Source organism: Terrapene carolina, unplaced genomic scaffold (assembly GCF_002925995.2).
Source record: "Terrapene carolina triunguis isolate 2854851 unplaced genomic scaffold, T_m_triunguis-2.0 Scaffold62, whole genome shotgun sequence".
Lineage (NCBI taxonomy): Eukaryota > Metazoa > Chordata > Testudines > Emydidae > Terrapene > Terrapene triunguis.
In genome coordinates this window covers 41,707,737-41,779,825 of record NW_020664413.1, presented here as the reverse complement: position 1 = coordinate 41,779,825, position 72,089 = coordinate 41,707,737, and the positions used below count along the sequence as shown (strand labels likewise).

The following is a 72,089-nucleotide window of genomic DNA, read 5'->3' as shown; positions in this document are numbered from 1 at the left end:
CACAAATTGTCTGTCTGTCAATAACATCTTACCACAAGCACTATCTGAAAACACTGGAGATCTTCACATTCTCTATAAACTTATTGCTTCGATGTCCAACACTGAATTTCCCCAAATTCTTCTTGATAAATTAAAGGGGATCTATCCCGAGCCATTTCCTTAGGTGGTCTAAAGCTCTTCTTGGGCCCCCAAAAAGGGATTAATGGGCCTTAATATCAGATCTTTGGAACTAGTGCTGGGACTCACCTGGTCCTTTCTGATACCTGTACCCTCTTAACATTAACATTTAATTTATTTATCTTATCCCAGAGCTGATTTACCTGAAAATACAAGCAAAACATCTATAAAAAATTACCATTAGATCACTCACAGTTCCAAAAATACCTTCCTTTTAATCTGTTTTTTGTTTGTTTTTGTTTTTTTCATTCTTGACTGTGTCCAGTAAGTCCTGATGAGAATTTTCTGCTGGTTAAATTTGACTCTGAGATCATAAATGTGCAAATTTATTAATTTTTTCACATAGCTGTTTCCACCCACTGCCATTAAACGTGTCTGTGCTCCAAACATTTCTTATATCCTCTATTGAGCATTTCAAGGGCATTAAAAGGAAGCTGTATGGGTACTGTTTCTGATATTAGCAAGAATGAACAAACAAGGGTTCCTAAATTCTCTCATAGTCTGGTCCACATCTTAGTAGAACAATTGCTTCATGGACCATTTCATTTCTCATTCACTATCACACAGATCACCTTCCAATCCAACCACAATTGGATAACATCCCTGTAGCAATTATGGCAATTGATTCTGCATAAAATTAAGGAATAAAGTATTTATTATATTTTTTTCTGAATTTGAATATGATTTAGTAGTGGAAAGGTAGCATCATGTGATCAGCCAACTCTTTATAGTTCATGGATCAAAATTGAGAAATTCTGGTGTAGGTGGTCTCAGAAAGGTGATAGTGTATTTCTAAATCAATGCCCAAAATCTAATTACTAATTATTCACACATCTGAGCTGCAGATATTGAGTTATAAGTATTATTTTACTTTTTTCTCTCTAGACTAACAGATTCTTTGAGCTGTGAGAATGACGCACATACCAGTCTTAAAAGACTAGATAAACATATGACTCTTGCAGATCCATTATGAGCAGATATTATTTTTGAGATTCCATTTTTGAAAGGTAGGCTTAGATCACCACAATTTAAAAGAAAGATGACCCAATATTTATTTTTTCTTGTATTCTGGCAAGATTTATAGTCACAAATAGCAGAATTTCTCATACACTACCCTCATTTTATTACATTTATTCCGTTAATCTTCCATTTGGTTTAATTAAATAGGTTCCAAATTATCTATGATTTTGTTATTTAGAGCTATGATTTAATATTCAGATTTATCATTTTTTTCAGAATCCAGTTTAATTTCCATAGAAAAAAGAGCTATGTAACACACCTTTAACAATGGCCGCATATTTATACTTGTAACCAACTTTACTAGTTACCTGAAACATTTCTAAACTCTTCCTTTTTGTTGAATGTTGACAGTATTGTTTTGTTTATCAGCAATGTTATTTACATTTATATTTTAGGCCTCTTACTGACTTGTATGTTTGTTTCTATTGTTTATGGAAATCACCAAAGGTTACATTAGTAGATCCAACAAATATTGGGACACGGTAACCCTACTGAGATGAAAACATGCATGGTATAATTTAAAATGTTCTTCTGTATATTTAATTTAATCGGTTTCACATCTTCCACTCTTTTGGATAAATGTACTACTACAGCTTCTGCATTTGTTGAGACATGAGTATGCAAAAATTCTCTGGTTCATTCATACCATAGTTTATAAATTGGAAAACTGTTTTCCAGTTTAGCTGTTTTAATATAAAATCCATGTTTTAATAAAATATATAGTTCAAGTCAGCAGTTTCACCATCTACAAAATAAATTATTTATACATATTGAAATGTAATTGTCCAGCTCTCATTAATGACATTTATAATGCACCAAGGCCAGAACGGCTGTGCCCTCCACACGCAGCTGCTTTGCAACTTCACTTTAAAGCATTTATAACTGCAGTGTATGAAGGAGCAGTTAAATACCAGGCTTGACTGACTTTTATGTACATATAATTCTCTACAATTAAGTCAATTGATCCCTGATTTCCTTTTATTTTGTCTTCCAGTACACTAGTGATCAGAATTCAGACATTTGTAATTGTTTTATTTTATTTTTTTTAAGTATTTGAAGATCAAGCTGATTTCCACAAGACTTCATTCTAGTTTGTAACTTGAGCTACTCCTGCTGCATTTGTCCCTGCCAAAATTTGAGGTTGTGGACATGACATCTGATCCACCTGTAATGTACTTGTGCTAATGTACTAAATCCATCCCCCAGCCTGGGTTGTGACTAGTGCTCACTGTGAAAGGAACAAAATCTTCACAAAGTAAGGACCCGAAGAACAAGATTTTACTATGCCTAACAAACAGCTCTCTACTTCGGATATGCTATAGCGTCCACAAAAGGTGATGCTGCCATAATTTTTAATTATGCACATATGAAAAGCACACTCTACAAGATTTCATGATTTGTAAGACAGCTCCTCTGATAGCTGCAGACTCAAAAATGAAACAGGGGAAAAGAGAGAATGGAAAAGATGTCAAAGAATAGAGCTTGGGTTTACTGAAGGCTCTGAGTCATAAACCTGGGTGGTTTGCCAATGGCAGGATCCACCCCAAATGATTTTTCAATAAATAAATACAGCCCAGCAGAATTTGATTCCAAAAGAACACAGCACCATCTCTGTCATTTCCTTTAAGTTTTGCTACCCTGGGACCGGTGACTTGTTCCTTCCCTACCACCCCTGCATTTCCCAATATCTGAACTGACTCTTTTTGAGGAAGTAGCTCATGTCTCTGACTGATAAAAGGCACTGATTAGATTGCCTCAGGCAAGCAGGCAAATGACTGACAAACACATGGGATGGGTTTAAATGAAAGGCCACAACTTTATTAATTATAGGTTGGGGGAGGGGCAGTACATCGCCTGCCCCAGCTCTCACAAAGCAGGCAAAGCCTTTACCATGATCCACACAGTAACTTGGGGTGGACCCACCCCTTACCCCACATAAGGGAGGTGGACAGACAGAGGCCACAAGGCTGGGGTGGGGTGGGAAATCTCAGTCCATGAAGATTTCAAGCTCCTCACTCCCCAAGAGCACAAGGTCCAACTGCACAATCCCAGCCTTTCCCGCTCTGGACAACAGCTGCAAATAGCAAGTTAGCTATCATACCAGCATTATATGCACCTCGATTTCTATTGCTTCCAACCCACCTGTGCTACCAGGAAGCTGTGAGGAAGGCAACCTCCTACCCCACCAGGTTACATGCCAATTTGGCTGAATGGGAAAAATTCCTTCTTGACCCTCTAAATAGGAGACTGGGTAAACCCGCAGCACCATGAATGGCACAGCTCATGATCTATAAGGGAGGGAAGGTGAGGCAGCTAACTGGAGAGCAAACGGGTACATTGACACTGGAAAAAACACAACAAAACACAGCAGTGAGTTTCAGAGCCTGGGTGAACTGACTCTGCATCATGGGGCTAAAAATAGCAATGTAGACATTCAGACTTGGGCTGGAGCCTGGGCTCTGAAAAACCTCCCCCTCACAGGGTCATAGAGCCTGGGCCTGAATGTCTACATCCCCAATTTTTAACCCCACAGCCTGCATCCCACAAGTTCAAGTCAATTGACCTGGGCTCTGAGCCTTAGTGCTGTGGGCATCCTTAGGATACATCTACACTGCAATAAAAAAAAAACCCAGGACACGGCTGCAGCTGGTCTGGGTCAGCTGACTCAAGCTTGCAGGGCTATAAAATTGCAGTGTAGATGTTCGGGATTTGGGTGCAGCCTGGGCTCTGAGACCCCATGAATGGTGGTTTCAAAGCCTGGGCTCCAGCAGAAGCCCACACCTTTACACCACAATTTTATAGCCCAGCAGACCAAGCCCAAGTCTGCTGAGCCAGGCTCTGAGACTCGGTGCTGTGGGTTTTTATTGCAGTGTACACATACCCAAAAGAGGCTTATGCAAAGCCCTGCCTTAGCTCAACTAGGCATTGGGGATGGTGAGTGAGGGGATACCCACAGCAGCCAATCAGATAACCCCATCTCCCTTTACCCAACCAATGCCTAAGCAGAGAACCATGGGGGGAGAGGCGGACATAGGGTGGTGGCTCTCTCTCATTCCCTGCTGTCCAGTCAAAGGTCTTCCCCACTAAAGGTGGTGAGAGAGCATCATATCAAATTTTTTTTCTACCTCTTCTGTACCTCTCTTTACTTTCCACTTTTCCTTCCCTCCCCCTCGTTTCTCTCCCTCTCCTGCTCACTCTGGTCCTCTATCTTATTTCAACTCTTGTCCCCATCATCCCTTTCCTGCTCATTCTAGTTCCTTTTAATTGATATTTAGTCTATTGAGATTGCTGTCATGAAACATAATAGTGTACTTTTTTAGACATGTGTCATGTAACAAGATCTCATTCCAGGTGGAAGCAGAATTATTTTCTACAAGTAATTTACTCAAATTATTCTTTTATGAGAGTTATGAGAAGCCATTCCAGACATTCAAAGTAGTTCAGAAACTGAAGAAACCCTACTTAATTGTTACTATTTGTGGATATTTTTGAAAATCAAGCAACTAATTTGCTCCCAGTATACCAGAGATATTCCCCAGAAATGAGTCAACTAAGTTAATTCATTTATATAGTTGACCTTAACTTTTGTAAACAAAGATAGATGAACTCATAGCTACAAGTAAATCGTTGTGGATTTAAAATAATGAAGCAACATTTGTTTTTCAAAACCACATAAGTTATTGTTAAAACAATTGTGGACCATGAGAGTCTATCGAAAGGGCTCTTGGTTTAAAGAGACTAAAGGTATGTAGTCAGTTGCCTGTAGAAACTGTTCTGGATTTTCAAATATAATGTCCCTTGTGAAGTGACTAGTATTGTGAACAGTCTGGATATCAGTGACCTCTGCTGGAGTTATGAGGGAGCTCCTTACAGTAATGTAGCCACACGCTAGTAAAAATTGAAGTGAACATTCCATTATAAAACCCTCTTTCAACCCTTCATAACTTTCCAAAAAGCTTACCTTTCAAATGAAAAAATCTCATACTCAACTATGAACATTTCTGAAAAGTCTGAACAGAATCTTTGATAAGATTTTTAAAAGGTTTACATATGAAGTTAGCAAGTTTAGAAAATAACTGAAAATATCCTGTATATTATTTTCTGTAACAACTTAAATGCATTTAATTAAATGTGAGCTGGTCAAATATGCATCACATTATGCATATACACAGCTATCCACCTCAGGACCTTCCATCAACATTTATATAAAAAACTTTTCTTATTTGAGAATTTATTTAATAGGGGCTCAATTCTGCACCATTGACATCGAGGGAGGTATTGCAATTTACATCAATGGAGCAGAAACAGGCCTCATATGTTATTTCAACAGAACTCCACTTTTCTCGGAAAGTGTGTTTCTGGTGTATAAAAGGGCACAACTGCCCTTTAGTACCCTCTGCTAGCCAGAAGTTGCCCTGCAGCATCCTGCCTCATCTTCCCCTTCTGTTTGGGAATCTCTTATAAAGTCCAAATATTCAAAACATTCCCCTTCTGGAGTCCAATTTATTAAGCCTAGCATAGAGTCTTTCAAAACATAAATCAAACATGGAGTCTTCACCCAGTCTCAAGCTGGGCACAGTCCCTCCTCCCTCAAGGTCTGTCTTCCTACTCACCCAGCACTTCTTAGCTGGGATTTGGTCTTCATTACAGGTCTCCTACCCCACTGAGGTGTTCCCTTCTCTCCCCTCAACTCAGTACTCCACAGGAGCCTTCTTACTCTCTACAATGTCTACAGGTGCTCACCAACACCCAGCTGCTGCTGTCTCCCCCTTTATAAGGCTCAAGTGCCTTCCCTTAATCAGCCACAGGTGTACTGGACCCTGCTCCCTCTTAAAAGGGGTCAGTCACCCTGTGACAGTGTAGTTATAGCTTTGTCTCTTTTTAAAAATTTATCTACTTTTGAAATGCTGAGGTTTCTTCCCCCCATATTCCTCATTTTCCCCCCATCTTTCTTCAGCTGAAAGAGAACTAATACAATCCATACACACTGCAATGAACTGTTGACCTTATTAAATTTTCCCTGTGTGCATGTAGATTATTCTCTAATGCTTTATGACAACAAAGAAAAGCACTGTTTTGATTAATAACCTCTCCTGAGAATGGAGCCATGTAAGGTTCCAGGATGTAAGATCACTTTGCACCTGCTGGATAGAAGCTGTTACATTATATCTTGAAAGTATGAATAGTTTATGCCTAGCATGGAAAATCGTCCAGTACAATTTTTTTAAACAAAACCTATCTTATGTAAATATTTTAGTAATCATCCATATGAAAAGTGTGCAGTTTCATAGAAGTGAGCAAATGAAACATTAAAATAGATTAAAAATCTTATTACTTCATAAAATAACTTTTCAACATTTATTGGACAGATTTGACTTTTAAGATCTTTTTAATATGCCCTGTTCATTGTTTGATGACAATACTAATAAAAAATAAACCGGTTTTCCCATAAATCCCTAATGAAAGAAATAAACCCAGTAAGAGTAATTTTACAAGCAAACACACTCCTTGGGGTGAGATCACGGTGATTGCTAAAAGGACCAGCTATTAGCTGGTGCTTAAAATGTATCCAAGACATCCATCTCTTGCGTAACTTACAATGCCTTTGTTCCTCATATTCATAATTGCATTTTAATGCATGCATTGTATTAAGGCAGAAACTCTTTTGTGACATTACTGTATATCTTTTTATGGGATTTAGGTAAACAATATTGCATGAGTGAACTTAATGAAAGGAAAAGTTTATTACACAGATATGAAAATGAATTTGTTGGTAACCTTCCAAACATGCTTATTTAGGACACCTTGCAGAATTAGGCCTAAAAGCATTCCTTGTACAGTGTAGTGGATTTCTCTTTAATCAGAGTGAGAGTTGTAAAGTTCTGTATTAACATCTCATCCCCAAGGTACAAAATATTTTCAGTCCTATGTATATAGGGAGAAATTTTCCCTTGAATTTATATTTTAAATTATACATTTTGCAAAAATACTTCACAACATTTGAACAAGAGTAAATTGTTAATTGTTCTTTTATTTCTGGGGCTATTAAAAAGCAACACTATCAATTACATATTCAGCATTCATCAGAATTCACTGCTTTTCTAAGTGAAAAACATTCTATAAAAATGTTATCTTCAATTGTCATGGACTTTCTCAGCCTCCCCAGAGAGGCCAATCTCAATGTTAGAGAAACGTTCAACTAGCATTTTAATATTTAGAAATGTCTCTTTTCTTATATAATAGGTTCCCATCCCCAGCCTTCCCTCAGGATTTTGTTTGCCTAAGACTAAAATATGGAAGCAGTAAAATGTACATAAGATTCAGCCAGTGACACTATACAGAGAATTCTTTGCATTCCAAATTGGATGTAGCAGAAAGGAGAATTGTGGAGTATGTGGTTACCATCAGGTTAAATCCTTCCTGTTTGATAAACAGAAGACTGTTCTGCCTGTCAAGCAAATATGGCTCAATAAATTGATAAAATTATGCTTTCTATTTAACGTTTTAATTTATAGTATCGGTATTGCCTGATTTTCAAACGAAGCTGAACACCCACTACCCCATTTAGTCAAAGGGAGTTGTGGCTGCTCCACACCTTTGAAAATCAGGCCCCTTACATACAAATATAGTAAATTTTAGTCGCTAGCATTAATACAATGTAATGGTTGAGAACTACAACATGCAAAACACAGGAAATTCAAGAAATGTAAACTGTCTCTCAACATTAACTCCACCTCATTGCACGTCCTATTTTATGATGTACATCAACAAAGTTCCTGTATTTAATTTTTGATTTGATATAATAGAAAGATAAAAAGGAAAAAAATCTAAAAGCTATTTGACCTGAAGAATCTGCCAACTTTGATAATTAAAAGTGGACAATGCAATATCAAATCACAGCAACTTCCGATCCAGGATCCCAACATTCTTACATTCTCTCTGTGGACCCACCTGTATGTGCAAACATACTCACTTGAACCACCAGTGAAGCCAAACCACATATGGAGAGGAATAGGACAGTAATGCTACACAATAGTTCGGGGGGTAAGTGAAGAGTATCATATCCATTTGAATATAGGCAGGCAGAATGTAGTTACCCAAATGAGGGATCTGGAAGGAGAAGATGACTTACCCATAAATATTGCAATAGGTGCCAGGGGAAGCTTAATGAGTTCATCATTGCCTTGGTTTTATTTCTTATCTGAAGGACAGTTAAGCAATTCAATATCTGCTGGAGGTGTTTGAAATATTGGTTCAATGCTGACTAAAAGAATGCCACCTGCTTAAACATCATCATTTCCTGCAACACAAGGCCTGAAGACAAAGAGTTAATGTTTCTTGCTTAACTTTTTCCTGGATATTTGGTGGGTTGGTGGGAGAATATGCCAGGGCTGGTGCTCTCTCTACCCTCTAAGATCTGATGCTCCTTATGTACCCCCACAAAAAATTCCCATCATTCTAGCAGGGAGGGCTCTTGCTGGAGGGAGGGTTGCATATCATGGTACTGCTCCTCCCCTCTCTGGAAATCAGGCCTGCTTTCTAACTTGATTCCTGTTCTTTAGCTCTTCTGTATTATGCACAGTTGAAAGGAAGGGCTTCAATAATTTAGGGTACCATAGCTCAGTTAATGCTACTGGACTATTTTCTTCAAGTAGTACTGCTCACCTGTTGTTCTGGCAGTCCGTCTGATCTCTGAAGCTTGTGTGCTCTGCGAACTACTGAATATTATTTGAAGCAGACCAGGCAGTGGCCTGTGCTCCTGCTGAGACACTCATCAGTAAAGTTAACATTAATCACAATCCTCATTTTGCTTAGTCTTATTTTACCCAAATGTAATGTCACTCCACAGATTTCATCACAAGTTGATGCTCTGATTTGTGCTGTTCAGGTCAGAGAATATGGGTTTGTAGCATCAGACTAACACAAGTAGTCTGACCAGCATAAATGAGCAAAGGATTTAAGAATTGCAGGATTGGACCACAGTTTGTGCACTAACCCTATCAACATCAAAAAACCCTACAGCAGCTGATGGGTTTTTCTCTCTCATCTTTCACTTCTGCAATAGTAACATTTAGACAAAATTATTGAGTAGACATCCATTCCCAATTCCTTACAATAAATAATTGTGTCTGTATACTATATTATAGGCAGGTCTATTCAAATTGCCCAACGCACTTCCCATTATAAGACCCTGTTTTCAGCTGTCTATAACTCTGCAAAGCTTTAACCATTTGGGTTGAAATTTTGTGTGTCAGGTAATCTGCATGAGACGGATCAACCTCTCCCCTGGGAAAACTTTAGCCAACATGGTTCAGCTGTTTTCGAGAAAAAGGTTAGGGAAAAATACATTGTTTTGCCCATGTTAAAAAATTCTGGGGACTGTTTCTTTGAAATGCTCTAGACTAGAGCCACTATGCTTTGGAATAGGGACTTGAAATTTAGCCAAAGCCTTTTATCTTCCCCATGAAAATTCACCAAAATCTGACCAGGTTATAAACCTTTGAAAAATCATTTTCCACATGCTTAGTAGACTTCTTTGATTTTAGCAGTTAAAAATCACGCAGCATGCTCCATCCCCTCACAGTTCCTATCTGTGACCAGACTGCACATACGCCATCCCCACAGAGTGACTGAGCATGCCCCAGCCCTGGGCTATAGGATTTCCCTAGAATAGCTGCTCCAGGACAGGAACTGGAACAGAGCAGGAAGCATCTCTGTGTTATCAATTCCCACCTGCTCTACCCGCCCCCCTCTCCCCACTGGCACCCAACCTGTGTGGAGGAGGAAGCGGTCTGATTTGAATGCAGAGGGGGACAAAAACTGGAATGGGGAGGAGGGGAAGAGTAGATTGGGACAAGAAGTCGGATGAGACTGGGACTGAATGTTGCAGGGAGAACTTCTTTGGGACTAGAGGGAGAGATGGGGACTAGGAGGCGTGGGAAACAGTTACTGCATTAGCTCAAGTGGCAGAGATCTGCGATAGTTTTATCAAGAGGGTCAGTGCCTTTATTTAAAAAAAAAAAAAAAAAAGCAGCTTTGTGGTGTTACTATGATGCCATATAATGGAATTTCTTTTCTCAGTTTGCTTTCTTAAAAACCTAGGAAGTTACACACAAAAAGCTAAAAGCTACACTAAAAGAATATTAAGGTTGCAGATTCAAACACTCAAAAATTAGGAAATGTTGCCAGTGCAACCTTAATTCAGCCACCTTTTATGTTTGCATTATGATACAGTAATTTCATGATTACATATTATTTTTCCCACAGGGCCCTTTAAGATAGTTCTCTGAGTTTAATATATTTACACACATCTGCCAATAAAAAATAAATAAAAAACAAAAAAGAGGAAGAACTTGCATCTCTGAACCAACCCTAAACCTTATGATCTCTTATTGCCTTTTTATACAATTAACATAATATTGCTTTTTGCTGATTTTCTTTTTAGAGACTAAGTTGTTCTGGTGTGCTTATATCTAGCATGCTGTAGAGACAAATTCACACTGTCTGCATTCATCATATAATATTACACTCACATTTCATTGTAGAAGTGGACTCAGATTCAATGTGTTAAAATACTTGCTGCATAGGAAAATATTGAAAAGTATTAAAATAGACTGCATTGAAATATTAACTCTAATTACATCAATCAGAATTCTTTTTAAACTATCAATTAATGGATGACTACCCAGGCTTCTAATGCTGCATTTTAAAAAAGTTGAGTGGCATTTTTTAAGCACCACCTACTGGGAAATTAAGTACTGCTGCTTAAAGGCAGTAGTAAATGGTGAGCAAGCATGCTTCCAAATTAAAATTTTGGGGCACAAAACCACCACAGGTCTATCTTTGCCTTGATGTGTATAGGCCAGCAGCTATTCTTAACCCAACAGGATGCATTACAGATGGAGTTTCACCTTCAGCTGTTTCTGATCAGTAATGTTACTCCATATCTCTCTAATCATTTATTTTTAAACAAAAATGTTCAAGTGAACTAAGTGATCTGGAAAAAAAGAAGCTAACAACAGTGCACGAGCCTGATTTAGTGCATCTAGGTGCTGCCAAAACTTCTTCACACAAAGGTCAGCTAATGCACCCTTATCCAAATCTGGAACTCTCCCACTGAATCCAGTCTAGAGCGTTATTCTATATGCACACACAGGGAAACAAAGCAGCATTTTCCTTTATGTGACCCAAAATCTGAACTGCTCTAGGGGTGACAGACAAGTGCACTAACCCGGTGAGCCATGCCTTTATATTTTTGTTCACATGGATCCTTTAACAAATATTACCATTGGAAGTGTATGGGAGTCGTCACATGTAGATACATGTGCAAATACTTATTTGAGCTATCTTTACTCAATATTTCAGCAGCAGCCACAACTGGAATACTGGGTTGCTTAATAAACCATTATAGTTCTTTGAAAAAGGAATGAGTACAGTTGTTCAGATGGTATATATTTCATAGTTAAATAATGCACTTTAGAAAAAAAACCAACCATGATATTAATGATCACAGCTACCAGTAACTAAAGTGGGCAATGGATAAGTTTCAATAACCCACATCTGACTCCCAGTCTAGTGCCCTGCACACTAGACACCAATAAATCAGCATTTCATACTTTTGGCCCTAACAAAGGAAAGCACTCAAGCAAGTGCTTAAGTCCCCTCCCTCAAGAGGAAAGTTTCCCTGAATCTGGGGCTGTCTGGACCAGGCTCAATCTTGGCAGAAACCGGTAGCAATCTTTGAAATATTCGGCACCAATTTAAAAAAAAAAAAAAAAAAAATTATATATATTTTTAGTTCTCATCCTAATTTGACTGTGTTAATGTCTGCACTTTCAATTACTCTTCAGTATGTACAGTCTGAGTCATTAGCAATTAACCAGTGAAACCGTTAATATTGCCTCCTTTATTCCCCCCCCCCCCCATCTTTAACGTGTTCATGTTAGAGGCAGGATTTAAACAAAAAAAATTTATTTCTCTAATATAGAATGACAGACTGCTACAACAAATATCAGTTTACAATTAAAAACGTTGGCTAATTGTAGATTTAAACTACATTCTGTATTTTGGGTTTTTTTTAAATAAAGTGTTTTTTCCCCCACAAACATCAGCTAACAGTACAAAAAGCTGTCACTGTCCACAGGAACCGTGTCTCGTCATGGTTTTCAGTCAGTCAGCTGAGGGTCATGCCATTATTTAATCTCTGCTCTGTAGAAAGAACACAAGTATGAAGATAGTGTCAAAGATAAAATACCTATATTTATTTAAAAATACATATTATAATAAGGATATTTCTTACAATGGCACTCCAACCCACACATAAAAGCCTGTCTATAATTAAAATATTTAGAGAAGCTAATACTCTATGTATTCTCTAACAAATTCTGTGTGAAAGCAAGCATTTTTTTCTAAAACATACTGTGTATTATCTTGTGAATTAAATTATGTTGTAGTTCTTTATTAACAGAGTGCCTCTCTATTTTGGAGCACATTTGATTGCTTATACTGTAAGCACTCTGAATGTTCATATAGAGAAAACAACATAAATACATGCATATTACTGTACTTCTCTCTTTTCCACAGATTTTTTTTAAACTTAAAAGCAAACAAAATCAAGGAAGCAAAATTATTCAGAACAAGGATGATATAACAGAGTAGGTTCCAAAGAGTTCTAGAAAAAACACATTATGGATTTCCACAACCTATTAAATTATTAGAGATTCCATTAAAAAAAAGATTCTGGGAATCCAGCTAGGAAGACAGCAGAAGTAAATAACCAACATACATATACAGAGGTTGGGGAGGAGGGAATGCAATACCACCTCTCTGTGCAGGGCTACTGAATTCAGAAAACCAGGGTTTATTTCATTCTGTAAAGACTAGTTCCAGAAGTCTTGACTTTATACGTTTTCAAGATGTTGCTATTATACAGCTCAGCTTTTCTAAATCACTTGTGCAACCCCACAAAAAGTGTTTGGTCAATGCTAATGGCTACAGTGAACAGAAAAAAATCCCACAACATATTCCTCTGGAAAGTGCTGGATTCTCCCCTCCATCTTTTAATTATGGCATATTAGAGAGATAAGGTGGGTGAAAAAAATATCTTATTGGACCAACTGTTTGCGAGAGACAAGCTTTCGAGCTTACACATGTCTGGGAAATGTTCTCAGTGTCACAGCTAAACACAGGGTAGAACAGATTTTTTTTAGCATGTTGAGTACATTTCCCAGACCTGAAGAAGAGCAAGCTCGAAAGCTTGTCTCTCTCACCAACAGAAGTTGGTCCAATAAAGGATATTACCTCACCCACCTTTTCTCTCTAATATTCTGGGACCAACATGGCTACAACAACACTGCATAGAAGTTATGGTATATGTCATTTTCATTACAGGAATCAGAAACCTTCAGCCAAACATGAAATGCTTAGGTAAAGCAATGAGATTAAGGTAGAAAAATGCCAAGGTGATGGTGGAGGAGAGGAAGATAGATGGTCAGTATCAAGAACTTGAGACATCTAAACTTTTTAAAATTGATTATAAGTAGGAGAAGCCCTCTGTACTTTAATCAATCTGCTCAAACCTGGATTGATTTAAACTATGGTAATTTAAGTCACTAATTTTAACCTTAACATTTATTTGGACCAGTGTATAAACATAAGGAGAAACAACACCTACATCAAGAGCTTATGAGTTTAAATCAATAGTCAAAAGAAAGCCACCATTTTAATATTTTTTATTTCTTTTAGTTACTTCCCTAGACAATGTGAATATTCATTGGTCAGTATGAGAGCTGGAGCTTGTCAAATTGATGAGATGGACTGGTTTAGTAAATTATCATACATTTACTCAAATTCTTTGTAAATACAGGTTATATTCCTGATTATTATGATTTAAAAGCAGGGCTGTCAATCACAGTTAATGCATGCGATTAATGCAAAAGAAGTTAACTAGATTTTAAAAAAACGTCATGATTAATTGCAGTTTTAATTGCACTGTTAAACAATAATAGAATACCAATTTAAATTTATTATAAATATTTTGGATGTTTTTCTATATTCTCAAATATTCTGATTTCAATTACAAAGTGTACAGTGCTCACTTTATTTTTATTACAAATATTTGCACTGTAAAAAAGATAAACAAAAGAAATAGTATTTTTCAATTCACCTCATAAATCCACTCAGTCCTACTTCTTGTTCAGCCAATCTCTAAGACAAACACATTTGTTTACATTTATGGGAGGTAATACTGCCTGCTTCTTATGTACAATGTCACCTGAAAGTGAGAACAGGCATTCACAGGCACTGCTGTAGCCGGCATTGCAACATATTTATGTGCCAGATATGCTAAACATTTGTATGCCCCTTCATGCTTTGGCTTGTAGGTTCTAAAATTTTACATAGTTTTGTTTTCGAGTGCAGTTGTAGAATTTTTTTAACATTTGTTAATTGCACTTTCACGATAAAGAGATTGCATTATAGTACTTGTATGAGGTGAATTGAGCAAGGGACCACAATACATTTAACTAATTCAATTTTAACTGATTCAATTATTAGAAATTGTACGTATCCCCACTTAAAAAAATAAATAAAAACTAGGGATTTTTGCATTACAAATGCACACTTCTTGAGGCGATACCTAAAGGAAACAACCTCAAAAGAGCCAAAGAAGTAAAACTTTTACTTCATTCTGATATAAGGTCAAAAAGATTATACAGTTAATCCTCTAATTTTTATACTAGTTAAGAGGACAAAGCATCTTCACTATCCCATGTTACAATATAGCTACAGGCAAAAGCAAGTCTACTTGCTTTCAGTCTTCTGGTGATTCATGGAGTATGGGCAGAAGGGACTGTTCTGATCATCTGATCTGACCTGCTGCATAATGCAGACCAGGGGTCGGCAACCGTTCAGAAGTGGTGTGCTGAGTCTTTATTTATGCACTCTGATTTAAGGTTTCGCGTGCCAGTAATACATTTTAACGTTTTTAGAAGGTCTCTTTCTACAAGTCTAAAATATATAACTAAACTATTGTTGTATGTAAAGTAAATGAGGTTTTTAAAATATTTAAGAAGCTTCATTTAAAATTAAATTAAAATGCAGAGCCCCCCGGACCGGTGGCCAGGACCTGGACAGTGTGAGTGCCACTGAAAATTGTCACGTGTACCATAGGTTGCCTACCCCAATACAGATCATAGAATTTCATGGAGTAATTCCTGCATCAAGCCCATAACTTCTGCTTGAGCAATAACATCTTTTTTAGAAGATACTCAATCTTAATTTAATACCTTAAAATGATGGAGAATCCAACATGTTCCTTGGTAAATTATAGAGTTTAAGGACAGAAGGGACCATCAGGTTAACACAGACCACCAACACTCACGCTAAACCCAATAACCTAAATTAGACCAAAGTATTACAGCCCACAGGAGACTAGACTGTTACATGCCATAGGCAGAGACTAGGCAGGACAGAGGTGTACCAGTGAAATGATTAACTGAGACATACCAGCTAATCCTGGCAAGCGACCCGCACCCACACACAGGAAAGCAAGGTGAAAATGTCCTAAGGTCACTGCCAATCTGACCTGGGGGAAAAGTTCTTCCCAACCCCACATATGGTGATCAGTTAGACCAGGGGTAGGCAACCAATGACACTGAGCTGATTTTGAGTGGCACTCACACCGCCCGGGTCCTGGCCACTGGTCCGGGGGCTCTGCATTTTAATTTAATTTTAAATGAAGCTTCTTAAATATTTTAAAAACCTCATTTACTTTACATACAACAATAGTTTAGTTATATATTATAGACTTATAGAAAGAGAACTTCTAAGAACGTTAAAATGTATTACTGGCACGCAAAACCTTAAATTAGAGTGAATAAATGAGGACTCGGCACACCACTTCTGAAAGGTTGCCGACCCCTGAGTTAGACCCTGAGCATGTGAGCAAGAATCAGCCAGCCGAGTACTGGAGAGAGAATGCTTGGTGCCACCTCAGAGCCCTGGCCCTTCTGGTCCAATGTCCCATATCCAGCTGTGGCCACCCCTGATGCTTCAGAGGAAGGAGATCAATAAACCAAAACACCCAGAACACACTGGGGGGAAGAAAGGGGAGAAAATCATTGCCCTCCAAGTGGCCAGCTGAAACCCTGAAGAATGAGCATTTAAGACATAAAACAAACCATAAGTGACTCCCCAGGGCTGCTAAACCCTTCCCCCCAATCAGATTCCTAAATTTGTCCATCTCTCTCTTAAAACTTAAGTTGTTTGCCCAAAACTCCTATTGAGTTTTCTGGAACCTCACCCCTCTGATGGTTAGAAACCTTCTAATTTCCAGTCTGAATTTGTTCGTGGGCAATTTATAGCCATTTATTCTTGTGATAACATTGTCCTTTAGCTTAAATGGCTCTTTACCCTCCCCGGTATTTACGAAAGCTATCATATCCCCTCTCAGCCTTCTTTTTGCTAAGCTAAACAAGCCAAGCTCTTCCAGTCTCCTTTTACAAGACAGGCACTCCATTCTCCAGATCATGCCAGTAACTCTGAAGCAGACGACTTCTCAAAAATTGTAGACCAGTGTTATCAGAATTAAAAATTTCATTAAAGTGAATGTTTAAAATGAAATATACACGAGTTAAGAGGCAAGGTACTGTACATCTGGGGTCAGGGGGTTACAGGTATCGTTTGAAAGGATGTAAAGACACATACATATCACATAACCTGCATAGACCCAGATTGGGGTGCAAGAGTTTTTAAATTGTCAGTGGATAAGTGGGCTCAGGTACGCCACCCATGGAATGAATGAGGAGCCCAAGTCAGTATCAGTGTAGCAGATAAGTACATGGGTGGGGTACCCTTGGTCTGTCAGGGAAGGAAGTGGGTTATTTCCCTGGTCGGCGGTCTCGGTTACTCAGTGTGGTATTGACGGTATCCTGTGATGTGTTCCGTATAAATGTCTCTGGACCACCTGATGGTGTCGGACACCACAAGCTGTCTCATGAGCCGGGCGTAGCGTCGACCAACTCCTCACGCTCTCAGAACTGGCTCGTTGTGGGGGTCCCAGGAGCCCAGGGCTCCCACGATCAGGGCGTGTATCTGGACCTCGTAGCCCTGGGCTCTCAGGGTCTCGGCCAGCAGAGTGTACTTTGACGTCTTCCGTGCTCGGGCCTCGTGGAGGGCCGGTGACCGGTTTTCAAAAGGCACCGTGACGTCTACGATGAGGACCTTCTTTTCTGCCTCCGTCACGACGATGTCGGGTCGCAGTCTGCTGTCTGTCCCGGGGATGGCGGAGTCGAGGGTGATCTTCCCCAGGGATGGCTTTCACCAGCCAGTTTTGGATGGTGTTGTGCCGCTGCCGCCAGGCTCCGGAGTGCTGTTTGCATCCACACAGGATGTGGGGCAGGGTCTCGTTTGCATAGCTGCAGTTCCTGCAGCGCTTGTCCCGGTTGCCATGGCGGACTGCTCCGTTGAGGGGAACACAGTGAGTAGGGCCCTGTGGACGAACCGCCAGTCGGCGAACCTGGTGAAGCTGTCCCCGGGGAGGAAGTGGTTGCTGGCGTCCCACTTGCTGGACACCTCGAACACCTTGCCCTGGTCCGGCTTCCGCTTGAGGTTCTCGGCATAGTGGCAGCAGATGGTGTCCTTCAGGGTCCGTTCCGGCATAGCTCTGGCGGTCGGGGTGACGATGGTGTGGTCCTGGGTCTTTAAGCATGGCACCAGTATTCCCAGCTCCTGGTGCTCCTCGCACCACTTCCAGCAGCAGCCGATCCTCTTACCCAGGCGTCTCAAGGCGTTGCGGGCGCGGGACCAGAGAGAGGACAGGTCTCCCCGCTCTCTTCCGAACTCAGCCTCCAGGGAGCCGCTGAGGTAGGTGGCGATGTACTGCTCAGAGGGGGCCTTGGCAATGCGTTTCCTGACCACGGCCCGTACGGCTTCCTGTGCGATGCTCCTCACCGTCGGGTCTGGGCACGTAAGGAGGCGGAAGGCGTGGTTCATCACCGCCACGTTGCACAGGTCACCCATCCGAGGTACGTTGGTGCCACCCTGCAGTACATATTCTTGTACAATGAGTCTTACAAGTGCCTTGTACAATGGCATTAATACTCCTCTCTCTCTCTCTCCTGGAGATGCCTTGCCTGATACATCCTTGGATTGCATGTGCCTTTTTCACAGCCACATCACTTTGGTGGCTCAGTCATCCTGCAATTGACCCACAAACCCAGGTCTCTCTCCTCCTGTCACTTCCAATTGACGAGCCCCCAGCTTGTAGCAGAAATTCTGCTAATTTAGTTAATCCTAAATACATGAGTTTGCATTTTGTACTATTAAATTTCATCCCATTTCTGTCACTCCAATCTTCAAGGTCATCCAGATCTTCCTGTATAATATTCCGATCCTCCTCTGTATTGATAATGCCTCCCAACTTTGTATCATCAGCAAATGTCATTAGCACACTCCTACTTTTTGTGCCAGGGTCATTAATAAAAATATTGAATCAGACTTGTCCCAAAATTGATCTTTGAGGAATTCTAGTAACCTCCCTTCAGTCCAATAACTCACCTTTCAGCACAACCCACTGCCTGCTTCCCTTTAACCAGTTACAGTAACTCCTCACTTAGTCATCCCGGTTAACACTGTTTCGTTATGTTGCTGATCAATTAGGGAACATGCTCGTTTAAAGTTGTGTAATGCTCCCTTCTAACGTTGTTTGGCAGCCGCCTGCTTTGTCTACTGCTTGCAGGAAGAGCAGCATGTTGCAGCTAGCTGGTGGGGGCTTGGAACCAGGGTGGACCCGCAGCCCCCATCAGCTCCCCGTGCAGCAGCTGCCTGCAGTTCAGCTGTGTCCCTCCCCCCACTGCCATGTGCTGCTCCTGCCCTCTGCCTTGGAGCTGCTCCCCGAGACTCCTGCTTGCTGTGCAGGGGGAGGGAAGGAAGAGGGGGGCTAATGTCAGGGTGTCCCCCTCCCTCCTGCACCCCGCTTACCGCATCTTCCATAGAGCAGGGCTCAGGACAGAGGGAGCTTGCTGGCAGCAGCTGCGGTCTCAGCAAGCTGATCTAATTAACAAGGCAGTGTACTTAAGGGAAATGCGCATCTCTCTCTCTACACAAGGCAGCAGGAATGGAGGCAGAAGAGTACTGTCATTTAGCAGTAAGGGAAATATCCCACCCTCTGACTCCTCCACCTCAACCAAGCTTCACAATCATCATCACTGTGTACCAGTATGTGTGCGTGTGTGTGTGCGTGAGAGAGAGAGAGAGAGAGAGAGAGAGAGAGAGAGAGAGTTAGTCTTTTCCCTCATTTACATTAATTCTTATGAGGATATTGGATTAGCTTAACATCGTTTTGCTTAAAGTCACATTTTTCAGGAACATAACTACAACGTTAAGTGAGGAGTTACTGTACCTATCCACCTTACAATTCTTGTACTGCACCCCATCTTCCAATAAATTCCCATGTGGCACCATGTGAAATGTTTTACTGAAGTCCAAGTACACCAATTTATGGCACTTCCCTTATCTAAAAAACAATCAGTTATTTTCTCAAAGAATGAAATCATATTAGTATGGCATTATCTACCTTTGGTAATCACAGGCTGCATTACATTTCCTTTACCATTTACCTCTATGAATTTAATTATTCTTTCCTTCACAATTTGTTCTAAAGGCTTGCATACTGCTAAGATCAGATTAACAGGCCTGTAATTGCCTGGATCATTTTTTCCCCTTCCTTAAATAGAGGCCTGAAGTTAGCTATTCTTCAGTCATATGGTTCTACCCCAGACAGATTTATTGAATATCCTTGCTACTGGACTAGCAGTCTCATTAGCCAGTTCTTTCAGCATTCTGGGGCAGAAATTATTCAGTTCCCCTGATTGGAGTGCATTAAACACGAAGTTTTTCTTCCACCTCAGATGTGGTAATTTCCATTTCTAGACACTTTTTCATCAGCCGTACTCCTTCAGGCACATGTCCCATAGTATTATTCTTACTGAAATCAGAGGCAAAAATATTCATTTGGTTTTGGGGCCATATCTAGATTACCTCTAATTTCCTTTCCATCAACACTACAGAGCAGCCGAACCGCATCCTTCCTTATTCTCTCATTATATTTTTTTAAAACGATTATTTTAATTTTCTTGGCAAGAGCTAATTCAGTTTGACTTTTAGCAATTCTCTCACTTTATTCCTACATTTTCTAACCTCCACAACTTAGCTTTCTTTGCTGATCAACCCCTTTTTTCATTCCCTATAAGCGCTCTGCTTACTCCTTTTTGAGCTGGTTATTCATCCAGCTTGGGCTGGTGCCTTTGCATATAAGATTTTTTCCTTTGCTTGGGATTAAAATTTCAGATAGTTTTTATATAGTTGATTTGAAGAAATTCCAAGCCTCTTCCACATTTAAGTTCTTGAGCTCTTTAGTCCAGTTGACTTCTTTAACTAACTCTCTTAAATTTCCCAAACTCTGACCTTTTGAATTAAAAAATGGTAGTTGATTACCTGATTTTGATTATCCTTCCATTTAAACTGAATCATTTCATAACCACTCAATCCAAAGTTACTTCCTACAGCTCTTCTAGGATGTCCTTGCTACTTATTAAAACAGAGTCTAAAATTGTATCACCTCTTGTTGGTTTGGTGACAATTTTATGAAGTTTTCATCTATCACATCTAGAAATAACTAGGCCCTACCAATACAAGTAGCATTTATTCTCCAACCTATATCCAGGAAATTAAAGTCTCCCATCATGACAATTCCCTCTATTTCTCTCTACTATTGAAGAGATCTCTATCCACATGTGAATCTGACCCTGGGGGTCTATAGCAGACCCCTAACACAATCCAAATACAATTCTTCCCCAAAGAGATTTGGACCCAAACAGGCTCTGTTTTGTCCATACTATCACTTCATATTCCTTTAGTTTACTGCTTCATTGATGTACAATGCTACCGCACCACTTTTACCTTTATTCCAATCTCTCCTAAACAGTACATACCATTCAATAGCTATATTCCAGTCATGAGTGCTATTCCACCATGTTTTTGTAATCCCTGTAATAGCTGTTCTAACCCTCCTGCTCAGATGTCCTATGGAAAAATAGTTAATGGCACTCCTATTTATTTTTGTGTGCAAAATTATGCTAAAGTTAACTCCAAACTTTCCCTACAAAGGTCAATGTACAGTGACTCAAAGGAAAACCTCACCATCATCTAAAAGATACTCTAAACAGTACTTCTAATTACAAAAGTATAAATCACTCATAAAAGGTATCAATTACACAACAAGCCATTATCTTGATAATTTCATGACACAAAGACAGACAAAGAAACAGCTTTCTATTTTAAAGCATTGGAATTCGATTCATTTCAAAGTTTGTGGAAAGTTTCAGAGTTCAACCTTTTTCCAATGCTTTCTAATGGGAAAAATCATTAAAATGGCAGTCCTTATTGAAAGACAACCGCCTCAGTTATTCAGTGGAGAGAGAGAAATAAAACCACTACTTTTGCAAAGTTGGAAATTTCTTTTAAGAAGAACAAGAACTTGCACAGATATGCAGCATCTTCCTATAACATCTATGCTAGTGTGCTAAACAAAGTTAAATAAACCAAAATGTTCCCCCCCCCCCAATATACATACATATATTTTTTTCAATAAAAAAGTTTTACACTTTTACACAAACTGTGACAGCAATGATCAAATTGTGCCTTGGATGCCTATTTTAGCCAGATTCCTAAACCTGCATGCCAGAAGTTCAACATTTTAGGAAAATCTATAGCTGCTGCTCAAAATGCAATCTGAGAGGCATAACAGTTTAAATTTTTTATATCGTCTGCTGTAAGAAAACAAAGAACTTGTTTCAGGCTGGGGGGCGGGGGAGAGAGAACAATGACCATATTTAATATATTAGAACAGGGGTGGCCAACCTGTATCTCTGGAACCACATGCGGCTCTTCAGAAGTTAATATGCGGCTCCTTGTATAGGCACCGACTCCGGGGCTGGAGCTACAGGTGCCAAATTTCCAAGGTGCCAGGCGGTGCTCACTGCTTATCCCCTGGCTCTGCCACAGGCCCTGCCTCCACTCCATGCCTTCCTGCGCTCTGCCGAGCCTGCCATGCCCTCTCAACAGACAGGACCCTGACCTCATCTGTGACACTTAGCTTCTTAACTCTGCCAAGCTCCATCAAAAAGGAACCTGAAAGACAGATGGCTTTAAGCCCCAAACTTCTTTATGGAGCAATCTCTGCCTGAGGAATGGAATAAAAAGCTTCAGTAATAACCTCTAATAGTCACAATGTAAAACCATTAGACCTAAGTAAAGTAGATTTATTATACCCTTTCCTTCTTTTAAATCCAAGCAACCCCAGATCCCTATTAAACCCTTATTCAGAGGCACCCAATATTTACCTCCCTACTTGAGTCACGCACGTTGAAGACCAATGATCAGTGGCACTTTGCCAGTCTGTATTAGCTATCGCCAAATACTAGCTATCACACTCCACTCCTTCAACTCCAGTTATAAGTGGCATGAGTAATTTGACAATTTGATGGGCAATTAAGTATGGAATTGAATCTAGCACCTCATTGTCTTGCCTTTGCTTAATTCATAATAGGAATTCATAATTTTAAATAGTATTCTGGCTGGTGTGCTACAGAATCTAGAGTGACAGACCTCTCACAATGTGCAACTCATCACCTGTTTTCCAGGTCTCATTCTTTGGTCTTGCAAAAGATCTTTCCTAAATGGATTTCCCATTTTACTAAACTACAGGAGCACTCAGATGCCCATTATCCCACAGCTAAACTTTACTTCCATGGTCTTACTGATGATAACCCGTCCCTCCTACCTTCGGGGGAGGTGATGAAGAGCCTTCACAGTCTTTATCTTATCTATATCTCTCACCAAATGATAGTGGAACACACACAATTTTGGTCTTCACAGATGCACATATGGAGAAATTCCTTTCCATTCCTTATCAGGAGAAATAACCTAGACCTACTGGGTAGGATTTTCAAAAAAATACCTAAATGATTTTGGAGCACAAGTTCCATCAATTTTCAACAGGACTTGTGCCTTAAGTCAATTGGGTGCTTTTTAAAAGTCTCTTTCATTCTCTCTTTTCTGGGAAATACTACAAGACATATTTACACTATGGATTTTCCCTAGATGGCCCAGAAACTTTTGGGTTCTCACTTGTCTTTCTTCCTTCTTCTAAGATCCACTTTATTTACCACTTTCCTCTATTTCTTCTCTTTTCTCAGACCTCAGATCTTTGGACTTACCTACCACCATTGTGACAGGTGGCGTTCTTTAGTGAAAGAATGATAGAGACTGATCTCAATCATATCCTTTATTTTTCTATATTTTCCCCTCTTTAAAATGTTCAGCATTGATACATTATAAGTACATAAAGTTAATCATTTTCATATGGTTGTCCAGACTGATATTGATCAATTGGTTTATGTTTAACTGTATATTTTAAAAAATAAACAAAAGTTTTATTTAAAAAAATACCTACTAAAAATTAAAAATATGCTTTTGGGCAGTGATCTTACATTTCAAATTTATCATGAAGCAAGTTTTTAAAGACAAGTTATAAATTTCTTAAAAACTGAGGTTAGAATTGAAATGTTACCAAAGAATAACAGAGGACCCACCATTTAAATTAGCTGAATTTTAGTTTACATCCAGACGAAGTACTTACCCATGAGGTCAGTAAGTTCTTTGACGTTTGTTAGATTCTTCTGCAGGTGAATCTGCCAACATTACTTTAAGCCTGACGCCATTCACAATCTTGCCATGTAATGCAGTTATGGCATCGATAGCACTTGTTCTGTCTGCAAACTTAGCATAGCCCACATTTTTTCCTAACACAAGGTAAACTTCTATAAGATGTCCAAACCGACTTAAAAAAAAAAAAAAGAAGATTGTTAGGCCACATTCTCTAAGCACTCCCTCAATAAAAATCACCCATATCAGTGCTTTACCCAACATTTAAAACAAAAAAACAAGTAAACCTGATCGACATCATGATCACTACAGGTGGTGTGGAAGTGACACTTTGGTAGTCCTTCTGACAACTTCAGAAAAGATGTCTGTGGGCTAGTTTACTTATGTGAGTGGACTATATTTGTTCACTTGTGATTTACATTTGAGAAGACCTCAATAAAGTGCTTTAAAAATAAATATTAAAAACTTATCACAGAAAGTCCTACTCTCCCAAGTCACCTGAGGGCTCCAAGGTAGGGGCTGAGGCAGAGAGAGAAGAAAAGACAAAATGTACTTATATGTAATATAAGTTATGTCAGGTCATAATATAGGATGCAAAAACCATGAAGAATAGCTTCCTTTCCCTTCAGACTCTGACTAAGGTAGTCCAGTAGCCCAAGTAGGTACATTTCAAATTCCACACAAACTGGCACTGGGGTTTTCTTTTTGTCTGTTTTTAAAAGTGGCTTGACTTTTAAAAAGCGCTGTCCCTCAGTTACGCCAATAGAGCTGGCAGATATCAGAATGGGGGAATGTTGCCATGTTCCTTAATACATACAAAATAATCCAACAAAGTTGGTACAGCAACTCTAAAACGAGTTTTAAAAAGGTGAAATGGGCAAAAATTGTCTCCCAAGTCTTTGATACTAATATGTTGGGTACCCTCAAATGACTTTTGGAGGCAGGCCAGTAGTACAAATAAGATTACATTACTTCAGGTCAGGTTTTAATTATACCAGAAGCAACTTCCTGAATCTATATTGTTATGCAGGTTTCCCACAATCTCTCAAATAATAAGCAGTTAAAATTTCAAGCTGAAATAGATATGTGATACCATAAGAGCATGAAGTACTAAAGCTTTCTGCAAATAAAGTGTATGAAACTGATCACTTGACTTCAGGGTTATCTGCACATCAGGTTTAATAACTGGCAGCACAATATTGACATTTGTTTGGAAATGGACCATAATTTATTGAACATAAGAATGGCCACAATGGGTCAGACCAATGGACTTAACTACCTTGAGTAATTTTGTATCATTTGCAAACTTTGCCACCTGTCTTCCAACAGTGGCCAATGCCAGATGCTATTAACAGAACAGGGCAATTATCAAGTGATCCATCCCACGTCATCCAGTCCCATCATCTGGTAATCAGAGGCTAATGTCACTCAGAGGATGGGGTTGCATCCCTGACCATTCTGGCTAATAGTCATTGATGGACCTATCCTCCATCAACTTAACTAATTCTTTGTTTGAACCCCATTATAGTTTTGGCCTTCAAAACCACCCTGGCAACAAGTTCCATAGCTTGACTGTGCATTGTGTGAAGAAGTACTTCCTTTTGTTTTAAAGCTGCTGCTTACTAATTACAGGAACTCCTCACTTAAAGTCGTCCCGGTTAACGTTGTTTCATTGTTACATTGCTGATCAATTAGAGAACATGCTCGTTTAAAGTTGTGCAATGCTCCCTTCTAACGTCATTTGGCAGCCGCCTGCTTTGTCCACTGCTTGCAGGAAGAGCAGCCCGTTGCAGTTAGCTGGTGGGGGCTTGGAACCAGGGTGGACCAGCAGCCCCTCTATCAGCTCCCCATTCCCATAAGTTCCCTGTGCTGCAGCCGCCCAGCAGGCTATCAATTGCCCGGCAGTTCAGCTGTCCCTCCCCCCACTGCCACGTGCTGCTCCTGCCCTCTGCCTTGGCGCTGCTCCCAGAGACTCCTGCTTGCTGTGCTGGGGGGAGGGGGGGCGCTAATGTCAGGGTGTCACCTTCCCCCCTGCTCCTGCACCCCACTTACCCCATCTCCATATAGAGCAGGGAGGGGACACAGACGGAGAGAGACAGAGAGAGCTTGGGGCAGCAGCTGTTGTCTCAACTTCCTGACCCACTTAAAAAAACAATGCACTTAAGAGTCGGTCAAGCTTACTTAAAGGGGCAGTGTGCATCTCTCTTTCTCTCCCCCACACAAGGTGTGTGTCTGTCTCTGTCTGCTATGCTGTCTCCCCTCCCTCGTGTTCGTGCCGCCTTGTGTGAAAGGCTACATTAACAACAATGTGTTAACCCTTGACGGCTCAGCCGAGTGCTAGTTCATCATTTAGCAGCAAGGCATTCCCTGGGAAATATCCCTCCCTCTTCCACCCTCTAACTTCACCACCTCAACCAAGCTTCACAATCATCATAGCTGTGAACAGTATTAAATTGTTTGTTTAAAACGTATACTGTGTGTATATGTATATAATATATAGTTTTTTGTCTGGTGAAAAAATTTCCCCTGGAACCTCCCCACCCCCCCATTTACATTAATTCTTATGGGGAAATTGGATTTGCTTAACATTGTTTCGCTTAAAGTCACATTTTTCAGGAACATAACTACAACGTTAAGCGAAGAGTCACTGTATATTGGGTAACCCCTGGATCTTCTGTTATGTGAAGCAGTAAAACACTTCCTTATTCACTTTCTCCATACCTTTCAAGATTTTATAGGCCTCTATCATATCCCCTCTTAGTCCTCTTTTTTCCAAGCTGAAAAGTCACAGTCTTTTTAATCTCTCCTCATATGGAAGCTGTTCAATACCCCATATCATTTTTGTTGCCCTTCTCTGTACCTTCTCAAATTCTAATATATCTTTTTTGAGATGGTGCGATGAGAACAGCACACAGTATTCAAGGTGTGGGCATACCATATAGTGGCATTATGATATTTATTATGCCTTTCCTAATGGTTCCTAACATTGTTAGCTTTTTTTTGACTGCCACTGCATATTGAGCAAATGCTTTCAGAGAACTATCCACAAGGATTCCAAAATGTCTTTCTTGAATGGTAACAGCTAATTTAGACACCATCATTTTGTATGTATAGTTGGAATTATGTTTTCCCAATGTGCACAACATTGCATTTATCAATATTGAATTTCATCTACCATTTTGTTTCCCAACCACCCAGTTTTGTGAGATCCCTTTGTAACTCTTCAATGCCAGCTTTGGACTTAACTATCTTGAGTAATTTTGTATCATCTGCAAACTTTGCCACCTGTTTACTCCTTTTTCCAGATCATTTATGAATAAGCTGAACAGTACTGACCCCAGTACAGATCCCTGGGGGACCCCGCTATATCTCTCTCCACTGTGATCATTTCTTCTGACCCTTTGTTTCCTTTCTTTTAACCAGTTTTTGATCCATGAGAAGACCTTCCCTCTTGTCCCATGACTGTTTACTTTGCTTAAGAGTTGTCTTGAGGGACCTTGTGAAAGACTTTCTGAAAGTCCAATTACACTACATCAACTGGATCACCCTTGTCCATGTTTGTTGACCCCCTCAAAGAATTCTAAAAAGATTGGTGAGGCATGATTTCCCTTTACAAAAGCCATGTTGACTCTTCCCCAACAAATGTTGTTCATTTATGTGTCTGATAATTCTGTTCTTTACTATAGTTTCAACCAATTTGCGTGGTACTAAAATTAGGCTTACCAGCCTGTAACTGCAAGGATCACCTCTGGAGTCTTTTTTTAAAAACTGGCATTACATTAACTATCCTCCAGTCATCTGGTACAGAAGCTGACTTAAGTGAGTGATAGGTTACATATCACAGTTAGTAGTTCTGCAATTTCATATACGAATTTCTTCAGAATTCTTCGGTGAATACCATCTGCTCCTGGTGACTTTCTACTGTTTAATTTATCAGTTGATCACTTGTATTTGCTGTGGGCTGTCTCACGATTATGACCTGGTTTGATTTCAGTGTTTATTCTAAATTTTTCAAAATTTATTCTACTATTGAAGTTATTTTAATCACTAAATGGTACCTTACCAGAATACATCCTCCAACACATTTACAGGTAAGGGACGAGGATAAAACACTATGAAAAGCCTTTCCTTCATAGAAGTCTCAGGTGGAACCTTTTTTTTGCGTGATGGAAGTACAGCATCTGTTTGGGGCTGAGATAACGGAGAGCTAGGACTTCCGCTGTAAGGTTGCTGAAACAAAAATAAAATGTAACGAAAAACGTAACTGATGAAAATAAAGTGAAAATTTCCATTTTATCTGATTTAGTACTCTGTTACTGTTGTAGGCCATTAAAGTCCTGGATTACATATGGGCTCTCTGACAGCCACATGATTAACTGATGTGTTTTTCTTGGCTATCTCCCTGACAGTATTTTTCCTGGGCAATAAATCCAGTTAAGATCATACCACCTTTAAAGAGTACAGAAAAGCACAAATCAACCCACCACACTTCAAACAAACAAACAAAGTCAGCTCCTAAAGCAGTCACAAGGGTAAGAGGAAAAAAAGATGGGACACGATTGCTTATTGCACATTTCAAGGTTCTGTAACAACTGAGGAGAAACAACATAAAAAGTATAGAGTGTAGTTACTTACAGAAGATGTACGTTGCTGACCAACTAGATTATTATGTGACACCATTGATGACACCTGTGAAGTCACCAGCTGTGTTGCCATTTTTCTGATGTGGCTGCAAGCAGAAATAATCAGACTGTCTTTACAGCAAAAAGTAACATTACTATAATCTTAAGAAATTCACATGACAATTCGTTTAAAATCAAAGTTTTCAGAGAAAGAACTGATCAAGAAAACATCTATTCAGTTTTCCTTGATATGTGCTGAGAACATCCAGGAATAAGTAAATTATTGCAAATTTATGTGAGTACTCTTGTTAGACCTGGAATACACTGAGGCCTGGTCTACACTAACCCCCCAATTCGAACTAAGGTACGCAACTTCAGCTACCTGAATAACGTAGCTGAAGTCGACGTACCTTAGTTCGAACTTACCGCGGTCCAGACGCGGCAGGCAGGCTCCCCCGTCGACTCCGCGTACTGCTCTCGCCGAGCAGGATTACCGGAGTCGACGGCGAGCACTTCTGGGTTCGATTTATCGCGTCCAGACAAGATGCGATAAATCGAACCCGGAAGTTCGATTGCCAGCCGCCGAACTACCGCGTAAGTGTAGCCAAGCCCTGAGATACCTGTATCCCAATGTTCTATACTCTTTTCCTATAACATAGCCTTTCAGTTATGACTGTTGCTTTAATAGACAGACAGAATATACAAACCCAGCTCATGGAGTTAAACTCAGCTCTTTACGTTGCCTGAGAGAAGTAAAAATGAGTTTGCTGGAAACATTATTTCTTCCCTATAATTTTCTTATCCATTTTGATAGTGAAGGTAAAACAATTACATTTTTTGCTTGGACTAGCAAGATTTTATATTTTGCAAAGCTAGAATAAGGCAAACCTCTTCACATTTTACAATTGTGCGACTCTTGGAATTAGGTATTAACAGAAGCATTAGAATGGCTTTACAATATGGCATGCTGGCTCAAACTACATGCACTTCCACACACCCAAGTTATGTATTTTCTCTTAAAGACGACATGCTGAGGAAAAGATATTGGGCTATGCTTACTTTGGGGGTTTTGTTTTCTTGCTTCTTATGATACATAAACAATTTTTATTCTACTTTTTTTAACCTTATAAATATCAAGAGTATTAAATCACTGGCCTCCCAGGTTTGGCCGAAAGTCTCCTGGAAGAATTTGAGCAAAAATAGCTCCCCCATCACTTAACTGAGCAAGATATTACTCCTGGGGGAATTCTGCGCCACTAGTATACGTGCGCAGAATTTATGTCCCCCACAGATTTCTTTGCTTCCCCGCAGAAAAGTTACTTCCCATCTCTGTGTAGCCAGTGGCCTGTGCTCCCCAATGCCATGCTGAAGCCTCCACATTTATTTGACAAATAAAATTTGCATAATTTTGCAGAATTTTAATGTATTGTGTGCAGAATTTTTAATATTTTGGCACAGAATTTTTAGGAGCAGAATGCCCTCAGGAGTAAGAAATGGTGTTGAATCTTTAACAATGATTTTTCATTCTTTGTCAGGTGTTTTGGTCAGGTCATTATCTATCTTCAATTCCCTTCCCCTGATCTGCGCAGGTCCCACTTCCTTGGTACTCACGCTGCCAATGTCCTATTAGCTCTACAGTCACCCAGAGTCTTCCAGGAAACAATAGACAAAAACCTGCTTCTAATATAAAACCCACCACCCCATTCTCAGACTTCTTTATACATCGCAATCTGGTAAAAAAGGTTTGGTCACATTTTACAAGTCATCTTAAAATAAAAGGAATGTTTTATCTTTTCTTTTCCCTCTGTCTCTTGAAAAGTAGCAGCAATGTTTGGTGTCTCAAAAGGCCTTTTCTGGGATTGTGCCCTGTGTGGTGTAGTGAAACCCCACTGTGGCCTGGAAAGAGGTTAATAGTCAACTAATTACAGTATAGGTACAACAGATTACCTAATTAGTTGCTTCCCAGCCAGAGGGGCAGGATGGGAGGCATCAGGTAATAATTTAATGGACACCTGGGCCTCGTAAAAGGGGAGAGAATTCAATCTGAAGGGAGGAACCACAAAGACTCTCATGAAGAAGCCTAAGCTAGACTCAGCAAGAGAATAGACACCTCAAAGAAATATTTACCTCGCCTTCCTTGTCTACCTCAAGGAGACACTTTGAGGGGCCAGTGCTCGAGGCCAAATCTGGAGAGAAGACTCCACAGTAACTAAGGAAGAGACAGAAGAGATAGCCCAGGAGAAGAGCAGATTGATTGAGAATGTTTTTGGACATTAGTTTGAGCTTTAGCTACCCGAAAGGGACTGGACTTCTGGAGGGTTGAGTTGTGCATGTGACATTGCACTCCATATGATTTTATAAAAATATGCTAATGAGCATGAATATAATTTAACTGGAATATGCTTCATGCAAAAGGTCTCTTGTAAGGTATCATTACAAAGCTTATAATCCTAGTGTGGTCATCCTATTTGTATAAATGTATCATTCTTGTATCTGAAACTAGAAATATGAAATATAACTGAGGTCCTATTGTAATTATGCAAAAAGTGTGGGCCATTAATGGTGGTTTGGAATCTTGATGGCTCCCATCAACTTGGACAATTGGTGTAAATGGCTCTGTTTACTTTCAAGCCTTCCTGTGAGTCAGGCCAGGAAGAATGAAGGCTTGGGGTCTCACAGGACATGTGACCATATCACCTAGTACTGGAATCCATCTAAAACCTGGGGCTTTTCCATTTAGAAGGAGGGGTGGGGACCCAGAAAGACAAAAGATTCTCGCCTTATGCCAAAGCTTTAAAAGGGAGTGGACCAGAACAAAGGAGATTCCAGTCATGAGAAATCTCCAAGCTACCACCTGAGCTGGAACAAGGACTGTCCCAGAGGAAAGGATTGGGCACAGACTAGGAAGGAGTCCAGTCTGTGAAAGAAGCTTATTGGAACATCTCTGAGGGTGAGATTTTATCTGTAATCAGTTTCTTAACGTATTAGGCTTAGACTTGCGTGTTTGTTTTATTTTGCTTGGTAACTTACTTTGTTCTGTCTGTTATTACTTGGAACCACTTAAATCCTATGTTTTATATTTAATAAAATCACTTTTGCTTATTATTGAACCCAGAGTTAGTGACTAATACCTGGGGGAGCAAACAGCTGTGCATATCTCTCTATCAGCGTTATAGAGGGTGGACAATTTATGAGTTTATTCTGTATAAGCTTATACATAGTAAAACAGATTTATTTGGGGTTCGGATCCCATTGGGAGTTGGGTGTCTGGGTGCTAGAGACAGGAGCACTTCTTAAGCTGTTTTCAGTTAAGTCTGCAGCTTTGGGGCACGTGGTTCAGACCCTGGGTCTGTGTTGGAGCAGACTGGTGTGTCTGGCTCGACAAGGCAGGGTTCTGAAGGCCCAAACTGGCAGAGAAAATGGGCTCAGAGGTAGTCTCAGCACATCAGGTGGCAGTCCCAAGGGGGTCTCTGTGACCCAACCCATGTCAGTGCACAAAGCAGAGGGGGGGAGGGATAGCTCAGTGGTTTGAGCATTCGCCTGCTAAACCCAGGGTTGTGAGTTCAATCCTTGAGGGGGCCATTTAGGGAACTGAGGTAAAAATCTGTCTGGGGATTGGTCCTGCTTTGAGCAGGGGGTTGGACTAGATGACCTCCTGAGGTCCCTTCCAACCCTGATATTCTAGGACCATCAAGGGACATAGGAGACGAAGATTCCTGTAACTTTGCCCCCTGATACCAGGAGACATTGTAGTGGTGAGTGCACACCATAGCACCCTGAAATATCTTACATTTCAGAAGCATCCACTATAGAAACAATGTTGTACAGTGGTAGGTTTCATTTTCTTGATTTTTCCTTTTCCCCTTGCCTTTATAACAATTTTTCAAAGAGAAACACTGCTCTCCAGAACACAGAATTACAGCTTTTCACCTATGTGGGTTGGTACTTACTCCAGTCCGTTGCTCCCATCTTCAAGGAAAGCAACACCTAGACGATTTCCAGGAGGATATTCAAAACCATGTAGCTTGTATTTGGCATATATAGCTGATGCTGCAGTAGTATACTGAATCACAGCATGCCCTAAAGATAGATGAAACATACACACTTTCTACATTATCTTGGTAAGTTGAAATCCTCAAAAGCACTACTAAGAACAAAGTGTACTCAAACAACACAGCAGGGTACAACACCAAATTAGTCATAGGCACTCAAATACAATGAAGTCTTTTTACTTCATCATCCAACTCATCTTTAGCAAAATCCAAAAACTGGGTGACTGAACAAACCTTTACAGCTGAACCTGAAAATCATCTGATATTACTTCCTTTATAGAATGCCTATAAAAAAACCTCCAAAAGTTAACAGATATTTGTAACCACTAATTTGTACACAAATATTTTCCTTTTTAAGTGTAGTTATTCTCTGAAATAAGTGATTAAAATGTAGGGTTCCTGTTTTGTTGTATCAATGATTTCCATATCAAATTTGTCAGCTTAAAAGCAGAGGTAGTTCTTGTAAACAGCAATTTAAGCCACTATGTTATTTTGGATCATGCATCATCAATACTAATAATTCTGTACCAGCAATTTAGTTAACAATACTATTGATTATAATATAATCCAGCTCATTCTCCCATAGTTAGCCCCACAGAGCCAGTATAGCTAACAGGCTTAAAATTGTAAAACCTTATTTTAAGATGGAATCCATACATTACTTTGAGGGCATGATGAGAATTCAACAAAGCAGATGCATGTTTTTTTTCCTTAACAGAAATCCTACCCATCTTTGATAACATCACATCTGATGCAGAATCTATTAAGAAACAGCTTTCATTTGATTTTTGACTTCTGAGCATATGAAATGTAGAGATGCTGTGGGTTGCTTCCCCACTTTGTAAATATTAGGACCCCTCAGGGATCTAGTTAGGGATAGGATGTAACTGTTCAGTCTAATAGGTCTGTTCAGAGGAGATGTAGAGTAGAACAGCAGCGTGCAGGACCAAATTTATGTATCTTCCACTGCCAAAGGGCTACATCATTCTGTACTGAGAAGGAAGAGGAAGGGAAAATAAAATATTTTAGAGTCAAAACAGTAGAAAGAAAGAGGTTCTTTTTGTTTTGTTATTTACCATGGTTAGTATGCGGATCTTGTTGAACATCACAATACTCCAGTCCTGGGACTAGATCAAAGAGGAAGAACAGCTGCTCTTGTTCGAAGGGGAGTCGCGATACCACTGACAGGCGTTTGGAAACGGATTCTCGAACTCTCGTCTGACTCTTTTCAAAACTACCAAATTCTGGCTGCCCTTCTCAAGAACCAAATAAGACACATTACACGTCACTATACTATTTACCTTGACCATTTCAATAAAATTTTTCTAAAACGTTTCTAGAACCTAAGTCATGTTATAATAAAAAAAAAGGACATATTTATTTCAGACAACCAATGCAAAGGCCAAATGTAAAAAAACCCTGAACAATATAGAAACTAAATGTCTGAGTTAGAACCAACAACCAAAAACCTGGACCTACTATTTTAAATGTGTCTCCATTTTGCCTCTCTCTGAATATACCTCTATTTCCATAACACTCTTTCCAGTTTCTGTGTGATCTTATCCAGAATTACCAGTCACTGTTAATGTGAAAAGTTATTACTTACCAAAGGGAAACACACTCCCTCTAGGTTCATGCCCCATTGGCTCCTGCCTCATACTACTGCTACTACTGTAATATTCACATTCAGAGGATTCAGACGGCTTGTTTTTAGGTTCAGCCAAAATGGCCCTGTAACCTGGAACAAGTAACCACATATTTCAAATTTCATCGTGTATTTTTCAAACATCTGTGACTAGAAAATGTTCTTTAAGCATTGTATTGAAAAACATTACAGACAGAAAAATCAGTTACTGTTTCTTTAAAAAAAAACAAAAAACTATCCTATCACTCATGAAGACTAATACAATTAGAAGATTGGAAGCAACATAACCCATTATCTATTCCATTCAGAAGTACAGTACCCAAAGATCATCTTGGAAATACTTGACAGAGAGGCAAGAAGTAGCTGGACATCTATGCAGCCTCAGCCTACCTTTGCCTACCAAGATCTGTGCTGAATTAGGCACTTCACCTGTGTAAGCTATTTGGTCTGGTCTCAGACCATCTAACTCCTTTCATTCTGACCTCATGGACCCGGGATTAAAGAAAAATACTAAATTCGTTAACAGGCTGATATAACCTTAACTCTCATTAAATGAAGTTTTTGTGTGTCCTAATTTTAGTTAGGAATAAGATATTTAAGACAATTATAAAAAATAGGTGCTTAATTGGGCACTACATAGTCCAAGACTACACAATTCATTTATTTCACTATATTAAAAACATACCAGTCCACTGTTTTGGGCACATCTTTATAAAGTATTATACAGCTTTTAGATACTGGTTTTAACTTAACTCTAGACCACAACTCTCTCAGAACTAAACTTTACCACATCTTGTTTATATTAATTTGTTTGCAAATTTGTTCTCTAGCTTTTTGAAGGCCCATATAGGAAGATTTGAAGAACATTCTTTATTGAAACCACAGTAACCATGTCAGCACTACTGATCATCTAATATGTTCAATAAGGCTTTATGCAGAATATTGGTGTTTCCTCTTGGCTGTGTGTGTAAAAGGATAAAAAGAAAAACATTGCAGATCATCTGAGGAGCATGAAACACTACAGAAAGGTGTATTTTATTATTCCCATTTTACAGAGGGAGAAACTAGGGCATGAGAGGTTATATTAATTGCCAATGTCACAGGAATTCTAGTTCTGTCAATCCTGTGCTCTAAGCACTAGACAACAACTTTAACTGCAACAAATGTTAAATCATAAGACTAAGTGTGCTATATTCTGAAAATAGTGAAACATGGTATTATTAGTATATAATGCAGTTTTGTTTAAATAGCTGTAGTCACAATACATTTTACTGTTGTGTTTGTGCATTATTATATATTCCTTTTATTTTGAGCATCCCCTGAGAACTTCATAAAAGTTCATCTGCATAAAAAAAGTGTGTGTGTGTGTGTATATACACGTACATGTATGTGCTGCACTACAGTCTATTTTACATCAACAGAAGTCACTGTAGTTCATTCCCAAAGCCCTTTTACTGTTATTACTTTAAATCTAAGACCTTAATCCTGCAAGTACTTTCACAGGTGACTAGTCCCACTGAACTTAATGGTACTACCTACATGCATTGTTTGCAGTACTAGGTTCTGCAACGTCTTGCCACCAATGCATTTACACCATAAATAATTTTGCTCCTAATAAAACCGAAGCCAGAGACTGCCGTACTTGAACCTATACTAATGAGTTCACAGTTTCTCATAATAAATGAGTGGGGGGGGGGGGGGGAAAAATCAGTCACATTCTTACTTCGATCACACTCTTCTATTGCAAGGGCAGCTTGGGATGGTTTTAAATACCTCACATAGCCCAAACCTTTACTTTCTCCTGTGGTCTTCTTCTTAATAATGCTACAATATTCAATGTCTCCATACACCTAGGAGATTTAAAAATTGTAAAAACAATTTTATCCAACATTTCTGAAGTTCATAAAAATTTTACATTTTAATCTACTGTCAAAAATAACCTGAGAAAATGCAGTTGGATATAATGAATAACTAAAACTCAACTAGTACCTTAAACTTATTCCTCAGATCTTCCTCTGTATAGGACTTCGGTATCTTAACAAAGATGCGTGTAAGCTCTTCATCTTCAACATCTCGGTGGCTTCCGGAAGCTCTGGACTGGGCAATGAACACCTAAAAGAGTTAAACACAATGTTAATTACTTGAGAAAAGTGTAAATATACATGAATAGTCAGGAAAAATAAATGTCTTCAAATAGCTTTGTGCTTATATTTGCATTTTCTGACTACTCCTGTGGCAAAAAAGAAAAAAGTTGCCTTTCACTGTAGATATACTCTGACAAAAGACCTGCCTGCTGCAAACATGTACATCTGTACACAATCAGGGACCCAGATGGAAGACCAGCCCACATGCTCCCACATGAAGAATTATGGCTCATTCTTCAGTTATTATAACCCATCTTCCAAAAGCCTGTCACAAGTTAAGCACTTGGGAGCAGTGTAACTGGCTGGTCAATGAGTTGCACCAGTGTTGTCTGGCTACCCTGCCTCCTTCACAAGACCTGGGAGGAAATTTTGAAAGGGCACCTACGCATGGTGGAGGAGGAAGGACATGAATACCTAGGCTGGCCTACTATTAGCAGCATTAATGCTGGCATAGCTGGCTCTTAAAGCATGCACTGATGTACACTGTAGCAAAAGGATGGACTACTTCATAGCAGATCCATGATTGTAGCCTTTTTTTTTTTTTTTTTTTTTTAAACAAAACACATGGATCACTTAACGATTGCCTGCTCTGTTCGTTTCCTCTGAAGCACCTGGCATTGGCCACTGTCGGAAGACAGGATACTGGACTAGATGGATCAGATGGGTCTAACCAAATATGGTCATTCTCAGGTTCTAAAGAAAATAAAAAAGTCTAACAAGTAGCATACTAAAGCCCTGATACTGCAGTGTGTACTAACTTGAATGGGAATCCACTTATGTGGGGCTCAGCATAGGTCAAAACCTAACTTCTCATGGTCATAATTATACTCATAATATAGTTTTCATGTATATTGCACCTCTCTTCAGAGGATTACAAGACACACAAAAACTAGTTGGAAAGTAACTTCGCTTTAGAGATGGGGAAACTCAATCACAGCTGTTAAATGACTTGCCTAAGGCCATACAGCCTGTGGCAAAATAAAGAATAGAGTCCTAAGCTTTTAACTCTCAGGGTTTGTCTACACTACAAAATTAAGTCGACTTTATCTAATTTGACCTTGAACCTCCAAATTAATTAAGTTGATTGTGCGTGTCCACACCATGTTCATTGTCTCAGAGTGCGTCCTCACTAGCAGTGCCTACATCGATGCACAAAGCAGTGCTTCGTGGGTAGCTATCCCAAAGTGCAACTTGCCGCAGTGTGTTTTGGGAAGTTTGTGCAATGCCTCATGGGACCAAAACATTGCTGCAGGGGAGAATGGGAACATTGCGTTGGCACCCCATGATGCACTGTGCTCCCTCCCTCATATCAACGGCAAACAACCCAGTGGTTTTCATGCCTTAAAATCGCCACGCATACACCATAACCCCAGAAGCATGGAGCCTGCTCAGTTGTGCACTCTTGCTGTGAGCATCTCAAACACCTCGCGCCTTCTCCTGCAGTATTTCTAGAGCCGAAGTAGGGTCTGCCACGCAGAATGTAGCGATGTCCTGCAAGCAGCCCTGCTGCAAGCCATTGGGGGAAAAAAAGAAAAAAAAAAAAAAAAAAACAACACACCACACAATTCACAGTTGCTGCTGGAAGTCACAGAGCAGCTGCACTCTGTTGAGTGCCATTTCTGGTCCCGTGAAGCAAGCACTGACTGGTGAGACCGCATCGCTTTGCAGGTATGGAATGACGAGCAGTGGCTGCAGAACTTTCGAATGCAGAAGGCCGCCTTCCAGGAACTTTGTACAGAGCTTTCCCCTGCCCTGCAGTTCAGCAACACAAAATGAGAGCTGCTCTGACAGTGGAGAAGCAAGTGGTGATCGCTATTTGGAAGCTTGCAATGTCAGACAGTTACCAGTCAGTGGGGAATCAATTCGGAGTAGGTAAATCAACCATGGGAGCTGCTGTGCTCCAAGTGTGCAGGGCCATTAAATCGACTTCTGCTACAAAGGGTAGTGAGTCTGGGAAATGTGCAGGACATAGTGGATGGTTTTGCCACGATGGGGTTCCCTAATTACGGTGGGGCGATAGATGGCACGCATATCCCCATCTTGGCACTAGACCACCTTGCCAAAGAGTACATAAACTGAAAGGGATACTTTTCAATTGTGTTACAAGCACTGTTGGATCACAGGGGGCATTTCACTGACATCACGCACATCTTTAGAAACTCAGGTCTGTTCAAAAAGCTGCAATCCGGGACTTTCCTTCCAGATCACAAAATGAACATTAACGATGTTGAGATGCCTGTAGTTATCCTGGGGGACCCAGACTACTCCTTGCTCCTATGGCTCATGAAGCCATACACCGGCCATCTGGACAGCAGTAAGGAACGGTTCAACTATAGGCTCAGCAAGTGCAGAATGGTGGTTGAATGTGCCTTTGGTTGTTTGAAAGGGCGCTGGAGAAGTTTATTAACAATGTTGGACCTTATTGAAGAGAACATCCCCATGGTTATAGCTGCCTGCTGTGTGCTCCATATCATCTGTGAAGAAAAAAAAAGGGGGGGGGGGGGGGAGGAGGGATTTTCCACAGAGGTGGGCAGTTGAGACAGATCGCATGGCAGCCATTTTTGAGCAGCTAGACACCAGAGCAATACGAAAAACACAGCAAGGGGCGCTGTGTATCCGCGAGGCTTTGAAAAGCTGCTTCTACTCAATAAAAGAACATTTATTTCTCGAATCCATTAACTTTATTTAACTAACATAAGTAAAGAGGGAGAACAGAAAAAAAGGTAACCTTGGGGATCGCGGTTCGCCGTTCCAGGCCAATGGGGACAGCGGGAAGCAGCGGCCAGCACATCCCTCAGCCCGCGGCCCCCACTGGCCTGGGACGGCAAACCGCGGCCAGTGGGAGCCGCGATCGGCCGAACCTGCGGACGCGGCAGGTAAACAAATGTGCAAAGGTTGCCAATCCCTGGAATAAATACTAGTTCCAGGGACTATATCTTCCCCTAAGCCTCCTGTTGTGGTTTTATGATCACACTTCCCTTTATCTAAAGGTTTCTCTCTCCCTCCTGTCGCTGTGGGGAAAACTCACACAAACAAGGGAAAGCTGCTGCCCACCTATAAATGCGGCTGCACTAAGTGCTGCCAAGTACCCTAAACAGACAAACGAAAGAGAGTCGAGGTTTGTGTCTCTTGTTCTGGAGATGAGGGGACGCAGACAGAAGCGGATTTGCCATGGCACCACTGGCGCCATGGCACCGGGCCCACACTCCAGGGGGGCCCCGGCCAGGGCCACACTTCTCCGCCCCCTGCTCTCTCCTGCAGGGGGCAGAAGCTTGGTGCTCCTGGCACTGAGGCTCCTGCTGCAGTAGGGAAGCCAGACTCCCCCTCCCCTGCCTCCTCTCACAGCTTGCTCCCTTCCCGCCCTCCCCCTCCCTGCCACCGATCAGCTGTTTCGATCAGCTGTTTGCCGGCAGGAGGGCGGGCTGCAGCATGCTCACCTGGGGAGAGGAGGCAGAGAAGAGGAGGGGTGGGATCTTGGGGAGGGGGGGTGGAACGAGCATACCTACTCTGACTGCAGAGCTGCACAGCCAGGCTGAAAAAAGAAGGTGCTGCTCAGCTCCCGGGACTTTGCAGTTGGACACCACCTTCTGGGTCCTAGTGCTGGTTGAGCTCCCTTCTGTGTGCTGGGAGCCATCCTTCATCTTGTACAACAGAGTGCCTGTGGTGGGGCAGGCAGGGCAGGGGGACAGAGGCACTGGGGAAGGAAGGGGCATGGGATGGGGAAGAGAAGAGGGATAGGACAGGGATCTGCAACCTTTGGCCCGCAGCCCGCCAGGGTAAGCCCCTGGTGGGCCGGGCCGTTTTGTTTACCTGCCGTGTCTGCAGGTTCGGCCGATCGCGGATCCTACTGGCCGTGGTTCGCCGCTCCAGGCCAATGGGGGGGCTGAAGGATGAGGGATGTGCTGGCCGCGGCTTCTCGCAGCCCCCATTGCCCTGGAGCAGCAAACCACGGCCAGTGGGAGCCGCAATTGGCCGAACCTGCAGACGCGGCAAGTAAACAAATCGGCACGGCCCACCAGGGGGCTTACCCTGGTGGGCCACGTGCCGAAGGTTGCCGATCCCTGGAATAAGGGAAACAGGGGCCCAGCATTCGGATCCCCTTGGCAGCAGCTGGGGCTCCCCTGTTAAGCAGGCCCATCAAACCCTCACCCTGACAAGCCCCACCTCCCCTGCATCTGTACCACCCCAATGAGCCCCCCCCAGACACCCTCCCCACGGAGCCCCAACCACCTACACCTAGACCCCCACCCAAATGAACCCTGTAGATAAATCTCTGTATTAAGCATCTTCACATAACTTTCATATGACTTTGTACTATGCCTCTCTATATAACCTTGTATTAAGCCTATCCATATATAACCTCTAACTTTCATATGACTTTGTATTATGCCTCTTCATATAACTCTGTATTAAGCTATTTTCATACAACTTTGTATCAAGTCCTTTGATATAGGAACTTTGTATCAGATCCCTATGTAGAAAAACTTATAGCAAACTTTGTGTTAAGCCTTGGTATAATGTTATAGCCCCTAAGGATAGTTAAAGTAGAAAAAAAATGTCTTTTTGCTAGGAGTAGACTAAGATCTCTCCCATCCTCCCTCCATCCCTTAATCAATTGCCCTGTTGAATGAATGAGGTGTGAATGAGCAAGGCGTGGAAGGCAAGCACCTCCATACAGCTAGTTGGAGAGGGGATGGAAGCCAGACCCAAGGACAATAAAACTGTCAAGTGGGCTCACTAAAAAAGAGCAGACATATTGACAGCCTGGGGGTTGGAGGGGGGGGTTAGAAGCAAGCACCTTCTTTTGGAAACACCCTCTTTGAACAGCAGTGGGACAACACCCAGAAGGAAGCAGCACAAACGACCAACTGACACACACACCGATTTTGAATCTGGCACAGATTTGCATGAGAGGGAAGCTGCTATAAATGTGAGGTGTCTTGCAGAGGACCCCGGGTCTCGTCTTGTCAACATCGGAGCATTGATCCGCATTGGCAGAAGCCCGGCTCCATCCCTCCCCTATCTAACTCACCTGGCCAGTGAAGTTAACGGGAGCAACTAGCTGGTAACAACAAGACAGAGTGAGTGTGTGTGAGTGTAATATAGATCATATGCATATGATACAGTGTTGATTGATGCATGTATTACCAATGAATGTGATGTTTACCTTATTCCCCCTGAAAAGATCCTGTGCAGTACTTTAAGTACAACAATCCAACTTCCCCTGCACCCAGACTCTCCCCTGGCCCCGCTGAGCTCCAACCACTTTCACTTGGTCTCCCCTGCAGACTCCCATTGCCACTGCACGTGGCACCTCCCTGTGCATCCAGATCCCCCACTGAGCTGCCTGCACCCAGACTGCCCCCTACAGAACCCTCTTACCCCCATCTGGATACCCCCACACTAAGTCCCTCTGCACTTGGATCCTGCGGCCGGGCTGAGCCTCCCTGCCCACATCTGGTGTGCCTGGCGCAAAAGGAGCAGGGCCCCAGGGTGTTTCTGTGGCGGGCCTGGCCCTTGTGCTGTGTCAGGTTTAGTCTCACTGCCAAGTCCCTGTCACACAGGGGCAGGGGAGGCTGCAGGGTATTCTCCCACCTCCATGCAGCCAGTGGCCTGTGCTCCCCACTGCTGTGGTGGAGCTTCCACATTTATTTATTATAAAAAAAAATTCAGAATTTTAAAATATTATGCACAGAATTTGATGCAGAATTCCCTCAGGAATATGGAGCACTGTACAGCTGTGATGGGGGGACTGTGAAGGGGGTGATGGACAGTAGGGGATCTGTGGGTGCGAGAGCTGGGCAGGGTGCTTGGTGTGCAGGGTGCTGTGCAGTTGTGGTGGGAGGTCAGCGGGAGGGGTCTCTAGGCAGGGGGTGCTGGGCATAGGGATCTGTGGGGGAAGTCTCCGGGTGAGGGGGCGCTGGCATAAGGGCAGGGCACTGGGCGGGGGGCAGTGTGGAAGGGGCACGCTGACAGCACAGGGCTGGGTGGGCCACTCCCAGTTTTGGGTTTGTAAACAGTGCCCTTGTGCTGGGCTGAGTGGGGCCACTCCCACTGTGCCTCATTGGCCCCAACCGGCCCCTCCCTCTGCAGACTGCCCCCCATCACATGCCCTATTTCCCCAATGGGGGCCCACAAATATGTTTGGCGCCGGGCCCACAAAAAGTTAATCCGGCCCTAGACGCAGACTGAAGTGTGAGTTTCTCCGGGCGTTTAGCTAAAGCATCTTGCTCCCCGCAGCAGAGACTATGCCTGGCCGTGGGGGAAGGAGGCACCGCTGGGTTAAGGCCGAGGTGACTGATCCCCTTTCCGCACCATGCTGTGGCGCCCGGCTCTGCGCTGGGACCGGCAGGAGGGGAGAGGCAATGGCAGGTGGGGGCTCTCGTCTCCCCCACAGCCCGATCAGACAAGTCCTGGGCAGCTCGCACCGCGAGGCCGGAGCGGGGGCGGCTGCGCTGGGCCAGGCCCCGCCGAACCAAGGCACGAAGGGGAGGAATCCGCGGCCTCGCTGCCCCCCGCCACCACCTGCGCCCAGGACCAGCCTGCGCCGTGGGGGCACAGGGGGAGAAGCGGCAGTCGGGCCGGTACCTTGATGGCCTTGGTGTCGGGCGCCAGGCTCCGGCCGTGCATCTCCTCCATGGCCCGGCAGGCCTGCGAGCTGCGGGCGAACTTGACGAAGGCGATGCCGCGGGACTCGTGGGTGCGCTTGTCCCGCACCAGCCAGATGTCCTGGATCTCCCCGAACGGGGCGAAGCGCTCCCGGATCAGCGCCTCCCCCGTGTCCCTCCCCAGCACCAGGAACACGCGGCTGTTGGGGGGCTCGTCCAGGCACACGGCTGACACGCGGAACCCGCAGTACTCCTCCATGGCGAAGCCGCCCGCCCCGAGACTAGCCCGGAGCCTTCAGCGCCGGTGTAACGACACGACCAGCTCGAGAGCAGGAGCCACGGCGGTCATGTTTGCCTGGCGGAAACTGAACCCAGTTGCAAAAGGGGAGGATCGCTATTTGTGTCGTCACATGCGCGGTAACAGCTGCTGAAGCCTCCTGCTGCCCACACTGTGCCCTCAGAAAGTTATTCCCTGCTGTGAGTGGGGACGGAGCTTGAGCAAGGGCCAAACCGGTCCACGGGCTTGTTTCTCACTGCGCGGGGAGGGGCAGGAGCCGGCGTTATGCAAGGGGGAGATGCGCTGCCAGACAGTGCCGGAGGCCAGGAAGGGTAACGCGGGATGAGAGAGTCGCTAAAGCAGGGAGCCAGCTGCACAGGTGCCAAAACAGGGTGTGGGTGGCACAGGGGCTTGCATAACTGCTGGATAGTCCATCTCAACATCCCTTTCACTGGGTGTGGTGATAAAGGCAGCCCAGTGACTAGACACAGCCACTCTTCTCGAGCTGAGACAATGTATTGCCCTGCCAAAGGAGATGTGCTGCAGTTAAAAATTTTTACACATCCACCCTCCTAAAAATTTTCATATGTGGTTTTTGGTGGTTAAAAGAATTGTGAGTTTGTGTAGGTGTAAAATGTCTGCACTGAGTTTCAGAGCAGCTCCCAGATATGTCGTAGCTGCTGATCTGAGTGCCTGAATGGTGCTTCATTTTCTGTAATCCACTGCACATATCATTTCGCTCCATTTATTTATTTAAACATTATGTTTTTATGGCTTATTCTTAGCACACCATCATTTACCTTGGTTAACATTGTGTAGATGAATGTTGTGTTATTTAATATTAAACACTCAGCTCTCTAAGTGGTGCTTTTTAGCAGTAGATCTCAAAGCACTTTTACAAAGCCTCAGGGCCCAATCTGGTAGGTAGATTGTATGTGAGAGGAGGGGGGGGGATCATCCACCTGGAGGATCCCACCAGGCTTTAGGCAGGAGCTGGGCCTCAGGACTAAGGTGGCTTTGTGTATGCTCACCAGCAGAAAGTTAGGCACCCAGGGAATTTAGGCATCTACAGGGTTAGGGGGCAGCTCGGTGGGGATTTTGAGGATCTCAGTTTTTTATTTGGGCACATAAAGTAGCAAACAGGCACCTAAATCCCTATGTGGCTCTAGTTTCTAAAATTATTTTCAGAAGCATTTGAGTAGGTTAGGTGCCTAAATCCTATTGAAATTTATGGGTTAGGTATCTAGCACTTCTGAAAATTCCACTAGGCACCTGTCTGCATTTTCAGACATCTAAATACCTCTGGAAGTCTGGCCCTTTGTTCCTAGCTGTATGATCTTGCATATGGCTGTATTAAAACATTTTGTTTGAATGGGCACAGCCTACCAAACAATATAGATCACTCTGTATGACTGCTCTGTCATCATTTAACTCTCTTCCAATATTTATATCATCTGCAAATTTTATCAGCAGTGATTTTGTATTTACTTTCAAGTGATAGATAAAAATATTGAGTAGCATCAGGCCTAGTACTCATCCCTATGGAACCCCACTAGACTATCGAGTCATTCTCACTCTCTCTCTGGCTGAATGCATTTTTAATTATTTATACACAGTGGAACAGCTTTAACAGGAGATACAAAGACCTAAATCAGAATATCCCATAGCCCAGTAGTTAGGGCACTTATATTAGCAGCAGGAAACTCATGTTCAAATCCCTTCTCTTCCTTCTCAGATGGTGGGGGAAATGAGAATGGAGAGGGGTAACTAGTGGTGTTCCCCAAGGGTCAGTCCTAGGACCAATCCTATTCAACTTATTCATAAATGATTTGGAGAAAGGGGTAAAAAGTGAGGTGGCAAAGTTTGCAGATGATACTAAACTGCTCAAGATAGTTAAGACCAAAGCAGACTGTGAAGAACTTCAAAAAGATCTCACAAAACTAAGTGATTGGGCAATAAAATGGCAAATGAAATTTAATGTGGATAAATGTAAAGTAATGCACATTGGGAAAAATAATCCCAGCTATACATACAATATGATGGGGGCTAATTTAGCTACAAACAAATCAAGAAAAATATCTTGGAGTCATCGTGGATAGTTCTCTGAAGGTATGCAGAGGTGGACAAAAAAAGCAAACAGGACATTAGGAATCATTAAAAAGGGGATAGAGAATAAGACAGAGAATATATTATTGCCCTTATATAAATCAATGGTACCCACATCTTGAATACTACGTACAGATGTGGTCTCCTCATCTCCAAAAAGATATACTGGCACTAGAAAAGGTTCAGAGAAGGGCAACTAAAATGATTAGGGGTTTGGAACGGGTCCCATATGAGGAGAGATTAAAGAGGCTAGGACTTTTCAGCTTGGTAAAGAGGAGACTGGGGGGAATATGATAGAGGTATATAAAATCATGAGTGATGTGGAGAAAGTGGATAAGGAAAAGTTATTTACTTATTCCCATAACACAAGAACTAGGGGTCACCAAATGAAATTAATAGGCAGCAGGTTTAAAACAAATAAAAGGAAGTTCTTCTTCACACAGTGCACAGTCAACTTGTGGAACTCCTTATCTGAGGAGGTTGTGAAGGCTAGGACTATAACAGCGTTTAAAAGAGAACTGGATAAATTCATGGATGTTAAGTCCATTCATGGCTATTAGCCAGGATGGGTAAGGAATGGTGTCCCTAGACTCTGTTTGTCAGAGGGTGGAGATGGATGGCAGGAGAGAGATCACTTGATCATTACCTGTTAGGTTCACTCCCTCTGGGGCACCTGGCATTGGCCACTGTCGGTAGACAGGATACTGGGCTAGATGGACCTTTGGTCTGACCCAGTACGGCTGTTCTTATGTTCTAATTGAACTGGGATCTCTTGCATCCCAGGTGAATTCTATAACCACTGAGCTAAATGATATTTCTGTCTTCTTCCACATTTTGTGTGCTGTTAGACATGCACCACCACTGTTCTTTCAAGAGACCACTTAGATACTAGACTCCAGGAGGGGTTTCCTAACTGTGAATCTCAAGAAGCAATAAGATGCCTAACTCCCTGAGAGGGGCAGGGTTAGGCCACATCCCTCTTCTCACCATCTGCTATTGGCTAGTTTAGGCAGCTCTCTACCTAATCTGCTGGGTTTTGTGGATCCCATTCTCAGGTGCCTATCTCTTCCAATCCATTGTGTAGGGAGCCCAGGCACTTACTCAGGGTTTGTTGATTCCACTGTGTGTTTAGGCACCTAAAATGTAGGTGCTGCAATGCTCACCGATACAGAGCCTAAATCCTTTTGTGGATTAGGACCTGAATGCCTCATAATTTTTAATGTACAGTATTTATGCTCACTACTCCCCAGAGAGGTTGGGAAGTGCTATTACTCCCATTTTAAAGCTGGGAAACTGAGACAAAGAAACTATGGAACTTGCCTAAAATCACATAGAAAATCTATAGCAAAGCAAGGAGGTCTGGCATAGCAAAGAGGAGCTACTTACATTTGGTCTACACTCAAACACTGAGTGTACACCACACAAACCACAACAGACCAGCTAAATGTTACCACCATTTCACCCTTGTCCTGAGGATTTCTTCTAAGGCCTGGTCTACACTACGAGTTTAGGTCGACTTTAGCCGCGTTAAATCGACTTAAGCCTGGACACGTTTACACTACGAAGCCCTTTCTGTCGACTTAAAGGGCCCTTTAAACCGGTTTCCTAACACCACCTCGACAAGGGGATTAGCGATAAAATCGGCCTTAGGGGGTCAGAATTGGGTTAGTGTGGACGGAATTCGACATTACTGGCCTCCGGGAGCTATCCCACAGTGCTTCATTGTGACCGCTCTGGACAGCACTCTCATCTCAGATGCACTGGCCAGGTAGACAGGAAAAGCCCCGCGAACGTTTGAATTTCATTTCCTGTTTGCTCAGCGTGGAGAGCACAGGTGACCATGCAGAGCGCATCAGCACAGGTAACCCTGATGGAGTCCCAGTCCCAGTCCCAGGATCGCAGAAGAGCTCCAGCCTGGACCGAACGGGAGGTACAGGATCTGATCGCCATCTGGGGAGATGAAGCAGTGCTCGCCGAACTCCGAAACAGTAAAAGAAACGGCAAAACATTAGAAAAGATCTCCAAGGCCATGAAGGACAGAGGCCATAACAGGGACATGTGCTGTGTGATGTTGTGAACAGCAAAATCTAACGTGAAAGAGTCTACCCATTGTTCTCTAAAATGTATCTTTTTTAACAACCTCTCCCTTCTCCACCAGCTGCAAATCTTACTCCTTCGCAGAGGCTAGTGAATATTCGAAGAAGGAAGCGAAGGACGCGTGACGAAATGTTTACTGAACTTCAGACCGCCTCCCACGCTGACAGAGCACAGCTGAATGCGTGGAGGCAGTCAATGACTGATTTTAAAAAAGCCCAATATGAGCGAGAGGAGAGGTGGCGTGCTGAAGAGGAGAAGTTGCGTGCTGAAACGCGGGCTGAAGAGGAGAGGTGGCGTCAACTTGTAATCAGAAAGCAAGAGTCGATGCTCCGGCTGCTGGAGCATCAAAGTGATATGCTCCTGCGTATGGTTGAGCTGCAGGAAAGGCAGCAGGAGCAGAGAACGCCGCTACAGCCCCTCTGTAACCAGCAGCCCTCCTCCCCAAGTCCCATTGCCTCCTCACCCAGACGCCCAAGAACACGGTGGGGGGGCCTTCGGCCACCCACTCACTCCACCCTAGATGATTTCCATAGCAATAAGTTTTAAAGTTTTAAATTGGAGTGTGTCCTTTTCCTTCCCTCCTCCCCCACCCATCCCGGGCTACCTTTCCAATTATCCCCCTAGTTGTGTGCTGAATTAATAAAGAATGCATGAATGTGAAGCAACAATGACTTTATTGCCTCTGCAAGTGGTGCTCGAAGGGGGGAGGGTAGTAGGGGAGGGTGGGGTGGTTGGTTTGCAGGGAAGTAGAGTTAACAGGGTGGTGGGGGAGGGGCAGAGGGTTCATCAAGGAGCAACAAACAGAAGTTTCACTCCGTAGCCTGGCCAGTCACAAAACTGGTTTTCAACGCTTCTCTGATGCGCACCGCGCCCTGCTGTGCTCCTCTAACCGCCCTGGTGTCTGGCTGCGCGTAATCAGCGGCCAGGCGATTTGCCTCAACCTCCCACCCCGCCATAAATGTCTCCCCCTTACTTTCACATATATTGTGGAGCGCACAGCAAGTAGCAATAACAATGGGGAGATTCTTTTCGTTAAGGTCTGAGCGAGTCAGTAAGCTGCGCCAGCGCGCTTTTAAACGGCCAAATGCACATTCCACCACCATTCGGCACTTGCTCAGCCTGTAGTTGAACAGGTCCTGACTACTGTCCAGGCTGCCTGTGTACGGCTTCATGAGCCATGGCATTAAGGGGTAGGCTGGGTCCCCAAGGATCACGATAGGCATTTCAACATCCCCAATGGTTATTTTCTGGTCCGGGAAGAAAGTCCCTTCCTCCAGCTTTCGAAACAGAAGAGACTGCCTGAAGACGCGAGCATCATGTACCCTTCCCGGCCAGCCCACGTTGATGTCGGTGAAACGTCCCTTGTGATCCACCAGGGCTTGCAGCAGCATTGAAAAGTACCCCTTGCGGTTTATGTAGTCGGCGGCTTGGTGCGCCGGTGCCAAGATAGGGATATGGGTTCCGTCTATGGCCCCACCACAGTTTGGGAATCCCATTGCAGCAAAGCCATCCACTATGGTCTGCACGTTTCCCAGAGTCACTACCCTTGATATCACCAGGTCTCTCATTGCCCTGGCAACTTGGATCACAGCAGCCCCCACAGTAGATTTGCCCACTCCAAATTGATTCCCGACTGACCGGTAGCTGTCTGGCGTTGCAAGCTTCCACAGGGCTATCGCCACTCGCTTCTCCACTGTGAGGGCTGCTCTCATCCTGGTATTCTGGCGCTTCAGGGCAGGGGAAAGCAAGTCACAAAGTTCCATGAAAGTGCCCTTACGCATGCGAAAGTTTCGCAGCCACTGGGCATCGTCCCAGACCTGCAACACGATGCGGTCCCACCACTCTGTGCTTGTTTCCCGGGCCCAGAATCGGCGGTCCACGGCATGAACCTGCCCCAGTAACACCAAGATTTCCACATTGCTGGGGCCTGTGCCTTGTGAGAGGTCCATGTCAATTTCCTCATCACTATCGTCGCCGCGCTGCAATCGCCTCCTCCTCAGCTGGTCCTGGTTTGGCTTTGGCATGTCCAGGAGGCTCTGCATGTTTTCCAGGACAATGCGCGTGGTGTTCATAGTGCTCAGAATTGCCGCAGTGATCTGAGCGGGCTCCATGATCCCAGTGCTGGCTATGGCGTCTGGTCTGAAAAAAGGCGCGAAAGTAGTATCTGACGGACCAGGGGAAGAAGGGAGGGAGGGAGAGAGGGAGGGAGGGGCGAGTGACACCGCGTACAGGTACAGGGAATTAAAATCAAGAAAGGTGGCTTTGCATCAGGGAGAAACACAAACAACTGTCACACAGAATGCCCCCCCCCCCCAAAGATTGAACTCAAAAGCCTGGGTTTAGCAGGAGGGAGGGGGGAAGCAAATGAATGGAGAATAAATCTATTTTTTACATCTTAAGACGACGGCGCAGCATGACTGATAGCCCTTGGCATTTTCTGGGTGCTTGGCAGCAAATACTGGGCGCTTGGCAGTAAGCCTTCAGGTCTATTGCACCATCTGATACCCACTGCAGTACGACAACGATGGATACCAATCGTAATATGCTATCTACTGCCCAAAAGGCAAGGGGTTGCTGCTGTGTAGCAATCTAGCCCCACGTCTGCCAGCCCCATGTCTGCCAGCACCCAGATCGCCATCGGCCTCTTCTGGGTGCTTAGCAGACAATACTGGGCACTTGGCAGAAAATAGCATACTACGACTGATAACCATCATTGTCTGCCCGGGTGCCCATGATTGACAGCCGCTGCAGTACGACGACGACGGATACCAGTCGTAATAAACCATCTTCTACCAAAAGGCAAGGGGCTGGTGCAATGCAGCACCACGGCTGCCAGCCCCACAGCTGCCTGCACCCAGATCGCCAATGAAGGCTACCAGTCATGCTGCACCGTCTACCGCCAAAAGGCAGTAAGCTGCTGCTGCTGTTTAGCAATGCAGTCCCACGTTTGCCGGCACCCGGAAGAGATATGGTGACGGTGAGCTGAGCTGAGCGGGCTCAATGCTTGGCGTGGTATGTTGTCTGCACAGGTAACCCAGGTAAAAAGGCGCGAATCTATTGTCTGCCGTTGCTGTGACGGCGGGGGAGGGGCCTGACGCAATGTACCCAGAACCCCTCGCGGCACTGCTTTGCATCATCCGGGCATTGCGATCTCAACACATTTTCCAATAGGCGTGGTGTTCATAGTGCTCATAATTGCCGCGGTGATCTGAGCGGGCTCCATGATCCCAGTGCTGGCTATGGCGTCTGGTCTGAAAAAAGGCGAGACATCACAGTCTATATGTATTATGTGTGCTGCCAACCCTGACATAACAACATCCTCCCCATACTCTGTATGTTCCCCCAATGACCGACAACTGACTCCTCAAATCTTTTGTACCGTTTATTTTTAAATATTCTATAATAAAATTTATATCTGACGGACCAGGGGAGGGAGAGGGGGAGGGAGGGAGGGGCGAGTGACGACATGGCGTACAGGTACAGGGAATTAAAATCAAGAAAGGTGGGTTTGCATCAGGGAGAAACACAAACAACTGTCACACAGAATGCCCCCCCCCAAAGATTGAACTCAAAAGCCTGGGTTTAGCAGGAGGGAGGGGGGAAGCAAATGAATGGAGAATAAATCTATTTTTTACATCTTAAGACGACGGCGCAGCATGACTGATAGCCCTTGGCATTTTCTGGGTGCTTGGCAGCAAATACTGGGCGCTTGGCAGTAAGCCTTCAGGTCTACTGCACAATATGATGCCCACTGCAGTATGACAACGATGGATACCAGTCGTAATATACTATCTTCTGCCCAAAAGGCAAGGGGTTGCTGCTGTGTAGCAATCTAGCCCCACGTCTGCCAGCCCCATGTCTGCCAGCACCCAGATCGCCATCAGCCTCTTCTGGGTGCTTAGCAGACAATACTGGGCACTTGGCAGAAAATAGCATACTACGACTCTGCTAACGTGCAATGAGCCAGCAGGGCGCCTGGCAGAAAATAGCATACTACGACTGATAACCATCATTGTCTGCCCGGGTGCCCATGATCGACAGCCACTGCAGTACGATGACGACGGTTACCAGTCGTAATAAACCATCTTCTACCAAAAGGCAAGGGGCTGGTGCAATGCAGCACCACGGCTGCCAGCCCCACAGCTGCCTGCACCCAGATCGCCAATGAAGGCTACCAGTCATGCTGCACCGTCTACTGCCAAAAGGCAGTAAGCTGCTGCTGCTGTTTAGCAATGCAGTCCCACGTTTGCCGGCACCCGGAAGAGATATGGTGACGGTAAGCTGAGCTGAGCGGGCTCAATGCTTGGCGTGGTATGTTGTCTGCACAGGTAACCCAGGTAAAAAGGCGCGAATCTATTGTCTGCCGTTGCTGTGACGGCGGGGGAGGGGCCTGACGCAATGTACCCAGAACCCCTCGCGGCACTGCTTTGCATCATCCGGGCATTGCGATCTCAACCCATAATTCCAATGGGCGCCGGAGGCTCCGGGAACTGTGGGATAGGTACCATAGTGCAATGCGCCGGAAGTCGACGCTAGCCTCGGTACTGTGGACGCGGTCCGCCGACTTCATGCACTTAGATCATTTTAGGTGGGGACACACACAATCGGCTGCATACAACCGGTTTCTATAAAACCGGCTTCTATAAATCCGACCTAATTCTGTAGTGTAGACATAGCCTAAGATACTGCCTTAACTTATCCCTCACTATGCCCCAGAGTCAGAGACCACTATAATGTATGCCACAGGAGTGCTGTCAATTCTCATGGCAAGAGGACCCTCTTATGCACCTCTGCAGACACAACCTACAGAACTCAGTGCTGAAATAAGGCATAATTGATCCATGCTCTCTTGTCACATCACAGTGATACATCTGCCAACCTGCTCACACTAATCCCTCCACCATTCAATACAACTACACTCAACATAGTGAATGCAGCTGGAGTGCATGCAGATAAATTCAAAATTTCAAATCTGTGGAACCAAACACAACACATCACAAACTAAGGCAGTCTTGGTTTCCTCTGGTCTAGTTACTATTCGCCGCTCCAGGCCAATGTGGGGCTGCAGGATGAGGGATGTGCTGGCCGCGGCTTCTCGCAGCCCCCATTGCCCTGGAGCAGCAAACCACGGCCAGTGGGAGCCGCAATCAGCCGAACCTGCAGACGCGGCAAGTAAACACACTGGCCCAGCCCGCCAGGGGGCTTACCCTGGTGGGCCACGTGCCGAAGGTTGCCGATCCCTGGGATAAGGGAAACAGGGGCCCAGCATGCGGATCCCCTTGGCAGCAGCTGGGGCTCCCCTGTTAAGCAGGCCCATCAAACCCTCACCCTGACAAGCCCCACCTCCCCTGCATCTGTACCACCCCGATGAGCCCCCCCCAGACACCCTCCCTACTGAGCCCCAACTACCTACACCTAGACCCCCACCCAAATGAACCCTGTAGATAAATCTCTGTATTAAGCATCTTCACATAACTTTCATATGACTTTATATTATGCCTCTCTATATAACGTTGTATTAAGCCTATCCATATATAACCTCTAACTTTCATATGACTTTGTATTATGCCTCTTCATATAACCCTGTATTAAGCTACAGGGAAACCCCGTTATAATGCGCCCCACGATAACACGAATACGGCTATAACGTGATCATAAGGTCGCTCCTGCCACCCCAAGCGCCAAAAAAAGAAAAAGCGGCCAGAGCGCCGCCGAAGCGCGCACAGACACACACACACACACACACACAAAAGAAAGAAAAAGCGGCCGGAGCGCCGCCGAGGTACACCAGAAAAAGAAAAAGCGGCCGGAGCGCTGCCGAGGCACACCAAAAAAAAAAAAAAAAGAAAGAAAAAGAAAAAGTGGCCGGAGCGCTGCCAAAGAAAAACAAAAAAAGGAACGTGCCTTCCCCACTGCCTCTTCCCCCGCTTCTTTTGGCGGGAAAAGCCATTCTCCTCCCCAGCTGCTCCTCCCTCCTCCTCTGCCCCTTGCAGGTCTCCCCTGCTCTCTGCCCAAGAGAAATTGACCGGCTTGAAACTGACGGGCTTGAAATGGTAAAATTTTGGTAACCCCGCTATACCGCGACCCCGCATTTATTGCGATTGAAATTCTTGGACCCCAATCATCGCGTTATAGCAGGGTTTCACTGTATTTTCATACAACTTTGTATCAAGTCCTTTGATATAGGAACTTTGTATCAGATCCCTATGTAGAAAAACTTATAGCAAACTGTGTGTTAAGCCTTGGTATAATGTTATAGCCCCTAAGGATACTTAAAGTAGAAGAAAAATGTCTTTTTGCTAGGAGTAGAATAAGATCTCTCCCCTCCCCCCCTTAATCAATTGCCCTGTTGGATGAATGAGGTGTGAATGAGCAAGGCGTGGAAGGCAAGCACCTCCGGACAGCTAGTTGGAGAGGGGATGGAAGCCAGACCCAAGGACAATAAAATTTGTCAAGTGGGCTCACTAAAGAAAAGCAGACATATTGACCGCCTCGGGGGTGGGGTGGGATTAGAAGCAAGCACCTTCTTTTGGAAACACCCTCTTTGAACAGCAGTGGGACAACACCCAGAAGGAAGCAGCACAAAGGACCAACACACACAAAACCCCCAACACCACAGTGTTAGTTAGTAGTAAATCCTGATTAATGTACTTTCTGACTCATCCTGCCACAGACACCTCTGGCTCTTGTCAGGGGCCAGCAGAAAATTACCAGAGCATGTCCTGCATCTGGGCAGCAGCACAATGCAAGTCCAGGCCCACTTCTGCTCCAGCTATGGCCCTGTCCTACATTCACAGGGCCTGGCAGAATAGCTCTCTGCAGTCTCGTCTAGTCCAGTATAATGGTAGGGGTCCCGCCACTTCCTCCTGTCAGGGAGATTCCCCAGTGCTCTCCCTACATGCTCCCTCTCTCACTCCTCTTGCCTTTTATTGCCCTAGATACCCCAGCTGGGTGCTCCAACCTCATTACCAGAATGGCTGACTGTTTACAAAAGAGGGAGGAGGTCCTTTTGTTGGCTTGAGATACCTGGAGTGTGTATTGCAGCAGGAGCACAGCAGCTTTTCCCTGACTCCCCACAGGGATTTTTTAGCATCATGGGTGCTGGCAATGTGCTCTGGCAGGAATGAGGACTAACAGGCACACATCTCCCCTGTGAAAGATACAAACTTCCCTTCCACTGGAGCTGCTATATGGAAGCTTTAAAATAGACTTAAGGGATTTCCCTACTGGCTGGGTTGCAGGTGGGTATGGTTTGGAAGAAGCTGGGAATGAGAAACAAAGTGTGTTTTGGGGGGCTTAGTGCAATCTGTCCCACTCCCCAGTTCTAGCAGAGGCAGGTGCTGGTGTCAGATTTTTTGACAGCACAAACCTTCAAACACACTTTAATACAATGTCCATCACTCATTGAGATGCTCCTTATGCTACATATGTTGTTTTCCACTTTTCATCCCATAGGCTTGTTAGTGTCACAGGGAGACGGCTATGGGCCCTGCTGCCCAGGGGCGCGCATTCTCAGGGTGGGGGCAGGATGGAACTCCGGGGGAGGGGGGGAGAAGGGCGCCCACGAGTTTAGTAGGAGCCAATAGGATCACTGCATCTCCTACAGGCAGTTGGGCAGAGAAGACACTACTTTCGAAGTGCCGTTAACGGCGACACCTGTCGGCGGAGATGGTACGGTCTAGTCTCTATCGAAAACACTGGGGTCCCCTAGGGCCAGGTCCCGGGGCCATTGGTGCACCAATCAGCAGGCGGAGTGCTGGATTATGCGGTCTGTGATTGGATGGTTCTATTGTGACACACACTCCTTCCCCCGGGACGGGCAGAGAGTGTGAAGTGGCTGCCGGGTTAGTTATTGGAGCTGTTCCCGCCAGTGAGAGCGGCGAGGGGCGGGCTCATCTCCGGGTGGGAGGTACCGGGGGGGGGGGCTCATGGAGCGGGGTGGCCACTTCTGAGGGCGCGGCTCGCTGCGGGCGGTAGCGTGGGCGGGGACCGGGCGCTACAGGCGGGCGGGCCATAGAACCCCGCGGGCGTGGGGAAGGAAGCGTTGGAAGGGGAGCCGCCTGTCCACTCTGAGGCAGTGGCCCCGCTGCGCCGGGGGGAGGGTCTTGGTGGAACAGGAACCCTAGGGAGCTTCCCCAGGAAACCTGTGCTCTGCGTGCAAGCGACTTCCCGTGGGGTCTCTCCCTTGCAGGACTTTTCCTGGGGGGGGGAGATATTACCTATACTTCAGGGGCTGTCGCCCAATGTTTTCCTGCCATATGCTAATGCTCCAAGGCTTAACATCCCATGAAAAGGGATCACTGTAATCGTTGCGCAGCTTGATACATCTCTCCCGCAGGAAAATCTTCCTACCATACAGTCAGAATTGTACTTAATTCCATCCAGTTACCGCTACTTCCACCTTGTGGTAGTACCCTATATAATCTCACTCCCCACCCCCTTTTTAGGGTTACACCTTTCTCATAGGTGGTTATGTTTCTCACCTCTTCCTTGCCCTGGTTCAGCCACACTATGCATCTTTTTTTTTTTTTTTAAGTTTTCAGCATAATTGTTATAATTTTAATGTGAACTTTCTTACTTGCAGAACATAAAGATCACAATTAAAGTTCTACATAAACTCTTCAGCCCTAACATAGTAAAAATCATACCTGCTGCTTGTTTGTAAATGAAATTGTTTAGAATTCAATTTACTTTTACCCTATAATTAAGCACCAGTGATGTGCTCAACATATAGTCCTTCCCTTGAAGAACTAGTCAACTAAAGTACAGGGAATCAAGCTTTATTCTCTTTTAAAATTTTATTCAAGCATTTTTAAATGTCTATACTGATTTTCTGGCTATAAAAACCAATTACAAGTAGACTAATGATGATTCACAACACACTAGAAGGAATATGATTTGACATGCATACATGACTGTTCTTTCCCTCCCATTGTTTTGCTTAATTGTAAATTGCCTATTGTGTTCTGTAATTTTTAACTTTCTATCTAAGTGTCAATTTCAGTTTAATTTAAACTAGGATGGTATTTAAGGCTGATGATATTTTATTCTTGCTTATGTACAGTTTTGGGACCCTTTAAAGACATTTCTTATTCTGATTTCAACTGGAATGTAACCTTATCTATCAGGGACTCAAGTAATCAGTTTCTGGACTGAAGGTAAAGGCTGCCAGTCACTTGATCAGCTGTTGCAGTTCCCAGCTCTGTCAGACTGAGGTGTTTCCAGCAGTGGTGATTATTCAAATATTTTTTTTAAATATAAAAAAAACTAAGTAGGGGAATTATGGTAGGGATGAGATCAGAGGTTCTCAAACTGGGGGTTGTGACCCCTTAGAGGGTCATGAGGTTATTATTGGGGGGTCACAAGCTGTCAGCCTCCACCCCCAAACCCCACTTCACTTCCAGCATTTATAACAGTGTTAAATATAAAAAAAGTTTTTAATTTATCTGAGGGCGTCACACTCAGAGGCTTGCTGTGTGAAAGGGGTCACCAATACAAAAGTTTGAGAACCACTGGATTAGATTAATGATTCAGAAGAGAGTCCCATTACCTTCCATAATGTCTGTCTGAGGTACCTTCCCCACATGTGCCAGCTATGTCACTTTGATGTTCCTTTGAAACACTGGCATATCTGAAGAGAGCTACTGCTTTCCTACGCAGACAACATGGGAGTTAAATTATGCTGGATTAAAATGGGTTAGAGTCAGAAGAATTAGTCTAAACATGTTGTGTGGCCAGGGTGGTTAAAAAAAATCAATTTTAAAATGGATTTTTTGTTTAAAAGTTGGATTTTATTTAAGTTACAGGTTTGTTTTTAAAAATAAATTTAAATAAAATTAAATTTGAAATTGACAGCCTGCGTTAAGGCCTACACTTACTACAGTCTATTAAAGAAATCACATTAAGCAGTATACATCTGCTGCCAAGTTTTAAAGAAAGTCAAACCACTGAACTGGTAGAAATCACCAGCTAAGCATCTGGAACAAGTGCTAAACTAGCTTCTGACAGCAGTAGCCTCTTCTGCAGGTGCAGAGAGAGTATTTCCTTCACTTAAGTAGTTCTGGTCAATGACTAGTTCATTCAAAGTTAAGAAATCAAATGGGAGTTGGGGGAGAAAAAAAAAAGTAGGAAAGTTTGTTTTCCTCTTTCAATCGATGAATAGGTGTGAAGATGAGATCTACTAGGTCTAAAATCTTCAACAATCACTTAAATTCACTACTGATAGATATTTCCTTTGTTTAATAAATCAGTTTTAAGTGCAAGATATATTTTTTTATCCAGGACATTTAAGGTAGTTTTATTTAATAAGAAAATTGTTTGTGTATTAACAAAATTTGCATTTACATCCAAAGAGAGCTTGACAGAAAAAAGTCACAAGTGTGTGCGTGTATATATAAATAAATTTTCTAACAATGTAAAAATTAAGAATCTGAATAAGAGTTATACAATTGCTTTGTGTATATATATATATATGTGTGTGTGTGTATCTTCCTGCTTAGCCAAAAAAAAAAAAAGCACCAAATTTAGTGTAAAGGCTGTATTTAGTTGCAAATCAATATTCTTTGTTACCAATCAAGGAGAATCAACCTCTCTTTCAGAAAATAACAAAGGTACAAATGAAAAGAAAATTAATCATGGTTTTCTGGTTGGTGAATTAGTCATAATTAAAATCAGTAATTTAAATTATTTTGATTGAAATCAATCCCCCATGTATGGTTCTGTATTCTCTCAAAATTACTTCAGTTACAGATTTGTTCAGTTCACATGCCAAAAAGTTTCTTTTCCTAACTGCCAATGCTGCAGACTCAATGTGGGAGAAAACAGAACAAAAACCCACAGCTTTTTAAAAAATCTTATATATAATCACCAGTAACAGTTTCCACAATTAAAATTTAGCTGGCAGTTTTCCTGATGTATGAGACAAATTAAAATTGTTTGCTTATTCATAGTTACAGTAGCTTTCTAGTGCCTACTGTAGTCAGTTTCCTTTTATTAGTAAAGTAAATTGAGTATGACTTAAAAGTAGGGAACGGATGCCTTGAATAAAGGCCCATCTCTGCATAATCACTTTGAGGTTTTCAAAAGCACTAACTCTGACCTAACTCTGCTCCCACTGTAATCAATGGCAAAACTGATTGACTTCGGTAGGAGCAGAGTTAGGCCAGAGTTAGTGCTTTTGAAAAAAAAAAATATTTAAACCTTAACTCTGATTGGCATAAGTTTGAACTTCATTGTGTTTCTTACTTTATTTTTGGCATGTTTGTGTTTCAAACTGTGAACAGTCCTCCTGTTACAGGTGGAAAAAGGAAGGTTGGTAGGTAGGTAAAGACCAAAACAGAGGGCCACATTTTGCCCTGACGATCCACAAGCAACTAGGGACTTTTCTGCACATGGGTCGTCCCCTATTTATCAGCATCTTCTATAGTACCTTCCCTTTGGAAACACTGGAGAGCCCTTGGAGTAGGTGTGGCCAACCTGAGCCTGAGAAGGAGCCAGAATTTACCAATGTACATTGCCAAAGAGCCACAGTAATATGTCAGCAGCCCCCCATTAGCTCCCAGCGCCTCCCACCCACCAGCAGCCCTGCCGATCAATGCCTTCCCCCTCCCTCCCGATCAGCTGTTTTGTGGCATGCATTAGGCTGGGGGTGGGGGGAGGAGCAAGGGCATGGCAGGCTCAGGGGAGGGGGTTGGAAGGGGTGGAGTGGGTGCAGGGCCTGTGGCAGAGCCAGGGTTGAGCAGTGAGCACCGCCGGCACACTGGAAAGTTGGCGCCTATACAAGGAGTCGCATATTAACTTCTGAAGAGTCGCATATGGCTCTGGAGCCACAGGTTGGCCACCCCTGCCTTGGAGGATTGTGGATCCATTTATGGGGTAGCAGGGTGTTAGGCCGGCTCCTCTATTCCAAACCTGCAGAGTAATACAATCTAAACCATTTGGTAGATCTGAACAGAAACAAGTATAGTTGTAAAACCTGCCCTCCCTCCCTCCATGTAAGATGTCGAAGAAAATTTCATGGGGGAACACTCATGAAGTCTTTTGGCTACTATATAGGTTTGAGATTTGGACCAATATTTTTAAGGGTGGTCAGACAAGCATTGTATAGAGAAATCATGTATTAAATGCCTTATTGTCCTTAACTCTGCTGGCCATAGACTACTCCTTAGGTCTCTTTGTTTCCCTTATCAATTTTCTAGAAGTCCTAGCTTCTGATTAACATTCATTACTCAACATCCTTTTTAGTCCATTTGTTGTGTTATTTTTTAGAGGGGAAGTAAAGGCAGCTATAAACCAGGTTGTTTTTTTAAACCATCACAGCCGCCTTTTTTGTCTGCGGGATTATAGCTTTTGGGACATCTAGTAAAGCAGCGGTCCGCAACCTTTCAGAAGTGGTGTGCCCAATCTTCATTTATTCACTCTAATTTAAGGTTTTGCATGCCGGTAATACATTTTAATGTTTTTAGAAGGTCTCTTTCTATAATAACTAAACTATTGTTGTATGTAAAGTAAATAAGGTTTTTAAAGTGTTTAGGAAGCTTCATTTAAAATTAAATTAAAATGCAGAGCCCCCCAGACCAGTGGCCAGGACCTGGGCAGTGTGAGTGCCACTGAAAATCAGCTCGCGTGCCACCTTTGGCACATGTGCCATAGGTTGCCTACCCCTGTAGTAAAGTGTGCTTAAACAATTCCCAGTCATATTTTTCTGATTAAATTATTCCGGGTGATAATTGTTTTCAGCTTTGTGAAATTGTTTCTCTTAAAGCACCAAATATATATATCATTGTTCTGGACTTTATTCTGTTTGCACAATAAATATGATCAAGTCATGAACACTTGTGCCTAAGTTACCATTAATTTTTAGCTCTGATTCTTTATCCATCAAGATGAGATCTAATATTGATTATCCCCTGGGTTGGATGCAACATTTTTTGAGTTGATATAATACTTAGAAATTCCAAGCATGTGTTAGTACTGGCACAATTAGACCTCCAGCATGTGTCATTCAAACTGGAGTCCCACATGATCAAACAGCTTTTTTCCCCCTACACATTATAGATCGTCTCCTTACATACCGTACTTGTCACCGTTTCCTAGTGTGATTTGGTGGTCTGTAGCAGACACCAGCTAATGCCCCATCTAGTACTTTATCGATTCATTAGAATTCTTGGAAACAACTCCAGTCCTGGCCAGAGTTAAGGCATATTCTTCTATGCGTGGCAGTACCTGTATCAACATTTGTGCTCTTTTATCCACTTGGATGTGGAGTTTGTGTTGCACAAAGGATATGTATATGCACAGTTGGGTGGTATTCTTCCAGTGGAAGGCAGCTGTGACTCTGCCACTTATCAGATTGAGAGGTTTTCTAGGCAGCTGCTCAGATTGCTGGGTAAGTCTACACTACTAGAGGATATATTTCTGTAACTTGAGATAGGATGTCCCTGTGTAAATATCTGCCAAAGTCTCGAATAGAAGAGGTCAGAACAAACTGAATGAAAGTAATCCCTCAAATCCAGTCAAGTAGGGTATTTTTTTTTGTGGGCAATTGGTAGGGTGACCAGATGTCCCGATTTTATAGGGACAGTCCTGATTTTGGGGTCTTTTTCTTATATAGGCTCCTATTACCCCCCACCCCCGTCCCAATTTTTCACACTTGTTGTCTGGTCACCCTAGCAATTGGATCAATCTGTGATTCTGTTACAGAGGTTGGTTTACAAATGGGGCATCTCCCTGCATCAGAAGGTGAGAGGTTCCCCCCCCCCACAGGCAGATTTCTGGAAGTTTCAGGGGGACAGTGGTCTGGGGGAGGTTTCTTGCCCCTTTTATTTCTAACACAGTTGCCATGTTTTATGTAAATTCTCTCGTATACTCTGCTGAATATGTGTCACCTCTGTGTGGTTTCCTTATAGATCCAGTCTATTTTAGAAAAAAAACAACAACAACTTTCAACCATTGTTGGGTGAAAGGTTCTCACTATATGGGCTAGTTAAAGGTGGTACACAGTCTCTGTACCTACAGTAAAAATGTTCTGTTTTGGCCATTTTAATGCCAGAAGCATCAGTCTTGAGACCTTTGTCATTTAGAAGGAAATCCTTAAAAAAAAATTATATAAAGGGAATGTTTCGATTGTAGGTGACATCAGTTAACCTACAAATGCTACTAATTAGGTTATTCATTCAGTATTTGAAGTCATTGAGTTTGTGAAAAATTAGGAAACACTGGTTGAGATCTTCAACCCCTCTTTGTGCTCTTTGTCAGGTAAGCTGTCTATATTGGTGTAACAAGGCTCCAGCTAGGGGAAGATTCTTGGGCAGGCACAGTGGAGATACACCTCTACCTCGATATAACGCTGTCTTCGGGAGCCAAAAAGTCTTACCGCGTTATAAGTGAAACCGCATTATATCGAACTTGCTTTGATCCACCGGAGTGCGCAACCCCCCCCCGCCCCGGAGCACTGCTTTACCACGTTCTATCCGAATTCGTGTTATATCAGGTCGCGTTATATTGGGGTAGAGGTGTAGTTGTAAAGCTGTCTTCCAAGAACCCTGGTGTAAGGGGTATGCTGGGATGGGAGGGATGCGTCAGCAGTGGGCCACAGTACTGCAGATATTTTGGGCAGAACTTTGACCCTAGGGTCGTCTAAATTACCCAGAGCTGCCAAGATTTAGGAGGGTACTAAGAAGTGTCTTAGAGTCACCTTAGCCCCCTTACTTCTGGGCTGCAAGTTTTGTGTTGCACCTTGAAGAGCAGTAGCACAGAATCTCAGCTGTAATGGTTTTAGCTGGCTATACTAGAGTTTATTTAAAAAAAAATTTTTTTTAAACCAAACCTGTTCACAGAATGGGCAAATGACATAAAGGACTTTCAAAATTTTTCATCTTTTCTCTCCTACTTTGCTGGACAGAAGTAAAAGTAGGGCAATGATGGTAAATGTAACCAAAAGGGTAATCTTTGTAATCTTTTCAGAAATATTGTACAATTTCATTTTTCTGTTTTGCTTTGTCATAGACCAAAATGGGTGATGCTGAAAAAGGCAAGAAGCTCTTTGTTCAGAAATGCTCTCAGTGCCACACAGTTGAAAAAGGGGGGCCGCACAAGACTGGCCCAAATCTTTGGGGTCTGTTTGGTCGCAAAACAGGACAAGCTGCAGGATTCTCTTACTCAGATTCAAACAAGAACAAAGGTAAAAACAAAAGGGTGACATGGGGTGAGGTGCAGGACTGGAAGCATAAAGAAGCAAAATTAATTCCATTCTTGCTATATCTTAAAAATCTTTACAAAACTACCCTCATAGCTTTTAAATGACAGTATTGCAAGATGAACCTGAACCACATCTTCAAAAACAAAGTGCTTTTTAACTGAGATTTTAGTATCTTCTTCCAGCACATCTGTTTTTTCATATCTGGCTATTTACATCCTTTCCAGGATTTTACATTAAAATCTGCCTTCTGACAGTCCCTATTTCTTGGAGTGATGTTGATCCTTTAGTCTGATCTTGCTTCAGTTGGTCACTGCTTTCTACTGGCATTGCATTGGTGTATAGTCTCTTTACTTATTGGCACTGGACTAATTTTAACTCTCGGATTATTATATGCGGACGTGTCCACGTGCACTGTTTTAATACAGATGATCGTGAAAGTAAAGAGGTGTTTAAAAGTATTGTTACATAATTAGATACAATGTTGTTCATTTTGGGTTTATTTGGGTCAAGGTATTAATTGCAAATATTATTCTTAGTTTAAGTTATTTAAAACCTTTTGGAATTCCTTGACTCTTCAGTTTTACTGGGATCTCGCCAGGGCGAGGGGGAGGGCATTCAGTCTTATACTGGGACCTTATTTATAGAAAGGGATCCATTCCTACAAAGAAATCATGTATTTCATTGTTAGTGTCTGTTCTAAAAGTGCTCGTGTGAACTAATAGTGCAAGTGATTATTACAAGTAAGCCATCAACAGGATATCTAAATGTACTTTAGACTACTACTTAATACATCAACCATATTGGTCAATTTATCTCCTGAACACAGAGGTCAGACATAAGTGGTGCTGCTATTACTAATCTTTCAGTAGCCTTCACTACTGTTGACCATAATCTGTCATTGATATGCCCATGAGAATTAAAGGTGGAAGCTAACACTGAAACTGTTTCATCTTGTAAGTGGTTCCATTCCCTGCTCTAGCACTCTTTGGCATTAGACTATGGCACTACAGGGGTTCACCTCCAGCACTCCTGTTGATTATATCTTTGAGCCTGTTTCAGTACAACTTATCATCATATCTAGTCCAGACTCTGCCAAGGTAACAAGAGTCCAAAACAAGAGTTTACATAAACAAAAGGTTCTTCCACCCTGCTTAGGCTTCTCATCAGCCCAGCCTCCATGTTCACTTCCCAGCCCCTCTCATCTACCTTTAAGTCTTTCTGATACCTTCCCTGGAGTCCTTTCATGGTCGCAGAGCCTTCCACAAGAACCTATCTTACTCCATGTAGTCCTCCTTTAGGAGTTTTCTCAGCCCTTATGAGGCCCAGTTTTGGGCTATCACCTGACCCCATTTAGCCCTGCCTCTTCTGGTTAAACTGGAGTTAATTATGGCCCAGGAGAGCTGACTGAAGAGGGCTGGCTGCCCCAGGCTTCCTGGCCTTTAAAGGGGTGGGCCACCCTTTTACACACCTGTTCCTGTTAGAGAAATTCCAGAGAGTAGCAGTGAAACTGCGGTTTCTTTCTGAAGGTCCTCTATTGCCACCCTTCATGTTCAACATTTATGAACCCACTGTGGGAGGAAATACAGTGTGAGCTAGAGTGTCAGTATGCAGATAATCAGCTCTACATCTTTTTAACAGAATTACAAGTAGCTTTCCCTGTGCTCTCCCAATATCTAGGAGAGACAGACAATAACTAAAGCTAACTGTTTACATATCATCTGAAAAAGATGGAGGTGCTGCTGACTTGGCAGAGGGAAATGCTTTAAAGAGCTGGCAAAATTTATAACCATTGTGTATAATCAACAGTTTCTGTGAACACTTTTGCCAATAAATGGACAATCTCAGGATTCAAAAGAGAGCTTGCTCAACCCTAAGTAAAGATCACATTGATTTAAAACACAAGTCTGAATACATTACTGGAAAGCACTTGAGTGATGAAGATATTTGTATAGATTAAAAGTAGCAAACATTATTCAAAAGTGTTCCGTTTAGCTGAACTGGCTTTAAACATTAATCTTTCCAAGATGCTCAATATAATCTGGATTATTAAAATGAGTCAAAAGTAAGTACAGTATGTACCAGTTGTGTGTTTAATGTGAAATGTGTTCAAGCAATAATGAAAACTGGATTTAATTTATCATTCATTCTCATTCTTTTTTCCCTCCTTTGGAATTTAGGACATAAACTGAGTAGCTTACTTTCAGAGCTGCATACCCTAGATTTTGAGATCTTGAATATGCTTGATATGCTTAGCTATATGTGGAGTCAAGTGGTAGGACATTAATAAAATGTAAGCAATTCATCATTATTATCTAAACTTTCCAGGTGTTGTGTGGAATGAAAATATACTGATGGAGTATTTGGAGAACCCTAAGAAATATATTCCTGGAACTAAAATGATTTTTGCTGGCATTAAAAAGAAGAATGAGAGAGCAGATGTTATTGCATACTTGAAAAAGGCAACCTCTTCATGAAGTGTTCTTACAACTACTGTGATGTCAGAAAGTGTTTCAAAATTTGAATCTCTCTTGTATCAGTATTCATGTTTCAGTAGTCTGTTAATATTTGTTTATTAGGTACTGGTCTTAGCATCTGAAAATATCAGTCTTTATTTGATTTTTGCTAAGCCTACTACCAAAACAAAATAAGGGTGAGCACTATGTAAACTATTTCTATGATGGTAAAGGTGGGCATGGCCCTGTACAGACATTTCATAAGAAAAATATTGTTCCCTTTTCCAAGGAGCTTCCAACTGAAGGGTCCAGTCCTGCATATACTGGTATATATCTGGAATTATACACACACATAACTTTACATTGAAATCGATGTGACTGTTCAAGTTAGTACAGTTACTCACAAGTGTAAGTGGTTGTAGCAATGGACCCTAATGCTTCTTCCTTGAAGATTTTACTTAGGCAAAATTCTCAACAAAATCAGTGAGGGCTCAGTGTTTTGCAGGATTCAGCCCTAACTTAAAAGAGCAAGGGATGACAAACAGTGGAGAAAAAGCCAATCAGCATTGTATCAAGATGTTAGTATAAAAGTGAAGCTGGAGGGACTGGATTAGCTACAGTTTGATCTGTAGATAATTTCAAAACTTTAGCTCATTCCTTGTATTAGTGTTTCTTTATGTGTTAAAAGGACATAACTGTCCAGTAATCAGCAGTCTCTTCATTACAGTTTTTTTCACTCTATGTGTTCACTACATGAGTCAAATATATTAAGGTATCCAGCCCCCTTACTATAAAGAAACAAACAAGATCTGGCATAGCTCAAATGATGGTAATAATAGCAGGAATACTTTCACCTTTAGTTCATACTCACAACTGTTCTGGTAGTCTATATAAAATGTAATGGCTTAGCCTGGGTCTGAGAGGACAGGATTACTACCTGAGCTGATACCTTACTTGGGTACTTTAGAGAATTCAAGGATTATATGGGCATGGAAACTTCATTATGGCACTTTGGGCTCAGGCTGTGAAGGTCTCATTTATGCTGTACCATACCTATTCTAGGGTTATAAATCTTGCACCTTTCAAATGGCAAACCTTGAAAACGAGGTTGGAGTGGGGATTGAGGAAATTAAGAGCGTACATCTTTAAATAGTGAAATCTGCATCTATTTTATATCTTTTTATTAGACAGACTGCTTAGCCGTACTGCTGACAGTACTAGGTCTTCCCAGGGTTCTGTAAATACTGAGGTGTTAACTTACATTATTGTTACAGGCAGTACTTTCATATGTTTGGCCATTAATGATCTGTGCATAATGTATCCCAATAACATTAAAGATGTTAGTAAAAAGAAAACGTATAAAATACATTAAACATCTAAATTTAATTTTAAATAATTTCATTTTTTTACAATACTAGTTAAGCACTACAGTGTAACCATCATATATATATTATATATATAAATATATAATATATATTAAGTACTACAGTGATTGGTGCTAGAGAAAAAAAGTCTTGGTGGATCTCTCAAACTTTTCCATAGCCTCCCCATCATGATCCCCATCCCTCTTAACAATATGAAAAAGGTAGCATTATTGTAACCCCCTGGCATTATGACCCAGAGGTTGAGAATTCACATCTTAAAATTTGTAAGGTAGGTTGTCTGCAAGTTCTGGCAGATATCACTGCAGCAGTTTAGGATCAGTTCACATTTCCAAGGTCAGCTTCACAATCACGAGAGCTAGGCCTTTTTTTTTTTTTAAATGAAAGGGAAGGGAAAGGTGGATGGTTGCAGCCCCCCTGAAACCTGTTTGACTCTTTCCTTCCAGCACCCAGGTTGTGACTCACAGGTTAAGAACACTTGCCTTGGACAATTAAACAAATTAATATATACTTCAGCATGGTTGAGGTAAGCCTTAGTTGAATGAAGAAAGCACCAATACAATTCCCATTTATCGATATAGCACCAATCAGATACAGTATATAGATATTGCTCATAATCCCTACATTGTTCTAGCACTTAGCAACCAAGCCTTGCAAAGTTCCTTTGAGGTGGGGAAGTACTGTTCTGCACTGGGCAGCATCCAGGAGTGGCTCTGGGGCCTGACTGCCAGGAAGAGCAGCCGAACATGCCAGGGGGAGCCGGTGCAGCGGGAGGACAGAGCCCCCCTCCCCCTCCCAGGTAATGTGGGATTGGGAGGGGATGGGGAGAGTGTGGGGGCCCTGGACTGGGAGTGGGGCAGGGAGGAGTCACGTGGGGAGATCACATGTCCTCCCCTTTAGCTCGTGCCCCCTTTGTGTCCCTCCCATGAGTCTTGCATGCCTCACTGCAGTTTGGGAAACCCATTCCCACAAATCCATCCACTATTTCCTACACATGATTGCCCAGAGTCACAGTCCTTTGGAGTAGTAGATGATTAATGACCTTTTACATTTGCATGGGTTTTCCTACTCCAAAATGATTTCCCACTGAGCTGTAGCAATTTGGCATTGCAAGCTTCCAGAGTGAAATCATTATTCACTTTTCCACTATCAACACAGCTCTCATTCCAGTGTCCCTGCGCTGGAGGATTGGGGTGAGCTTGGCACACACACCCACAAATATTGCCTTCCATATCCAAAAGATGCATAGCCACTGCTCATCATCCCAAATCTGCATTACAATACGATCCCACCGGTCAGTGCTCTTTTCTCAGGTCTAGAAGCAGCACTCCACCATCTGCAGCTGCTCTGTGAATGCCACCAAAAACCTTGAATTGTTTTTCCATTGTGTCCCTCAGAAAACTATCCTCCAAGAAATTGTCATATCACCCACTGTTACAGTACTTTCCGTGGATCTGCAATTAAAGGAGAATCGTACATCTTGTATTTGCAACATTCATGAGAACAGTGCAGAGCTCTGCAGGCTTCCATGTTTCTGTGAGAGATGGCGGACAGTGAAAAATGGCATGAGGGCTTATGAGATTTTTTTTTTTTTAAGTGTGAAAATTATGGACTATGGATGGCATTATAGAATGAAGGAAGTTGCATGCTGGGAACTTGATGCCTAGCTCCCAGAGAGATCCCTGGGTGAGTTATTTTTATCTCACAACACACTGTGTAAATTTCCCAAAAGGCATTGCGACGAACAGCAGTGTGTGTCATACTGGTGGTGCAGCACACTTTGAATTGACACAAGCACTCCTGGGAAGTATATGTAGTGCCGGTGCAAGCAGCCAAGTATGCATGTGCCCAAGTGATATATAACGTATGCTGACAAAACTTGCATCAATCAAAGTCTACAGCGTAAACATGGCATTAGTAAACAAATGTTTAAATGCACGCTTAAAGAATACTTAATACATTTTAAACACAAGCTATCAGGTGGTACTCTACTGGTATTCCTTCCAGTCTCTTCCACCTCCCACCCTCCCATTTAGTTCCTCGTACATGTATTTAAATGCAAGATATCAAGCTAACTTTACATTTCTATACTTAAGCACACATATATAACACATTCCCCTCTCAGAGATTATTTCTCAATCTTAATAGTGTGTATTACCTGGATGTCTTCAGAACTTCAGGGAAAAAAAGCAGGTACTCAGCTCCCTCGAACACTTCAGGGTCAGACAGCAAATAAGTTTGGGATCAATTGGTCTCCTCAGTTGCTGGTGGAAAAAAATCTGAAGCCTGTATCCAACGTGCTACAGGTATTTGGATTCAGCATTTAAAATATCCATTCCCTGGAGTTACACAAATGCCCAACAGAGTGAAAGCCTATCTCTTCCACATAAATCGACCTAAGTCAAGTGAAGGATTGAAAATTCTTATCTGAGATCTGGCCCTGTTGCGTCTTCACCTGAGACAGAAACCCAATCTAAAGAAGATAATTAGTAGCTAAGGCGAATGGAAGTTAGGAGCCTAAGTACCTTTGAGAATCTGGGCCTAAGTTCCAGAAGTTGTGTAGCCCCTGGAATGGCAATGTTTCCCTCCCATCTCTCTTCTAGGTCCTTAAAATACACCGCAATGGACCAAACATTATCCTAATGGAGGGCTTAGTAAGTACAGATGGAATAGCATAGACTCACCAGTATCCAAAGTGGTGCAGGTACTGGGTCCCAGCTTCACAGCAGATGCCTTGCTCCTTCATTGACCAGCCTGATCTTATAACCTTTCCCACCTTCAGCTTGATTTGCATCTGAGAGCTGAGCCGAAGATGCATTTTCCCCAAATGTTTAAAGTTCATTCTCAGATTTCTACCCAGAGTGGGTTTCAAAATTCAAAGTTGCAAGCTCAGAGAGGTGTTAAGTGGCCCATTTGTCTCAATGCTGTGTTCTCAACTGAAAAAGAATACCTGATGGTGATTCATACAGTCTCAACCAATTGCTCTGAGCCTAACTGGAGAAGCAATATGAAGTCAATACAGAAAGGTACATGAGTAACATACACATTGCACTTCATCTGTCATGCATCCGGTAAAATCAATCAGAGACTGGAAAGTCATTTGAGAAATTGTAACAGGCCTTTTTCTATTCTTTATCTTACTTGATGGTGCACACGAAGTAAATGAGCAGAGTATTTAGGGTACTCATGTACCTTACTGGTTAGTGTTCAGTTCCATGCCCAACACTGCAGTGAGAGGTAAATGAATAAGTTACGGTAAATGAGTATATTAGACAATGTACCCATTTACAGTGCATTACAAAACAAAACAGTAAGGTAAGTGAATGTGTTTTATTACACTATTATGTATAGAAAACAAAACTGTAAGGCGCACGATTATTTATAATGATTTTGTCATTTGTCAGGGATACATCCTGAAATGGCATCAATAATGCAATGTTGATCTATATCCAAAATCATATCAAAACACCACTCACTGGAGAAAAAAACTTGACAGCAAATAAAATAGACATTTTTATGTAACATTGAAGCAAAAACCCATACTATAAAATAAGCCATAAAAGGGATAAGTACATGAAGTGAAATTGTGAGTTGTATGTCAACTTGCAGAAGACCCACATACACACATATTACTGTTGATGTTCAATGGGCAGTGACATGTGAGTGCAGGCTACATCTTAAATGAGCAACATAATTTTCGAACAGCAAACAAACCAAACAATTAACTTTGTCTCAATTTATCAATGTCTGTGGACATTCCTTGTCCTCACTCGGCTTGGGAGAGGGGACGGAGAGAGGGTTGAACATCATGGCAGCATGGCTTACACTTCCATCAGGGGTTGTTTTGAACAGGGCTTGCTGGAGCTGTTAACTCCTGCATTCAATATAGACACATGATGTTAAATACTGTCATAGAGCAATAGAAATGGGTTTCTGAGCCCATGTCAAAGAAATAAAATATTTTATGTTAAAAAATCTGTATTGATTATGGCAGACCAAAAAGTAAACTTGTCAGAATGAAAACCAAACTGAAATGTATCAAGTTAGAATTTTTTGTTGCATAACACGATTTTTTCATACTCGTGAATAATTCATATCTACGTTCAGTAAAAATTACAATAGAAGCATGCCTTTGAGAGGGATTTCATATAAGATAGAGTAGCATCCTCAGTGAATATTTGAGAAGTAAGTTCTACATACAAGTGATGACATGGAAAAAAAGAGGGCAAAATACAGTCGAGAAAAGCAGTCCTCACTGGAGGATCAAAGGAAACTGAAGAAAGAGTAAACTGTAGCAATAAATATGGAAAATTACAAAAAACAAAGTGCTATACTACAAAACACTGATAGGTGATCAGCTGGGTCAATTAAGATGAGTTCAATTCAGTCAATCAAAAGAGAAGACAAATTTGTGAAATGCTATAAAGCTATATACAGACATGTTATTCCTATGAAAACGGACAAGGAATACTTTGAAACATCAAACACATGTATGAAGATTATGAACTTTTCGTGATGGTGTGTAAGTAAAATATTATTACACTGAGCCAAGTCTCCTGGAGCACATATCCTCAAAAGGCTTCATGGCTCTGGGCTCCAGGCATTGGCTACATTCAGGGCAACTGGACCTCTATTTCCCCTCAGTGGTCCAGGTGTCCCATCAGTTTGCTGGATCAGGAAGAAAGCCATGAGCCTGTTTAAAACCAAGCTATTTATTCAAAAATCCTTTCTTTGTCTGTTGGGCTCTGGCGAATCCAGTCTGAACTAGTATTTGTGTACCTCTCCCTAAGGGTGGCTTCAAAGGGCCGGTAGCTAGAGGAATTACATTAGCAACCCCCTCCTGCTAGAGGCATTGCACACAATGTACATACACATGCACACAATTGCATTTTTAATACAATGGTTCCCAAAAGGTACTAAACCTAATTCAATAAGATTTGTCTTAGTTCCATAAGGTTTGCCCAGAATCCTACAGGACATTGTCAGTCTGTCACAGGCTACACTGTGCCCTTAACACCACAGCCATGGGGAGAGGGTGCTGACATGGACCATCCTGGAAAAACTGAAGTCTCTCTGCCACCCACAAACCCTACTTTGGCAATCACTGCAGATAACTTCTTGTATCCTTTCCCGGTCCCCTCCCTCTCCAAGAGTTTCCCTTCCCCTGACATTACCTGGCAGCCCATCTCCCACTTGCACCTGTCCCCAATTTTGTTTATCTGCCCCTCCCCTCGCCCTCCCTCCATCCCTTTTACCTTCCTCTAGACACAGTTTGGCCTTCGGCACAATTTCTGCTCACCCCACCCCTCCAATTCAACCCCTCTCTCTGTCCCCCTTTTGCACCCCTTTTCAACAGGGAGCATAAAGCCAGCGGGTTCAGAAGATGGTCTGTCTGATCCTGAGCAATACCCCCTGCCCGGGCCTGGGCTACGCAGTAGACCCCTGTCGCCCCCCTGCAGGAGACCCAGTCAGAAGCTTAGGGGCATGCGGGAAAACGGAGCGGCTCAGACGTGTATTTCGCGCCTGCGCACAGAAGACCCCCTCCCAGTGCCTTTGCTCTCGATTGACAAGTTTCTGCAGCT

General features: G+C 42.7%; 2 protein-coding genes across 3 annotated transcripts in view; one reads left to right on the top strand and one right to left on the bottom strand.

The window, feature by feature from the left end:
* Positions 1-12,113: 12,113 nt before the first annotated feature.
* Positions 12,114-43,362, bottom strand: RBM45 (RNA binding motif protein 45). Of its 2 annotated transcripts, none has more exons than XM_026647596.2 (10): positions 42,974-43,362; positions 36,231-36,353; positions 35,965-36,091; positions 34,203-34,334; positions 33,673-33,852; positions 32,495-32,624; positions 28,558-28,651; positions 27,986-28,152; positions 23,897-24,097; positions 12,114-12,405 (listed from the first exon to the last, which is right to left on the bottom strand). In XM_026647596.2, the coding sequence occupies exons 1-9, from the start codon at positions 43,250-43,252 to the stop codon at positions 23,905-23,907; spliced, it is 1,425 nt and encodes a 474-aa protein (XP_026503381.1). In that variant the 5' UTR covers positions 43,253-43,362; the 3' UTR covers positions 12,114-12,405; positions 23,897-23,904. The 2 variants fall into 2 exon arrangements, with proteins under 2 accessions (XP_026503381.1, XP_026503382.1); XM_026647597.2 differs by having other exon boundaries at positions 33,673-33,849.
* Positions 43,363-62,492: 19,130 nt separating this feature from the next.
* PDE11A (phosphodiesterase 11A) overlaps positions 62,493-72,089 on the top strand; it is a 226,632-nt gene continuing 217,035 nt past the window's right edge. The window contains exon 1 of the mRNA XM_029910560.1: positions 62,493-62,654. Coding sequence (XP_029766420.1) covers positions 62,493-62,654 — 162 coding nt within the window. The remainder of the gene's footprint in view (positions 62,655-72,089) is intronic.

What these genes read in the sequence shown, in the direction of transcription:
- RBM45 (XM_026647596.2), bottom strand. Translation starts at nt 43,252, where the DNA reads ATGGAGGAGTACTGCGGGTTCCGCGTGTCAGCCGTGTGCCTGGACGAG. An exon ending in AATAGAAGAGTGTGATCGAA is followed by an intron (nt 34,335 to 35,964) that starts GTAAGAATGTGA and finishes TACTTGTTCCAG; the next exon opens with GTTACAGGGCCATTTTGGCT. An exon ending in AGGGAGTGTGTTTCCCTTTG is followed by an intron (nt 33,853 to 34,202) that starts GTAAGTAATAAC and finishes TTGGTTCTTGAG; the next exon opens with AAGGGCAGCCAGAATTTGGT.